This window comes from Carcharhinus amblyrhynchos, chromosome 21, assembly GCF_965287045.1.
Source record: "Carcharhinus amblyrhynchos chromosome 21, sCarAmb.v2.hapA, whole genome shotgun sequence".
Taxonomy (NCBI): domain Eukaryota; kingdom Metazoa; phylum Chordata; class Chondrichthyes; order Carcharhiniformes; family Carcharhinidae; genus Carcharhinus; species Carcharhinus amblyrhynchos.
This window is the reverse complement of record NC_137344.1, coordinates 43172390-43244478: the sequence shown is the minus strand read 5'-3', so window position 1 is coordinate 43244478 and position 72089 is coordinate 43172390.

Here is a 72089-nt window from a genome sequence, read left to right as displayed (position 1 = left end):
GTGAAGCTATCATTGATTTTCATTAAAAATCCATCTGTCCCACCAATCCCCTTTAGGGAAGGAAGCCTGCCATCTGATTCCAGTCCCACAGCAATGGCATTGACACTTAACTGCCCTCTGAACTGACCCGCAAGCAGCTCAGTTCCAGGGCAATTAGAGACTGGCAGCAATGCCAGCCTAGCAGGTGATGCCCACATCTCCTGAAAAAATAACAAAAAACACAGCAAACTCCCACGGATTGAAATGTCATGGATAAATAAACAAAATTGGGCAGCACGATGGAATAGTGGTCAGCACTGCTGCCTCACTGTGCCAGGGACCCGGGTTCAATTCCAGCCTCAGGTCACTGTCTGTGTGGAGTTTGCACAGTCTCCCCGTGCTTGCGTGGGTTTCCTCCAGGTGCTCCGATCTCCTCCAAAGATGTGTGGGTTAGGTTGATTGGCCATGCTGAATTGAATCCTAGTGTCAGGGAATTAGCAGGGTAAATATGTGGGGTTTTGGGAAGTGGGTGGGATTGTGGTTAGTACAGATTTGAGGGGCTGAATGGCCTCCTTCTGCACTGTAGGGATTCTATGATTCTATGAAAATATGGTGGATGCTGGTGTCCGAAGAGTCAAAAGGACCCGAAACATTAACTCTGCTTTCTCTTCCTGCAGCTGCTGCCACTGATGGCGAATAATCTATTTTTATGATGTTGACTGAGAGATAAATACTGGCCAGGACATCAGGAATAACTTCTGCTCTTTGAAATAATGCCATACGGGATCTTCTTCATCTTTCAGAGAGGACTGATGGGGCTGTGGTTTTATATCTCATTTGAAAGACAGCATCCCTCGCTGTCAACACTCCCACTACTGTGCTGGAATCCTGCTAATGTTCCCTTTGAACCCACAATCTATGACTCAGAGTCAAGAGTCAGAACCAGAACCAACTGAGTCGCGGCTGACAATCAATTAGGAAATGAATTGTTCCCTCCCTCGAAGCCCTGGTCAGACATTACACCCGAGCGTCACAGTTTATGCATTGTTTTGTGGCTTGCAAATTTCGGGGAATGTGTAGCTTGTGACTCAGGATTGTCGACTGAGTGGTTGCATGATGACATGGCTACTTTAAATGTCGAGTGATTGAAGCGTGGGAGACCTCCCTAACTCAGGCAGAGTGGAAGTATATAAAAGTTACTCAGACTGCTGAATAAACTATTGTTATCAATCCTTGGTTGCCAGTCATTGGAAACCAGCACCACCACATGGTGTTAAGAATAGGCAGAATGGCACAAGGAATTTGTCGCATTGACCCACTCATGCACAACAAAAGCACTCTGGACAACTGGGTCAAGTTTGAAAAGGAGGTTGATTTCAATATTTATTAGATCATTTCAATTTTATTAATGAGCCCAGGACCCAACTGCCTGGGCTCTCTTGCCTTCACAAAATCACCACTGAGGTTCTCACCACATGGGTGTGGAGGCTTCGGAGGTGTAACTGAAGGCCATTGAAGCCACCCAGGCATTTTGTAGTTCCAAGGGGCGGGGCTTGAATGGGTGGGGGCTGGAAGGGGTGGAGCCACAACAGGGAGGTGGGGAGGGGAATATTCTGCATTGGAGATTGGCCAGGGCAGTGATTCTCCGGGGAGGGGCGGAATTGGGGCCAGCAATTGGCCATTGTGTATGAGGAACAGGGTCAGTGATTGGTCATGGGGGTGGGAGCGGGGCCTGATTGGAGGAATGGGGCCAGCATTCAGCAAACAGCTGCAACAAGGCCAGTGATTGGCCAGGGAGGGGTGATGATTAGAGCCAACCCTTGGGGGTCGGGATAATCAGTGGGGGAGGGAGGTTGATTTCCAATGGGGAGTGAGAGATCTCCCATTACACGTGTACACAGTGCATTGGAGATCGGGGCACATTTGCAATAGCGTCGCTAGCAGTCTGCAGCCAGATTCTTGGCATGAATAGGCACCATTCCCTCCCCCTACTGGCGAGAATTGTATTTGGGATCTTTTTCTAAGTGCCGTAGGATTGCAATTTCAATAATTGGGTGCTTTTCTCTGCTGTTTTCATGCTCGTTCAGCACTTTGAATGTTTTTGGTAAGATTATCCCCAATGACTTTATGTCACACTTGGGTTGTGTAATTCAATTTGAGACCAGCTCTCTTACACAAATGTCTGTATAATTTCTCATGAAACCGTGGAGTTTCCATTTGTAATGTAATTGTGGGCGCTGATATATGTGATTTATCCAATGATTCTTTAAACGTTAGATGTAGTTGGACATTGGTTGGTCTCAATTCTAGGTTACATAAACACTGGTACACTTAGCTTAACAAAGCATTGGAGAAAGCCATTGAATGGGGAGCTTTAATTGTTTCACTTTAAACTCTCTCTGACTCTGACATCCACTTTGGACGGAGAAACAGAATGACAGAGTTTTATTTAACTGTTGATAGATTGGGAAATGTTGATGTACAAAGAGAACTTGGAGCACAGAAGCAAGGATATTTTATTGTTGCTGTAGAGGGCCTTGGTGAGAGCACAGTCGGAGTGCTGTGCACAGTTTTGATCTCCTTATCTGTGAAAGGATATAGTTAACATAGCAGGAATGTAGCGAAGGATCAGCAGACAGATTGCTTAGATGGCAGGATTGTCTACGAGGAGAAACTGGGTCAATTGGGCTGGTAGTCACTGGAGTTTAGAAGAATGAAAAATGTCATTCATAGATTCATAGAGCCCCAACAGTGCAGAAGGAGGCCATTTGGCCCATTGAGTCTGCACTCTCCAACAGAGCATCCCACACAGGCTCTATCCCTGTAACCCCATTTACCCCACTAATCTCTCTAATCTATACATCTTGGGACACTAAAGGGCAAATTAGCATGGCCAATCCACTTAACCTGCATATCTTGGGACACTAAGGGGCAAATTAGCATGGCTAATCCACTTAACCTGCATATCTTTGCACTGTGTGAGGAAACTGGAGAATCCAAAGGAAACCCACACAGACACAAGGAGAATGTGCAAACTCCACATAGACAGAGACTGGAATCAAACTTGGGTCCTTGATGCTGTGAGGCGGCAGTGCACACGCAATGCCCATATTAACCACAATATATATTTGTATTAAGTCTAACTGCACTTCACAAAGTACTTCATTGACTGTGAAGTGTGTTGCAATGTCTGGCGTTCAGTATAAGTTTAAATGCAATTATTTTTTCATGGTGTAGAGAATCCTTCTCTGGGCTTTAACCTCCAACAATCGCCATGCAATAACCAGCTCCAACAAGAGGGAATCTTATCATTGACTTTTAATGGCATCATCATCACTGAACCTGAACTGAACCACTCACATAAATACTGTGCCCAAGGCTGGGAATTCTGCAGCAAGAGACTCACCACCTGATTTCCGCAAAGCCTATCCACCATCTACAAGGCACAAATCAGTGATGTAATGCAATACTCTCCACTTGTCTGGATTGGTACGAGTGCAACAAATCTGAAGAAACTCAACACCAACCAAGACAAACCAGCCCACTTCTTTGGTACCCCTTTCACCATGTCCAACATTCACTTCCTCCACCACCAACCCACAGTGGAAGCAGTGTGTACAAGATGCACTGCAGCAACTCACGCATGGCTTCTTCGACAGGGCCTTCCAAACCCCATGACCTCTACCACTTAGATCGAAAAGGACAGAACATGCATGGGAACACCACCCTCTGTCGTCTCCCCTTCATGCCACACACCATACCACCGTTCCTTTACTGTCTCTGAGTTCAAACCCTGGAATTCACTTTCTAACAGCACTGTGAGTGCACCTGCACCACATGATTGCGGCAGTTCAAGAAGGCAGCTCACCTTGACAAGGGGCAGTTAGGGTTGGGCAGTACATGCTGGCCAAACAAGCAATGCCCTGAGACCGTGAAAGAGATTAAAAAGTATTAATTGTGCCTTTACAAGTCAGACTAGAAATCCTGGGGCCATCTAGCTTATGCTCTGAATCAAATCTTTAATCTGGCAATATATTCTGCTGGCATTAATGCTTTCATTATTGGTAATAGGTTCCACTACTGCAGCTAATAGCAGAAGTAATTGATGTCTGTGTCTTTCAAGGGTTGCACTTAATTCAGATCTAATTAATAATTCATCCTGGAAAAACAGTGTCACGCACTTCGTCACATTTAACAGAAATATCCAGGCACTGAATTCTTTTTCATTCTTAATTACAATTATGAGATTTATAAGAATTATATAATTTGAGAGTATGGCTTTTCATTTGAGGTAAATGAAAGGAGGGTTTAATGTGATCAGTTCTGATGTGAGCCTGACAGTGAGCCTGGGTGGATTGATTGTTGGAGATCAAAGGAAGGCTTAGATTATTTCAAAGTTTAAAGTTTATTTATGAGTGTCACAGGTAGGCTTACATTAACACAGCAATGAAGTTACTGTGAAATTCCCCTAGTTGCCACACTCCGGTGCCTGTCCGGGTATACAGAGGAAGAACTTAGCATGGCCAATGCACCTAACCAACACATCTTTCAGACTGTGGAAACCGGATCACCCAGAGGAAACCCATGCAGACATGGGGAGAATGTGCAGACTCCACACATACAGTGACCCAAGCCAGGAATCAAACCCAGGTCCCTGGTGCTGTGAGGCAGCAGTGCCAACTATTGTGCCACTGTGTTGCCCTGTCAAGAAGGTGCTTGGAGACAGTGGCAGCATGAGTGGGCATAGTCTCCCAAAGCATCAGAAATGTGTTCAAGGCTATAAACAGTTGTAATGTAAACTGCCCATTTACTTCTCAGATGAAAGGTACCGAGAATCAAAGATAGCTAATTTGCTTTACTACCTAAAATGAAACAGATTACATTGAAACCCTTATCAATCAAATTACACGGTCCTGGCGGGACAGCTTAATAAATAAGAGGCCAAATCATGGCAAAGCTACAATATAAAGACTGAAAAATCTTTGTACTTCTCTATGTCAGTCAAGGACAATCTTGACTGAACAGAACAGGTATGGCAACAATCACCCAGCACTTACCAGCTACTGCAAGGAAATTGCAGGAGATAAAACAAGCTCAGCAATGAGATGAAGAACGTCTCCAAGTCTGAGAGTAGCGAGTACAAGGATGGCCAGACTATATCCCCACTAATCCAATACTGTGGCAGTACTTTGAATAGTGCAAAACCTGACAGTCGTTGATGATTTACCAGACTTCAATGAGAAAATATTCGTACCCTGAGCACTTCCACTTGATATTCTTCAAAGGCTTCACCAAGTTCATTGAGGAGTAGCAAAATGTGGGGCAAGTGCCCATCATTTAGCCTGGTAGCCTGCCATTACCCACTGCATAGAAGAAATGATTTCTAACTGTCTTAACTGTGCTGTAAATAGCCAAGAGCAGAAGGAACCACACTTACCTTTTCAGTTCTGCTTGACACCAGCACTTGAATTGTCAGAATGACGATGTTCTCCTCACACTCGACATGCTCAGTGTTAAGAAGGTGATTCTCTGGGAAGGGACATCTGCTCATCACAACTCCTTAACGTGCTTGTCAATCACACTGAGGTTGTACTATGGGAGCTTGACCATCATTCACTGTAATATGGAGGGAGGGGCTTTCTAAGGATGGTGATGTTCAAGGATGTACAGTTAGGTGGATTGGCCATTGTAAATTGGCCTTTGGTGTCCAGAGATCTGCGGGTTAGATGGATTGGCCATGGTAAATGTCTGGGTTATGGTGATAGGACAAGGGGGTGGGTGAATAAGATGCTCTTTTGGAGAGTCGGTACAGATCTGATGGGCCACATTGTCTCTTTCGGCACTGCAGAGATCCTGTGCTGCAGTATAGAAAGATGGAACAGTCCGATCATAGATGATCGATACAGGTTCTGACTGTCTTGATTTGATTTGATTTAATTTATTATTATCCCATATATTAACATAAATTGAAAAGGATTGTTTCTTGCTCACTATACAGACAAAGCATACCATTCACAGAGAAGGAAATGGGAGAGTGCAGAATGTGGTGTTACATTAATGGCTAGGGTGTAGAGAAAGATCAACTTAATGCAAGTTAGGTCCATTCAACAGTCTGATGGCAGCAGGGAAGAAGCTGCTCTTGAGTCGGTTGGTACACGACGTCAGACGTTTATATCTTTTTCCTGATGGAAGAAGGTGGAAGAGAGAATATCCGGGGTATGTGGTGTCCTTAATTATACTGGCTGCTTTGCTGAGGCAGTGGGAAGTGCAGACAGAGTCGATAGTTTGTGTGATGGATTGGGCTACATTCACAATCTTTTGTAATTTCTTGCAGTCTTGGGCACAGCAGGAGCCATACCAAGCTGTGATACAACCAGAAAGAATGCTTTCTATGGTACACCTGTAAAACTTGGTGAGAGTCATTGTTGACATGCCAAATTCCCTTGGTCTTCTGAGGAAGTAGAGGTGTAGGTGAGCTTTCGTAACTATAGTGTTGGATTGTTGGCCCAGGACAGGACACCTGAAACCTGAAGCTTTCGACCATTTCTACTTCATCTCCATTGTTGTAGACAGGAGTATGTTCTTCACTATGCTTCCTGAACTCAATGACAATCTCCTTCATTTTGTTGACATTGAGGGAGAAGCTATTGTTGCCGTGAAAGAGTTCACTAGATTCACTATCTCATTCTAGCACTCTGTCTCATCATTGTTTGAGATCTGACCTACTACGGGGGAGTTGTCAGCAACCTTGAAAATCAAGTTGGAGTAGAGTTTGACCACACAGTCATCAGTGTATAAGGAGTATAGTAGGGGACTGAGAACACAGCCATGTGGGGCACCACTGTTGAGGATGATTGTGGAGGAGGTGTTGTTGCCTATCCTTACTGATTGCGGTCTGTGGGTTGGCAAATTCAGGATCTAGTTGCCGAGGGAGGAACTGAGGCCCAAGCCACGGAGTTTGGAGGTGATTTTCATAGGAATAATGGCGTTGAAGGCTGAGCTGTGGTCAATAAATAGGTGCCTGACATAGGTATCCTTGTTATCGAGGTGTTACAGGGTTCAGTGCAGGATTAGGGAGACGGTGTCTGCTGTGAACCTATTGCGGCAGTCGGTGAACTGTCCCATCTTTCTATACTGCAGCTACCATTGTGGGGACCCATTCTGTGGCCTCATCTGCCAGGGCTATGACACCCAGTCTTGTCATTCTGTCTGGTTTGTCTGTTACCTTCTGTTTCTTGGCAAGGGGCATTCTTCTTGGAGCACAGACAATGAGTGTCACTGAGCTATCCAGCCTCATGTGATAGATAGCAGTCAGTTTCCAGTAACATCACAGTCAAACAGGTCGCTGTATTCTAACATCTCTGGTGCCTGTTGCTGTAATGTGTGCCTGTCTGGCCCTGGGTGGATTAATCCTAGACCAATGTTGCCCTGGAGGTGCAGCAGTCATTTAACATCCTGGGTAAATAAATGGAATTGAAACTTGTCCTGTATGCAGTCTGAGGTGACTGTGCCTTCTGTGTGTATGTCTGTTCACCAGATATAGCCAGATTTTCTTTATTGGTGGACTCATCTGCAGCACAGGGCTCGATTTTACTGATTTTGACAAAACATTGCATTTGGCCCCTATATCAATTCTGGCATTGTTCTGAACGATATTGGCAGTCATGAATTTTTCATCCTTTTCAGTGATGAGGTCAACACTTTAGCAGTAGAACATTTTAAGAGCCCCAAGTGTTTGATTCATCTCCAGCTCATTCACGTTGTTTATTTGCTGAGCTTTGGGGAGGCAGCTGCCTGCAACCTGTCTTGCCATGGTTGATGTGGCTTTGACCTGCCACTCTTGGCAAAGTGATTCCATTTACCACAGTTGTTGCTTGTTAATTACAAAGCATATGCTTGTTTTGGGTAAGCCATTGCAGTTTGAGCAAGGTTTGCTTAGTACTGAAAATAACTCAGCTTCCCCTCTTACTACTGTAGTGTTCTCCCCAGTCTGTTCCTGCAAATATCAATGGCGGCTTCCAACGTTACTTTCTTTTCGCAGAGCAGCGCACACTGTTTATGTGTTTTCCACACTCTATACGGTCTCTCACAAGTTCATTAGTGTGAGCACCAAGTTTGCACTATTTTGGCCAAAATTTTCAGTTCTGAGGCATTTGGCGGCATCGATTAATCAGGGGTTTCTGATGAAAGCATGCCTACCCATGATGACATTTTTTTATACAGAGACACAGAGTTCTTCAAATGTCTTTAGCAGTGCCGTAGGGTCCTCGTGGTCTTCCTCATTCAGAGATGCAAAGCATTCTGAATTCTCCACAACTTCTGGGCCAGCCAGGTTCAGGCTTGGACTTTCTTTGACATGTTAGACAGACAGGCATAGCTGTACACATGCCATTCCTTCTTCAACCTCTTTCCAATTGTTGTTGACATTCTTGTCAAGAGTGAGCGGGTCAATGAGCTGCAGTCTTTGTACCATCTTAGCCAGCTCCAAACACCACGGGTCAAATTTTCTGACCGTGCTAACTCCAGAACTGGGAAATTCTGCTCAAGGACAATGGAAATTTGCATGGTCCGTGTCCTGCCTGCTACAGTTCCAGTGGTGGGCAAATTCTGTCCCATGTCTATACTTATAGGGCATTGGTGAGGCCGCAGCTGGAGTACTGTGTGCAGTTTTGGTCGCCGCACTTACGCAAGGATATTTTGGCCTCGGAGGGAGTGCAGAGGAGGTTTACTAGGCTGATGCCGGAGTTGAGGGGGTTGAGCTATGAGGAGAGGCTGAATAAACTAGGCTTGTACTTGTTGGAGTTTAGAAGAATGAGGGGAGATCTCATTGAGACGTATAAGATGATGAATGGGATGGATAGGATAGAGGTGGAGAGGCTCTTCCCGCTCAAAAAGGACAGTAGGACTAGGGGGCACAGTCTCAAGATAAAGGGGGGGCGGTTTAGAACGGAGTTGAGGAGGAACTTCTTCACTCAAAGGCTGGTGAATCTCTGGAATTCTCTGCCCGTTGAAGTGGTGGAGGATGCCTCGCTAAATATTTTTAAGACGCGGGTTGATGGGTTTTTGATAAGAGAGGGGATTAAGGGTTATGGGGAGAAAGCGGGAATGTGGAACTGAGCCACGACAGATCAGCCATGATCTTATTGAATGGCGGGGCAGGCTCGAAGGGCTAGATGGCCTACTCCTGCTCCTATTTCTTATGTTCTTATGTTCTCGCTGCCTTGACAAAGCAGCCAGCATAATTAAGGATCCCACGCAGCCCAGACATTTTTTCTTCAATTGGGAAAAAGATACAAAAGCCTGAGGTCACGTACCAACCGACTCAGGAATAGCTTCTTCCCTGCTGCCAGCAGACTTTTGAACGGACCTACCTCACACTAAGTTTCTCTACACCCCAGCTATGACTATAACACTACATTCTGAACTCTCCCATTTCCTTCTCTATGAACGGTATGCTTTGTCTGTATAGCGCACAAGAAATAATATGTATCACTGTATCCCAGTACACGTGACAATAATAAATCAAATCAAATATATTATTATGTGGTCGTGTGGGAACAATAGTTTCGCCAGTTTACTACAGGGGTCCTCTGTTGCTTTTATGTGCTGTCGTGCAACTTCCATTGCCTTCCCCAGTTCACCAATGGGTGCTGAGGTCATAGGGCAATCTGTGAATGGTTGCGCATTCTACAATGACGACAGCAGCTCTGCACTTTCCTGGAAAGATCACAGGAGACAGCTGCCCTGAGCGAAGACTGGAGGATCCAAACCAAACAGTGAGAATATTAAAGGCTTTTGCAGCCACTGCTTTGTCACTCCAATACTGCAAGGTCACATCACAAGAGGAGGACAGAGTTCTCAGGGACAAAGCATGAGCAGTTTGCTCAAAGTAACTCAACAGGTTAAACGTTTCGAGTCAAACATGATTCTTCTGCATTCCTTAACACCTGAAAGGAAGGCAAAAAAAGCCTACCATTACAGCTTGAGGTGAGGCAGTGGATGAAAATGAAACAGTGGGTCGTGACAGCTTTGAGAGAGGGCGAGTGTGTACCTGTGGAGACACATGACACTGAACTCAGAATGCAGTGAGAACAGCAGTCTGAGGAACACCATATGTCTTGGAAATAACTAGAATCCTGGGTGGAACTTCAGTTAGAATCCGTGTAGAATAAGTCAGCACTGGAGGTGTTGATTTGATTTATTATTGGCAGATGAATGAGCATACAGTGAAAAGTACTGGGGGCTCAAGAAGCGCAGTGAGCTGGGAGACATCAGCAGAGGTCATTTCGCCGATATGCCACAGCCTTCATGAGGCTCCACGGCTAAGATTTCCGGCATTATCAGCTCCACATTGGAAATTGGCATGGAGCTGATTACCATATGGAAATCTGGATTTAAATTTCGATAGCGAACTCCAGGGCTGAAAGCTCCAGACCCGATAGCCTCTCCTCCCCCCCCACCCCCCCCCCCACACCTGCCAGGAGTATGTCACTCCAGCAAGGTTTGCGACAGCTCCCTACTGGTGGGAAACAGGCGACTGACCCTGCAGGAGGGAAGAGAGACCATTGAGGCCCCCCCGGAATGCCAGGAGTAAGGTGGGGGTGCCACACTGACACTGCCCAAGTGCCAAACTGGCAATGCACAAGAGGTGCCTTGGCACTACCCAATGAGCATCAGGCAGTGCCAGGGGGCCAGGGCTAGATGGGGTGGGACTGATTAGGACAGGGTTTATTGGGTGCTGTCATTGGGGTTGCGGGATTCCTCTGCCACTCTGCAAATGGAGATCAGGGTTGGCCCAGTGTGGGGGACATTGGGGTTTGCCTGGGGAGGTCTGGGAGGCCAGCGATCGCGGGGCTTTACAACTGACCAGCGATCTGGAGGCCAGCAATGCAGGGCCACTGTGCATGCGCTGATCTGTCCGAGCGGAGATCGGCACGTGCACAGTGGCCCACTCAACATTATGCTGTCGCCCTCTCGATTTTCAGAGGGAATGTATTTTAGGAAAGTGTATCCCTTTAGCTGACATATTCAAGTCTTTTGTAAGCTGATGTGAATCACCTCTCTGACAGGTCTTGCAGAATCCAGCGCAGACTGAAAATTCCACCACCATTGGTTCAGCACGCTTTTAGCTCAGATTCTTCACTGAAGCCCTTTTTGAGGCTTTGACGTAGGTGCAGAAGAGTCAGGCTACATGTAAAATGTACAGTTATTATGTCCAAACCCTCCTCTCCTCCCTCCATCCCCTTCCCTTCCTCCCCATCTCCCCTCTCCGTCCCTCCATCCCCTTCCCTTCCTCCCCATCTCCCCTCTCCCTTTCTCCCTCCCTCTTCCCTTTTCCCTTCCCACTGCCCTCTTTTCCCCCTTTCCACCCCTTTTCTTCCTCTCATTCCCTCCCCTTACCCTCCTTACCTCTCCTCATATCCCTCTCTCACCCCCTTGCTTAGAGATAGCAGAGCTGCTGTGCTAATGTATAAAAATATTTAATTGATCATTGTGTTAGAAAAAAAAATCTATTTTGTAAGAAATTTGAGAGGCAATGAAACAAAATCTCACCATGCAGCTGCGAAAGTAAAATCATAGAATCCCGACAATGCAGAAAGAGGCCATTCAGCCCATCGAATCTGCACCGACAACAATCCCATCTAGACCCTATCACTGCTTAGTTACTCTGACAATCCCCCTAACCTATCTCATCCCAGATACTAAAGATTAACTTAGCATGTCCAATCAACCTAACCTGCACATCTCTGGACTATGGGAGGAAACTGGAGCACCCGGAGGAAACCCACGCAGACACAGGGAGAATGTGCAAACTCCACACAGACAGTGACACAAGCCGGGAGTCGAACCTGGGTCCCTGGCACTATAAGGCAACAGTGCTGACCACTGTGCCACTGTGCCACCCAATTAGTTAAATGTTAGTCAAAAATGATTAGTTAAATGTTCACAAGGTATTAAACTTTTGTATTTATCACTTTTTTTGTTGATAAATGTTTTCCATTAAACTTTGCAAGATTCTACTAATGCTTTATTGAAACATTAAAACAAAGCATTTAAATATGAAGTTGCACAAATGCTTTAGTGAAACATCAAAACAGAAGTTAAATATGAGATGATTACACGTGGAGTAATTACTGAGAGAGATTGAATAGGTTAGGCCTTTATTCCCTGGAGCATAGAAGAATGAGGGGAGATTTGATAGAGGTGTATAAGATTTTGATGGGTATAGATAGAGTGAATGCAAGCAGGCTTTTTCCACTGAGGCTAGGGGAGAAAAAAAACCAGAAGGCGCGGGTTAAGGGTGAAAGGAGAAAAGTTTAAAGGGAATATTAGTGGGGGGGGCCTTCTTCACTCAGAGAGTGGTGGGAGTGTGGAATGAGCTGCCGGATAAAGTGGTAAATGCGGGGTCACTTTTAACATTTAAGAAAAACTTGGACGGGTTGATGGATGAGAGGGGTGTGGAGGGATATGGTCCAGGTGCAGGTCAGTGGGACTAGGCAGAAAATGGTTCGGCACAGACAAGAAGGCCAAAAGACCTGTTTCTGAGCTGTAATTTTCTATGGTTCTAAGGAGTAAGCAAGATAGAAGAATACTGATGACAAACACATTTCGATTTTCCACGGCCCAGTATGTGAACTCTCCTTTGCACAGCTTCCTGCAGGTTTACAAATCATGGCCCAGAAGTCCTGACCTCCCTTCCCAATTACACTTTCAATTTCCATATTCTAAATTAAAACATACTTATAACCATGTCACACGTAAACTTATACAACAATATAATGCAGATTTAAATAGTAGTTTCACAGATTTAGAACAAATAACAAAACCTACGATACATTGAATAATATTAATCTTCAATCATAAAAAATACCAGGGTGATTCTCCTAGCCTTTGCGCTGCTCCATGTGAATGCCTCCGCACCTGTCCATCAAAGCCCATCCCTTTATGTCTAACAATGTTCCCTGGTGATCATGAGGGCAAGGGTGTCAAGGTGCTAACAGGCTGCTCACCTCAGCTGCAAGATGGATGTGAACACTAGGACCCCTGACGTAAATGGTGCCTATAGCAGCTGATGCTCCTGCATTTCTGAGCCCTGTGATAAGCCCATTCAGTGGCAGGATGCATGGAGATCCCTGTCAAGTAGGAATCAGACGTATTGGTAAGGATGAGAGGAGCATCACTCTGTCTTCAATACAACTCATTCTCGTTCGCCTTCAGAGTTCAGCCAATGCCTTGTCCACAATGCCTGACAACAACATGGGAGCATAACTGTTGAGATGTTAGATCCCCATGGTGGGAGAGATATCCACTCCCTAATCCTGCCCATCCCCAAAACAAGACGTTATGAGGCCACGCCTATCTAGTCAGCCCTGTCAAGCCCCGTCAATTGCCCAAGGTTCTTTTCCCACCCCCTCTGCGTGGTCACCCTCACCACCCTCCAGGACATCCTCCTCATCTGAGGAGTTGTGGAGCACCTAATGGCATGCTAATATGTTTAAAGCTCACTGCATTACACACCCCACCGCTGGTGAGGGGGCTGTGAAGATTGGAGCTTGGAAACTCGCTGAGGCAAATCGTGTTCTCTGATTCTCTCCAGGTTTAGTGCGTGCTCCTCCGATCCCCTGCATGGGGAGTGCTGGCTCATTGCCCCTGCTGCGTTTATTGTCTCTCACATGTGGGCAATTTCACCAGGAATTGATGAAGAATCTCACACTGTGTAAAACTCCTGTTGATAACTCAATTTTGTAATCGATTGACTCGTGCTTCAGTCCTGGATATTTACACAAGGTGAGGCTGCTGGCCGTACTCTAACCTCCCACAGACCCGCTCAATAGGAAGAAAAGAGCTCCAGTATTTAATGATCAGTGTTAATTTATTTTGGGCTCTCTGGAGATAACGGTCGAAGAATTCACTTTCTTTCCAAATCAGTTTAAACTCCACACGAAACATCAACAATATAAATATTTAAAACCCCACCGCGTAAGTGCTGTTTCCCTAAATGAGAATTGAACAGTTGGGCGTAGATTTAAAGTGGGTGATTCTCAAGGGCAACTAGGGATGGGCAATAAATGCTGGCCTTGCCAGCGATACCCACATCCCATCAATGGAGAAAATCGAGGATTTGAGAGGAGATGAGGATATTGTTTTCATCTCAAGGGTGGGGAGGGGTCTGGAACTCACTGCCTGAGAGGGTAGTGGAGGCAAAACCCCTCAACTCCTTAAAAAAAGCATCAGGATATTTCCGAGGTATTTCTATAGATATGAGGTGTATATTTTATTTATTCAAATGAATGAAACAGATATGCACCTCAAATGCCACAACTATAGTACAATAGGCCAAATGTTGGAAAAAGGGATTAGGATGGGTGGGATATCTCTCACAATGGGCCAAATGGCCTCTTTTTGTGAGGTAAAGCCTCTGTGATTCGATGGTGCTTTCAATTAATTTCCAGAAATGAATATTCTTTGGTTTCAGGTGGAGGATGTTTCTGTGGTGCTCAGAATCTCCAGGAAGTAGGGTGTAACATGCACTTTCCTGAATTTGTCTTTGAACAGTATTCACTGTAGTGTCTGTTTCTTTGGCTGAGGATGCAGTCATTATGGTGCGATCCGGTGTGTTGGTTCCAACGGCTGCCATTCCTCCTACTTGAATGACCTGGTTGGCAATTTCTGGCTCGAGTGAACTCTGTGTAGAATCCCAACCGTGCAGAAGGAGGTCGTTCGGCCCATCGTGTCTGCACCAAGCACAATCCCACCCAAGCCCTATTCCCCTAACCCTACACATTTAACCTGCTAATCCCCCTGACACTAGGGCCAATTTAGCATGGCCAATCAACCTAACCCGCACATCTTTGGAGGGTGGGAGGAAACTGGAGCACCCGGAGTAAACTCGCGCAGACATGGGGAGAACGTGCAAACTCCAGACAGACAGTAACCGAGGCAGGAATTGAACCCGGGTCCCTGGCACTGTGAGGTATGTACCTAATCACTTCAGATTGTAGCTGGAACAGCCGAACTGCTGCCATACTGAGATTAAATGCACACCCTTGATGTGAAAGAATATGGTGGTGTCTCTACGCTGATAGGAGTTTGGCTTTTTATGTGGTTAAAGCAAGGTAGCAGTTCCAAACTCCCTGATAGTATTTTCTTTGTGCCTGGATTAAGGGTTATACTGTAATGGGTTGCACACGCTTGCTGCTCTGATGTGTGGGGTTTTTTTCTGGAGTTGTACTTTTTGATTTGATTTGATTATTCATCGTCACATGTATTAGTGTACAGTGAAAAGTATTGTTTCTTGAGTACTTTACTGACAAATCATACCATTCTTGGAGAAAGAAAGGAGAGAATGCAGAATGTAGTGTTATAGTTATAGGTAGGGCGTAGAGAAAGATCAGCTTAATATAACGTAGGCCCATTCAAAAGTTTGATGGCAGCAGGGAAGAAGCTGTTCTTGAGTCAGTTGGTATGTGACCTTAGACTTTTGTATCCTTTTCACGACGGAAGAAGGTGGAAGAGAGAATGCCCGGGGTGTGTGAGGTCCTTGATTTTGCTGGCTGCTTTTCTGAGGCAGCGGGAAGTGTAGACGGAGTCAATGGATGGGAGGCTGGTTGGCGTGATGGACTGGGCTTTGTTCATAACCTTTTGTCGTTTCTTTTACGTGAACCCTGGTATCTCAACTGCATGACATGGAGATGCCTGCATTGGACTGGGATAAACACAGTAAGAAGTCTCACAATACCAGATTAGAGTCCAACAGGTTTATTTGGTAGCAAACGTCACTAACTTTCAGAGCGCTGCTCCTTCGTCAGCTCAGTGGGAGTTCTGTTCACAAATGGCATATAAAGACACAAACTCAATTTACAGAATAATGATTGGATTGTGAATATTTACAGATAATCAAGTCTTGAAGGTACAAATGACGTGAGTGGAGAGAGCGTTAAGCACAGGTTAAAGAGATGCGTATTGCCTCAAGACAGTTAGTGAGATTTTGCAAGTCCATGCAAGTCGTGGGGGTTACAAATAGTGTGACATGAACCCAAGACCCTGGTTGAGGCCGTCCTCATGTGTGCACCATGGGCAATGAGTGCCCATTGCACTCACTAACTGTCCTGTCTGGAGACAATACACATCTCTTTAAACTGTGCTTAACGCTCTCTCCACTGACTTTGTTTGTGCCTTTAAGACTTGATTACCTGTAAAGACTCACATTCCAATTATTATTCTGTAAATTGAGTTTGTTCTCTATATGCCGTGTTTGTGAACAGAACTCCCACTTACCTGACAAAGGAGCAGCGCTCCAAAAGCTAGTGGCTTTTGCTTCCAAATAAATCTGTTGGACTTTAACCTGGTGTTGTGAGATTTCTTACTATCTCAGTTGCAACCATAGAGGCCCAATCTCCTTACGCTCAATTCAATGGAGCTCCCTGTTTACGCTGACATCTCACATGAAAGCATCTCTGAAAATACCATTAAAGATATATCAAAAAGAAATGTATCTCACAGATCTGGAACTACATTTATGGCCATCAGTCGGCAGCTGTCCAGCTGAATTTAAATGTTAAGTGACCAAAATTACAAATACATGTTATGTTGCTTGCATAAAGAGAATGAATCCCCTTCACTGTTTGTTCAATGTGTAGCTGTGCAGTATGGTTTCCTATTGGGGATGGTATGGTGACATAATGGTTAACACCCTTCCTTACAATACCAGGGAACTGGGTTCGATTCCCAGCCTGGGGTCACTGTCTGTGCGGAGTTTGCACGTTCTCACCTTGCCTTCCTGGGTTTCCTCCGGGTGCTCCGGTTTCCTCCGAGTCCAAAGATGAGAAGGTTAGGTTGATTGGCCATGGAAAATTGTCCCATAGCGCCAGGGGGAATTAATAGGGTAAAGATGTGGGGTGACAGGGAGACGGCCTGGGTGGGATTGTTGTTGGTGCAGTCTTGATGGGCTCTGCTCTGTAGAGATTCTATGATAATCTGAGTCAGGAGGAGACCAGGATGATTCCACATTGGATTCCTGCAGCTGGGCTTTTCCCTTCAATGTGGGAATTATGAGTTGGGCATTTTCTCAACATCACAATCTCATCTGCTGCCCAGCATTTCCCGCCCACACTAGTTTCATGGTGGGGTGGCAGAGATGGACTGGCACCAGGGCTGATGCCACCTGAAGTCAAAATGGAACTGGTCCAGCAGCATTCACTGGGCTATCACCATGTGCTATACATGTGTGAGACACCTTAGCCCTCACACATCCTTCACCACCACCCCCCCCCACTCAACTCCTGTGCCCGCTCCATACCACCCTGCTGTTTCCATGCCCTCATATCCACCCATGTCCCTGGTGTGCTCCTCTCACACTCGCTTCCAGCTCTCAGCTGTTTGTGCTCCTAAGGACTGGATGCCTTAGAAAGCTATGCAAAAGTATCACAACGTTCAAAAATACTCAGCTTTACCAAAAGTGGACTCCAACTCACCAGCGATCTTTTCAAGGAAGGCCTCTCTGTTTTTTGAAGAAGAAGTACAAGTACAAGACACTGAGCAGCGGTTGGCTGATCCTACAAAGTGATCAATTTCTAGAAAATTCCTGTGTGGATTATACTGGCAGATTTTCCTGGGAGGACCTGGAATTTCACACCTGAAGAGGTGTCAAGGCACACTTCAAACAGACACTTCAAATAAAGAGATAGGAAATGCTAAAGGCTGGTCTTTAATCTCCTGTAATAAAGGGAAATTATTGTGGATGCTGGGATCTGAAACAAAAACAGGAAATGCTGGAGAAGCTCAGCAGTGAGTTTTTTTCCCAGGCAGGAGGGTGATGATGTCTCGCTATGCATCATTCTAATGACGCCCTGAGATCCACACGCAGGCTGGCACTTGGGCCCACGTCTGTCTAGTGAATAATGGATCCGAAACCCCCACACAGGGCCCTGGGGCAGATGGGGTGGGGGATGGAGCGCCTGGCTATGGGCGCCTCCCTTGCTGCCCTGGCATGCCTCAGCTGAGATGCCAGCCCTCCATCGCCTGGCTGGTGTTCCGAGGTGTTCTCACCCTCCTCTTCCTCCTCCTCCTGCTGGCCATTCTCTCCAGTGATGGCTGGCTGGTCATCCTCCATGTCCTCTTCCTCCTCCAAGAAGTCACCTCACTGCAGAGCCAGATTGTGCAAGGCACACCTCTACATGGGAGGAGATCAGGGGGCTGTCCTGGAGGGCCCCTCCAGATTGGTCCAGACACCAGAATCACATCTTGAGGGGCCCAATGCACCTCTCTACTGTCACGTGGATGGCTACGTGGGCCTCATTATAGTGCGTCTCCACCTCAGTCACAGGCCTCCTGTGTGATATGCTACTGTGCAGAGGGATCTGGGGGTCCTTGTGCACGAATCGCAATAACCCAGTTTGCGGATGCAGCAGGTGATCAAGGAGGCGAATGGAATGTTGGCCTTTATAGCGAGGGGGATAAAATATAAAAGCAGGGAGGTCTTGCTGCAACTGTACAAGGCACTGGTGAGGCCGCAACTGGAGTACTGTGTGCAGTTTTGATCCCCTTATTTGTGAAAGGATATATTGCCCTTGGAAGGAGTACAGAGAAGGTTCACCAGGCTGATACCGGAGATGAGGGGGTTAGCTTATGAGGAGAGATTAAATAGACTGGGCCTGTACTCATTGGAGTTTAGAAGGCTGAGGGGGGATCTCATAGAGACTTACAAAATAATGAAGAGGCTAGATAGGGTAGAGGTAGAAAGATTCTTTCCGCTTAGAAAGGAAAACAGAACTAGAGGGCACAGCCTCAAAATAAGGAGAGGGGGGCTCAGTTTAGATCAGAGTTGAGGAGGAACTTCTTCTCTCAAAGGGTGGTGAGTTTCTGGAATTCTCTGCCCATCGAAGTGGTGGAGGCTACCTTGTTGAATATACTTAAGTCATGGGTAGATGGATTTCCGATAGACAAGGGAATTAAGGGTTATGGGGAGAAAGCGGGAAAGTGGAACTGATCCACTGCAGATCAGCCATGATCTTATTGAATGGCGGGGCAGGCTCGAAGGGCTAGATGGCCTACTCCTGCTCCTATTTCTTATGTTCTTATGTTCAAGGTAATAAATAACAATATCTTGAAAGTGGGAAAATAACTCCGCCCACAGTCTTTTCCAAAGTTGTGTTCACCTATGAACCACCCTCCTTTGACTACAAGAAGCCATACAGTGTTCTGAGAGTCTCCTGTTTTGCAAGATTTTCACTTCAAGATTTTCAAAACATCAACTTATCAAAGAAACTGCAGGCCTGCCACAAAAGAAACTGAAACAATCATAAATTTTAGTTGTATTTGTCTTACCTTCATCTGTATCTAGTCTTTTTGTGTGAGAGCCTAGTGTGCCAGATATCACGTTTTAAACCTCCAGGGCAAGGCTATGACGATAAATAAACTTCTTCATTTAAAAATCTCACAAAAAGCTTACTGCTGGGATTATTTAACTTTGAACAATCACTCTGACTATAAGAAAATACGCCTGTCATGGTCAAGGAAAAGGAACACAAACTCTGTCCGTGAACATTAACAAACATTGTTAAATATAAATTCTTAAGAGGACATCTTCATAGAATCTCTACAGTGCAGAAAGAGGCCATTCAGCCCATTGAGCCAACACCAACAACAATCCCACCCCTATTCCTGTCACCCCAAGTATTTACCCTGCCAATCTCCCTGACACTGAGGGACAATTTACCATGACTAACCCACCTAATCTGCACATCTTTGGACTGTGGGTGGAAACCGGAACACCCAGAGGAAACCCACACTGACACGGGGAGAACATGCAAATGCCATACAGACAGTGGCCCGAGGCCTGAAATGAACCCGGGTCCCTGGTGCTGTGAGGCAGCAGTGCTGACCAGTGCTGCCCAGACTTAATGAAACATGTACATTTAAAGACGTGAGCAAATATCTTCAAATGTCCATTCTGCAATAGTCTATAATGTCGAGGTATAAATAAGCCTGAATTCCTACGCTTTGGCATGAAAGGAATCTTTAGCTTTTGGCCTTTGTGTTTAGTTTGGTTCCTGGGAAATTATTCAGAGACAGAGAGTTGTGTTTGTGCTACAACCTTCAGCTATTCACCACAAAGTCAACCCGGGATGTAATCCCTTTCAGCAAATAACGAGTTCTAGCTCTGTCTGCAATTAATGATCCACTACTTTAAAATGGCAGAATGCCTATTCTCCAGAATTAATGATCCACGGTTGTAAAATGGAAGAGCGCCTATTCGTTCCAGAATTAATGACCTGCTGCTGAAATTGTATTTTCAGAAATCACCCATTTCAAAACCATGCCTTACAGACGATTGTTATTTACACGGAGAAGATTTCTTGAACCAATGCCGTTGAATTTTGGCCTCTCTATGGTGCCTCAAATCACATTGAGAAAGTCAGCAAGTGGGACCTTGCTTATTGGCAGATTGATCTCCAGCTAACTGCGTACGCTGGGTGTGACTGGGCGCAGTGGGCTCCAGCAGCTCATGATTGATCTGGCTGGTGACCCAGAGATTATTGTAACAAATTGATCAGGAAATCAGAATAGTCAACTCCGATCTGCTCTTCAGTCTGAGTGCTCCCTGTGACTTTTGAAAGATTGATCAATAGCTGTTCAGCCATCGTGCTTTGATTGTGTTTCATTTAATGCTTTCGATCCCAATGCCAGCATCCTGCGTGGAGTGGGGCTGTCTTGTTTGCAGGACTGCTCAGCACTTATATGGGGCTCCGTTTCAGTTAAATAAGGGCAGTAAGAATCCAATCACTTACACCAGAATCCTTCTTATTCGAGGAGGTACAGAGGAACAAGGTTACAATTGAGTCAAATATCCTTCTAAAGAAATGAATGGTATTGATGACTAATAAAGACAGTAAGATTATTGTTGTGGAATAAGTACCCTGGGAAACATTTTATTATGTTGAAGGAGCTATGTCAATTCAACTTCTTGTTGTTATACCCAGTGAGCTGCAGTTTTTTGATCACGGATCACAGTGAAGGATCATGAATATGTCTGGATTCCACCAAGGTTGATAGAAAGTTTGATAGGGCAGCGTGCTGGCACAGTGGTTAGCACTGCTGCCTCACAGCGCCAGGGACCCAGGTTCCATCCTGGCCTTGGGGGTTTACGTGTTCTCCCCATGTCTAACCTGCATGTCTTTGAACTGTGAGAGGAAACTGGAGCACCCAGAGGAAACTCACGCAGACATGAGGAGAATGTGCAAGATGTGCGGGTTAGGTTGATAGGCCATGTTAAATTGTGCCTTACTGTCAGGGGGACTAGTAGGGTAAATATGTGGGGTTATGGGGATAGGGCTTGGGTGGGATAGTTGTCAGTGCAGGCTTGATGGGCCAAATGGCCTCCTTCTGTACTGCAAAGATTCTACCATTCTATTAGATGATTCTAAATCTTGTATTCTTTCCCCTCCAAGACTAGGGATACGGGGGACAAATAGAATTTTTGAGACTGCATCAGCTAAGTGATAGTAGGGATTTTGTCTAATATTTTCTTGGAAATTGGGCGTCACTAGCAAGGCCAGCATTTTCCATTCATCCCTACAAGCCCTTGAGAAGGTGGTGTTGAGCTGTTTCTTGATCCACTGCAGTCCACGTGGTGCCAATAGACCCACAGTGTTGTTGGGCAGAGAATTGCAGGCTTTCGACCCAGTCGTGGTGAAGGAACCGTGACAAGTATTGGATTCAGAAAATCACATGGCTCAGAGGGAAGCTTTTAGGTGGTGGTGTCTCCATACATTGGCTGTTCTTCTCCTTCTACATAGCAAAGGTCATGGGTTTCAAATGTGCTATCTAGGTAGTCTTGGTGAGAAGTCTCACAACAATAGATTAAAGTCCAACAGGTTTATTTGGCAGCACGAGCTTTCAGAGCACTGGCCCTTCATCAGGTGAGTGGAGAATTGGGTTCACAAACAGGGAATATATAGACACAAACTCAATTACAAGATAATGGTTGGAATGTGAGTCTTACCTGCCAAGAAGTTGTTTGTTGCATTCCAACCATTATCTTGTAATTGAGTTTTTGTCTATAAATGCCTTGTTTGTGAACTGAACTCTTCACTCACCTACGAAGGGGAAACACTCCGAAAGCTCGTGCTACCAAATAAACCTGTTGGACCTTAATCTGGTGTTGTGAGATTATTTACTGTGCTCACCTTGGTCTGATGTCACAACTCCACTTCAAGGAATCTTGGTGAGCTGCTGCTGTGCATCTTGTAGATGATGCACACTGCTGATACTGAACATCAGTGGTGGGAGGAGTAAGTGTCCAACGTTGTTGATGGGCTGCTAAGTAAGAGGGCTGCTCTGTCCTGGATGATGTTGGGCTTCTCGAGGGTTTTGGCGATGCACTCATCCAGGCAAGTGGGGATTACTCCATCACACTCTTGAATTGTGCCTTGTAAATAGTGTTCAGGCTCTGTGGATTCAGGAAGTGAGTGAACTGCTGCAGAATTCCCAGTCTCTGACCTGCTCTGGTAGCCACAATATTGAAATGGCTGTGTGCGACAATGTGCTTTGAAGGAATCAGCCTTGTGCTGGAATTGAGTGCGGGGCTGATTTCCATATTGAAATTGACATTTCCATATGATTTGTAAGCCCAGGATGGTATCAACGGACCCGCTAGTGTCTCCCCTTTCTCCCCCATCACCCCTCCACCCCCAACCTCCTGCCAAGAGAGCTTCTCCACCAGCTGTGATTAAAACTGTTCCCCATCAATGGGGGCCAGGTGTGATTATCCTGCTAGTGGGGACAGAGACCCCACTGAGGCCCTCCAGAAGGTTGGGAGCAGGGGAATACCACTTGGGCAGTGCCAGCCTGGCTGTGCCAGCCTGGGACCCTGGGAGTGCCAGTCTGGCACTCTGGCACTGCCCACCAGTCACCCTGGCATTGCCAGACTGGCACCCTGGCACTGCCCACCACGCACCTTGGCTTTGCTCACTGGGTATCTTGTCACTGCCCATCAAGCACCAGGCAGTGCCAAAGGGGTGGGGCCAGGATGGCAGGGCCTACTGGTGGAGGCCTACTGGGCTGGACGATCGGTGGTTGTTGGTGGGGGGACCCACTGCATACTTTGCAACTAGATTAGTGGGAGAGGGAGGGAGAGGCAATTGGGGCTGCACATGGGGGGGGGGGGTGGGGGGGGGAGAATGATGCTTGCCCTAGTGGGGGAGATAGGAGTTGGTCATGATGGGGGGATCAGGGCTGGCCGTGGGGGTGCTGGCGATTGGAACTGGTCCACCTGGGGGGTATGGGGCGGAGTGTGGGGTGGTGGGGTGGCAGGAAGGTTGGTAGGGTGGGCCACCAATCGGGGAGGGGGGGGTAATGTTGGGAAACAATCAGAGGCCGGCGATTTCCCCACTGACAGATCGGCGCATGCGCAATGGCCCACTCAGCACTATGTTACCCGTCTTTCCAGCGGGATGAGACTCCGCCCCCTGCTTTTCAGTGCGAATCCGCCTGAGGTGCTCTGTGGAACACAGAGTGCCGGACATTCGTTCCGCTAAACATGCCCCAAAAAACAGGTAGGAAAGTCTTCCTTTTTCCCATCTGTCGGTCACTTAGTTTTTTTTGTTTGGAAAATCCCAGCCTTAGTTTCTCTCCTGTTGGAGATAATCCTTGTGTGATACAAAAGCCTGAGTGTTGTCAGGGTTTAACCGCATGCAAGCACAGACTGCTTCCATTTCTAAGGAGTCATAAATTCTACTTAACACTTATAGAGCCATCAGCAAACATCCTCACTGGACCTTATGGAGGAGGGAAGGTCATTGGTGAAGCAGCTGAAGATGGTTGGGTCAAGGACACTATCCTGAGGAATTTCTCCAGCGATGTCCCGGGATACAGATGATTGACCTCAAATAATCACAACATTTGTGTTTGGTGTGACTCCATCCAATGGACCGCTCCCCCCCACAGCCCCTGCACCACCCCCCCTCGCCCCGATTCCATTTGACCTCCACTTTGATGGAGCTCTTTGATGCCACATTCTTACTGCCTTGATGGCAAAGGCTGTCACTCTCCCCTCACCTCTTGAATTCAATTCTTTTTGTCCATGCTTGTAACGAGGCTGTCATGAGTTCAGGAGCTGGACGGGGTTCGGGCGGGTCAGGGAGCTGAGCTGAAGTTCAGACATAATCTGATTAAAAGCTGAAGTGGGATCAAGGCTCAAGCAGGCTCAAACTTGCTGGTGTCCTCCCCCCACCACCACCCTGCTGGGAGAGGTTCTCACCAGCGAGGATTAAAGCTGATCCCCATCAATGGGGACCAAGCGTGCTCACCCAGCTGGTGGGGTCAGCAGAGACCATTGAGCCCCCCCATCCTCCACAGGAGGTCAGGGCAAAGGAATGCCAGATAAGCAGTGCCAATCCCGCGAGATTGTTATAGGTGTTTAAGTGAGTAGTGTCCTAAGCCCAACCATCCTCAACTGCTTCATCTACGATCTTCCCTCCCCCAAAAGGTCAGAAGTGGGGATGTTCGCTGATGACTGCACAGGTTGTTAAGTAAAATTTATGACTCCTTAGAACTGGCAGCAATCTGTGCTTGCACGCAATAAGCCCTGACGACATTCAGACTTTCATACTACACAAGGGCCAGATATTGATTACATCCAACAGGAGAAAAACTAAGCAAAATGATGGACTTCCCTTCCCATTCTAGTTGATTATTATTCTCTAGTCATTTTTTTTTACTTTTAATTTCCCTTACGTTTCTGTAACATAATGGGTTAAAAGATATCTGCATGAGAAAGGTAAAGTCTGGACAGTCAATTTAATTACGTTGTCCTGCTTTCAATGTATTCGTTCTACCTTTGCTTCCTCACATTGCTGTGTTTCGTAAGTTTACTGCGCAGATCACAAAGGTTTGTAGGGGTTTGATTTGGAAGGAGTTCTGTGGCTTGTGGTCGCAGAATGGGTTTTTGAGCTGCTGCTTGTTGTTTCATAGAGAGCTGCCTCGGTAATGCAGGATGGTAATGGGGTCAAATTCGACGATCGTCATCAGGAGAGGGAACTTTGCAAATGTCGCACATGTGACTGCAGCCTCAGCAACACCCACTCATCTACCAGCCTATTTACATGTCACAGTGATCTTCCCAAGGTAACCAGTTTTTTACCTGTCTATATTACAGCTGACACACACACTCATCACACTTCCGTGTCATGCATCTTTTACAGCAGGAGATTTTTTTTTCTCTCATTAACAAAAGCCGGCCATTTCACTTTCGTTGCCATGATGTTGCTGAGGACCCAGCTTCATTGAGCAGTTTCCAGTTTGCCGAGGGACAGTTCGCTCTCCAGTTAACTGAAGGGTGTGGCTACTTGCAGCATTTCCAACTGGCAGCCTCAGAAGAACACAGCCCTGTCCTGGGGACACATTGGATTGCCTAGATCACTCCTCCTGATTCACAGACATAAACTCAGGTTGACAGATTGGGAAGACAGCAGACACCCAGTATGCCACCTCACTTATTTATCCAGTTCAGTTTTGTAATGGCCAGTTTGCAGTTAGTTATATTAATGTTAAGGCCCTAGTGTGATTGATTAGACATGTACACAACTCCCTTCTGTACAGCACTCAATCATCCACCAACCTATTACAACATGCATCCAGTGTTGGGTGTGTTGTTTCCGAAATTCTGTTTAAACAGTCAGATGATAAAATTTGTGGAAATGTTTTGAGACAACTATTGGGTGGTACAGTCACACAATGATTAGAACTGCTGCCTCTTAGAGCCAGGGGACGCAGGTTCGATTCCTGGCTTGGGTCACTGTGTGTGTGGTGTCCGCACATTCTCCCCATGCCCGAGTGGGTTTCCTCCCGATTCTCCGCTTTCCTTCTACAGCCCAAAAGATGTGCTGGTTAGCTGCACTGACCATGCTAAATTCGCCCCCCAGTGTACCCGAACAGGAGTGGGACAGCTATGGGAGTTTCACAGTAACTTCATTGCAGCGTTAATGTAAGCCTAAGATAAAAGCAAATTACTGCAGATGCTGGAATCAGAAACCAAAAGAGAAAATGCTGGAAAATCTCAGCAGGTCTGGCAGCATCTGTAAGGAAAGAAAAGAGCTGGCATTTCGAGTCCAGGTGACCCTTTGTCAAAGCAAAATTAATTCCTCACTCAGATTGTGGGCTTCCCAATGGGAATTGCATTTATGTTTTTGAGGAAATTTGTGGGAAGTCAGGAATACAGCGCCTGCTTATCTAGACTTACAAACTCACTGTTACAGACAAATACATACCTGGTAATAAACACTGGAAAACAGATAGTGCAGCCAGTGCACTAGGGCCAAATGTGCTGGCATTATACCTCTGGTCAATCTTGAAACTGACCCTAAAGGGAAGGCCTGACTTTATCAGTGAAAAAGTCGAGAGAAAGATCTCACGTTCATATATAGTGTCTTTTGTAACCTCCGGACATCCCAAAGCAGATACTGGCCAATGAAATATTTTTGACGTACAGCCATCTTTTTAATTTATTCCTTCAGTGTGAAAACTAAAGATCGGTCGTAAAATTAAAAATAAATTGAAAATCTGATGAAGTAAGATAGGAATGCAGGGCAAGTGGTGAGTTGTGGCTGCAGCATGTGGGAGACGCTGGACTCCATTGTGGTTAATGGTGACCATGTCCACAGCAAATGTTAGTTGCTCAAGGAACTTCGGCTCAGAGTCAACGAGCTGGAAATTGGGCTTCGGACATTGCATGCATCAGGGAAGGGGAGACCTACCTGGACGCTGTGTTCCAGGAGGCAGTCACGACCCTTAGATTAACTACTTTAAATTCAGTCAAGGACAGTGATGATGTGTGAGGCAGGTAGAGGGATCCAAGAGGTAGTATTGCAGAAGGCTCAGCGCCTGTCCTTGTCCAATAGTTTGAGATTCTTGCTCCCTTTTTGGACGGGAACGGGGACTGTATGGAGGACGAGTAAACTAACCATAGCACCGTGTACAGGGGGCCATTCAAGTAGGGGGAGAAAAGACAAATGTAGTCATAGTTGGAGATAGATAGGGGAGTAGACACTGTTCTCTGTAGCCAAGATTGAGAGTCCCAAAGACTGTGTTTCCTGCTCGGTGCCAGTGTTCAGGACACCTGCTCCAGGCTGGAGAAGAACTTGCAGTGGGAGGGGGAGGATCCCATTGTCATGGTCCATGTAGATATTGTCAACATCTTTGGGGTTACCGTTGACCAGAAGCTCAACTGGACTCAACACGGTGGCTACAAGAGCAGATCAGAGGCTGGGAATACTGCAGTGAGTAACTCACCTCCTGACTCCCCAAAGCCTATCCACCATCTACAAGGCACAAGTCAGGAGCGTGATGGAAACTACCCAATTGCCTGGATGGGTGCAGCTCCAACAACACTCAAAAAGCTTGACACCATCCAGGACAAAGCAACTTGCTTAGTTGGCACCACATCTATGAACATCCACTCCCTCCACCACTGACACTCAGTAATAACAGTGTGTACTATCTACAAGATGCACTACAGCAATTCACCAAAGATCCTTAGGCAGCACCTTCCAGTCCACGACCACTTCCACCTAGATGGACAAGTGCAGAACACCACCACCTGCAAGCCACTCACCATTCTGACTTGGAAATATATCACCATTCCTTAGCAGTCGCTGGGTCAAAATCATAGAATTCCGTCCTTAATGGCATTGTGGGTCAACCCACAGCACGTGGACTGCAGCGACTCAAAAGGCCACCACCTTCTCAAGGGCAACTAGGGATGGGCAATAAATGCTGGCCAGGCAGCGACACCCATGTCCCACGAATGAATTAAAAAAAGTACCACTGACATAGATAGAACAAGGAAAAAGTTGACAGTTTGAGGAGCCAAGCACTAAATTAAACAACAGAATCTCCAAGGTTGCAACATCTGGATTATTACCTGATCCGTCTGTGAATTGGTATAGGGTACATAAAATTAGAGATTGATGCATGACTGCAGCCAGGGAGGAGAGGAGACTAGACATATTATTCCAGTTCTGTCAGACCCTTGTTTTATATTGTTAGCAATAAACCCGTTATAACTTGCAGCCACTACGCATCGCCTTTAAAGCTATTACACTATGGTTCACTTGGTAGCCCACTTTATAGAAGGTTATGTGTTACAGTCCCATAATTGCAGATAATGGAGGCTGACACACACACTGTACTACTGAGGGAGTCCTGCCTTGGCTGAATTACTATCTTTCAGCTGAGCTGTTAAACAGAGTCCCTGACTGCTTTTTCAAGCAGATGTAAAGGATCACATAAAACATTATTTGAGGAACAACAGGAAAAAATTTTCCCCGCGTCATAATGAAAACCTTTCATTGAGACTGATTAACCAGTCAGTTACTTCATTCCTGTCAGAGGGATTTTGGGTTATGTGCAAATCAGACATTGCATTTTCTCAAATACAACAGTAATTATATTTCCCAAGTTCAATGAAGTGCTGTGGTGACCATCCTTGATGGAGATGCGTGTGTCCAAGAATGCAACTGATTCTGGGCAGTAGTCTGAATGAGTCTGTTGGTGGGATGGAACTTGTTGACGTCATCATATAGTTGTTTCAATGTTTCTTTGCAGTCAGTCCAAAGGAAGAAAATATCATCAATATATCTAGTGTATAGCGTCAGTTGAAGGTCCTGTGTGGCGATTGAGTCTGTGTCTATATATGCCCTGTTTGTGAACTCAACTCTCCATTCACCTGATGAAGGAGCAGCGCTCCAAAAGCTCGTGATTCCAAATAAACCTGTTGGACTTTAACCTGGTGTTGTGAGACGTTTTACTGTGCTCACCCCAGCCCTATGCCAGCATCTCCGCATTATTGTTACGGGAAAAGGGCAGGAAAGTGGACGTGAAGAATGTCGGAGCAGCCATGATCTTACTGAATGGCAGAACAGGCTCGATGGGCGAATGGCCTACTCCTGTTTCTCTTTCTTTTTGTAATGGCCCACCTGACTTCCTCATTCTTCAAATAAGTTGCATTTCCCAATCTGTTCAACTCCCCTATGTCTCCCATTATTGCTTTGAGGAAAAAAACAGGGTTGTATCCTTGCTGTCGAATCTCATAAATGGAAAGTTTTCTGTTTTCAAATCAAATCTATCCATTTCTGCCAGTGTCTTTTTTTCATGATGTAGAATATATACTCTTAAGATCATTCTGGTTCAGCCTAAAGTTTGGTGGTAGCCATAACCCAGGTTCCGACTTCCTAAAGCCATTTCAGAAGCTTGATGCCAGATGATTTGTGTATTATGTGTGTTCTCTGTTTAAAGAAGAAGTGCGCATTTGTGCTCCATCTGGTCAGATGAATTCAAATTCCACCATCTGCCGTGGTGGGATTCGAACCCAGATCCCCAGAACATTAGCTGTGTCTTTGGATTAATTGTCTTGCAATATTACCACTGGGTAGCCAACCCCAGTAAACTTCTTCAGGGAGTACACAGTACCATGAAAAGCTCGGTACTGCAGCATTGAGGGGAAGACAAGTCACCCCCCACTTTTTATGGAACTAGATGCTTGGGTTAAATTTAAATGTCTGTGGTGAATGTCAATGAGGGGGTTCAGTGAGTGGCTTAATGGGTGAACAGCCGGGGAGGTAGAATGGGTGGGCTATAAATAGAGTACCATAAGGGAGGCAATGTCCCAGTGGTATTACTGTAAGATTATTCAGCTAGAAGCACAGCTAATGTTTTGGGGATCTGGGTTCGAATCCCACCATGGCAGTTGGTGGAATTTGAATTCAATAAAAAATATCTGAAATTAAGAATCTGTTGATGACCATGAAACCATTGTCTTCTGTCTGAAAAAAAAACTATCTGGTTCACTAACGCCCTTTAGGGAAGGAAATCTGCCTTTCTTACCAGGCCTGACCTACATGTGATTCCAGAGCCACTGGTTGATTCTCAACTGCCCTCCAAGGGCAATTAGAGATGGCAATAAATTCTGGCCAGCCAGTGATGCCCATGTCCCATGAGGGAACTTTAAAAAAGTCAATAAAAGGACTTACACAGCCTGAAAAATGCCATTCGGATTCTACCTGCCTTGTTGTTCATTTTTAACATTTTGGCTTTTCTTTTAGCATGAATGATTTCAGAACCGGAACTACAGGTAAGGGCCACACACTGAAGCACAGGTTCCTACTCATTGCAGGCAGAATAGCTGGCAGCCATTTTGTCATTATTTTTGCGATGCATACAAAATGGTGGCGCACAGATGTGAGGGCAGTAGATGTATGCTAGTAAAGAACACTTTTCCAAGAGAGATGGAGCCAGGAGTGTGCATGCCAGAACAATCCAGCTTAACCCCAGGTGAATCACTGTTCCTAAATTGGAAATGAGTGTTCTGTTAAATTAAATGGTTGATATTACCAAGTCAAAAGCAAAACATCTCAGATGCTGAAAATCTCATACGGAAACAGGAAATCCTGTTCTGATTAAAGTCCAGCTTGAAATGATCCTTCTGTTTCTCTCTCCACAGATGCTGTCAGACCTGCTGAGTATGCCCATCCCTCCTGTGTATATATCACCAAGTATCACTCTTGGCTCAGTGGTGGCACGTTGAGTAATAGGCTAAAACTTGACACAGTGAAAGAGTGTACTGCACCGCACTGTCCTTCAGGGAAGATGTAAAAAGATCCATTTGAAGAGCGGAGTTGAATTTAAAAGAATGGTTGCAACAAATTGTTAAACTTAAGGATGGCATGGTGGCACAGTGGTTAGCATTGCAGCCTCACAGTGCCAGGTACAATAATGGCCTTGGGCTACTGTTCAGAGGCTGCACAGATGTGGCCTCGGGTCACTTATGCGTTTCGGTGACTGTGGAGTTTGCACAATCTCCCCGCATCTGTGTGGGTTTCCTCCAGGTGCTTGGGTTCTCCACCCGCCCCTGCCCCAAAGAGGTGCAAGTTAGGTCGATTGGCCATGCTAAATTCTCCCTTCGTGTCAGGGGGATTAGCAGGGTAAATGGGTGGGGTTACGGGAATAGGGCCTAGGTGGGATTGTGGTCAGTGCAGATTCGATGGGCCGAATGGCCTCCTTCTGCACAGTAGGTATTCTAGGATTCTATGCACATTCTCCCCGTGTCTGTGTGGGCTTCTGTCAGGTGCTCCAGTTTCTTCCCGCAGGTGTGCGGGTTAGGTCGATTGGCCGTGGTAAGTGGCCTCTTAACATCAGAGGGATTAGCAGGGTAAATACATGGGGTTACAGGGATAGGGCCTGGGTGGGATTGTTGTCGGTGCAGGCTTGATGGGCTGAATGGCCTCCTTCTGCCCTGTAAGGATTCTCCTCCTATTCGGACAAATATTTATTCCTCAGCCAAAATGATTTGATCCTCCCTCTTATTACTGTTTGTGGCAGCTCACCCTGCTGCTGTGTTTATGTAGATTACAACAGGGACTTAAATTCAAAGCAGTGTTTCATTGACAGTAGAGCACTTTGCCATCAACTAAAGCTCTTTATATATGCAAGGTTGTTTGTTCGTAACAGCCTCGTTTAATCAAGTAACATTTCGATGTGTGTGCTGTTTAATTATGTAATTGTTTTATTCACAAATCGTATTCACATTATTCATTCTGTTGCATGTCCCACTTCAAGGCATGTGTAAATGTGCGTAAGTGGTTTCTAAGCCTCGAGGTTGGATCTTCGGTCTCATTGCCTCGTGCTCGTTTGCATATTTTATTAAATATGATCCCCTGATTTTACCACTGGCAAATAAACTCTCTCCTGATCTAACCGACAGTGGAGTCTGACAGAGAGCAGCAAATGCCTTAATGAAACTCGGGAGCTTGGATCATTTAATTGTTTCAGTGAATCATCTGCTTGTCTTGATAAACCTTGGAGAGCTCAGTTCAAACCCAGAACAGCAAAGAGTTGAAGATCAATTCTCCGTTCATGTCCGTGGAGCTCAGAGTTTAGAATTCATACACACCATCTTACCTATTTATGTGTTAAAAATACGACGCTAAAAGCATTGAATTATATTTTGATTCCCAGCTTGGGTCACTGTCTGTGTTTGCATGTTCTCCCCGTGTCTGCATGGGTTTTTCCTCCAGGTGCTCTGGTTTCCTCTCACAGTCTGAAAGACACGCTGGTTAGGGTGCATTGGCCAGGCTAAATTCTCCCTCAGTGTGCCCAAACAGGCGCCGGAGTGTAGGGCAACTCAGGGGTTTTCATGGTAACTTCATTGCATTGTTAACGTAAGCCTACTTGTGACACTAATAAATAATAAATAAATATTTTAAATGCTTTAAGGCATTTAATTAATCATAGATGCAGAAAAGCATAATGGGCCAGAACTTCCTAGCTCCCAGCATTGCATTTGGGAGGAACCCCAGTGATGGAAGTTCCCATGTCAGGGTTTAATTTGCAAATGTCCAGAAGAGCGAACTTCCCCTGGACAATTGCACTGGGCCGGGAACCATCCAACAAAGCGATAGAAAATCATTAACTTCAGATAGTTCTGCCAGTTTTACCCTGATTTTTTTTTTATTCATTGGATTGGGCATCACTGGCTGGACCAGTATTTATTTCCCATCCCTGAGGGCATTGAAGAGTCAACCACATTGCTGTGGTTCTGGGGTGATACGTAGGTCAGACCAGGTGAATACAAAAATCATATTTTTGTGCGGCACGGTAGCACAGTGGTTGGCACTGCTGCTTCACAGCTCCAGGGTCCTGGGTTCGATTCCCGGCTTGGGTCACTGTCTGTGTGGAGTTTGCACGTTCTCCTCGTGTCTGTGTATGTTTCCTCTGGGTGCTCCAATTTCCTCCCACAGTCCAAAGATGTATGGGTTAGGTTGATTGGCCATGCTAAGAAACTGCCCCTTAGTATCCAGGGATGCATAGGTTAGAGGGATTAGTGGGTATAATATGTAGGTTTATGGGGGTAGGGCCTGGGTGGGATTGTGTTCAGTGCAGACTCAATGGGCCAAAGGGCCTCTTTCTGCACTGTAGGGTTCTATGATTTCTATGATATACTACAGGTCCTGGAAATCTGAATTAACAACAAAAACTGCTGGAAAAACTCAGCAGGTTAGGTGGCATCTGTTATGGCCTCTTAGGCTTTGCTGACGCTATATACGTACAGGACCTCAATCCTCAAGGGATCTATCTCCACGCTAAGCTAGATATTGAGAATGACAAGTGTTCTGATTGAACACAATTACCTGAAGTTTATTACTGGCAACAACCATACACAGCTCTGCACAGGCCTTGATCTAGCCTGTGTCCTATCAGTTACATAGGGTGATACTTGACTATGCCTGACTCATAAGGTATACATGAAGTCTTACTGATACCGTAGAACCCTACAGTGCAGAAAGAGGCCTTTGGCCAATAAATCTACACCAAACACAATCCCACCCAGGCCTTACCCTCATATATCATACCCACTAATCTACACATCCCTGGACACTAAGGGGCAATTTCTTAGCATGGCCAATGAATCTAACCCGCACATCTTTAGACTGTGGGAGGAAACCGGAGCACCCAGAGGAAACCCACGCAGACACAAGGAGAATGTGCAAACTCCACACAAGCAGTGACCCGAGCCAGGAATCGAACCCAGGACCCTGGAGCTGTGAAGCAGCAGTGCTAACCACTGTGCTACCGTGCCGCCCACAGTCACAGACAGTGAACATCTGCAGTAGGGATCACAAGCAATAGTGAATATCTAACACTGAGATTGTATCTTGTACCCTCCAACCTTACACACGGTGATATCCCTCGCCAGCTTTGTAAAGACACATGTCATTGTCAGCATTATATATGCGTATAATATCACACCAGCATCTATGGAGAGGGACAGACCGGCCATTCTTGCTGGTGGGGTCTTCCGGTCCACCCGACAGTGAACCCTGGACGGGCGTTCAGTGGGAAACCCCGTTGACCGTGGAGGGCCACATCCACTGCTCCTGCCGCTGGGGGCATGGAAAATCCCACCCAACATTTCAAATCAAGGACCTTTCATCAGAGTAATGACTCCCTTTGCCTTCTGAGTCTAGTGATGACTTTTGCCCAAAGATGCTCCCTTACCCACTGAGCTTTTCCAGTGATTTTTGTACTTATTTTGAATGAACTGCCTGAGGCACAGATTAAAGTCAAGGGATTTGAATAAACGCCTGCAGATAAAATTAAATCGCAGGGCTGTGCTTGGGGATCAAGTGGGGCTGGCTGAATCATCCTTGCAGTGAGCTGGCAGTGAGGTATCGGGCCGAATGGTCCTCTTCTGTGTTGAGGCCATGTTGTGATTCAATGGTCAAGTTCATCAAGGGACACAAGAACACAACAAAAAAATTACTCACTTTGTGATACGCATAATGAATTGGCATTTACTCATAGAGGGGGGGGATCTCATAGAAATCTATAAAGTTCTAACAGGGCTAGAGAGGGTAGATGCAAGGAGGATATTTCCAATGGTGGGGAGAGACCAGAACCAGGAGTCACAATCTGAGAATTCAGGGTAGACCATTTAGGATGGAGGTGAGAGGTTGTTTCTTCACTCTTAAGGTGGTGAGTCTGTGGAATTCATTACCACAGGAAGTAGTTGATGCCAAAACATTGAATGTATTCAAGAGACAGCTATTCACAATATGTGTTAATGATTTGGATGAGGGAACAAAATGTAAAAATTCAAAATTTGCAGCTGATACCAAGTTGGTCAGAAGGGTGAACTGTGAAGCAGATGTAGAGATCCTTCAGAATGATGTGGACAGGTTGGGTGAGTGGGCAAATCAATGGCAGATGCAGTATAATTTGGATAAATGTGAGGTTATTCACTTTGGAAGCAAAAGCAAGAAGGCAGATTACTACCTGAATGACTGTAAATTGGGAGAGGGGAGTGTGCAATGGGGCCAGGGTGTCCTTGTGCACCAGTCACTGAAGGTAAGCATGCAGGTGCAGCAGGCGGTAAAGAAGGCAAATGGCATGTTGGCCTTCATTGCGAGAGATTTCTAGTACAGGAGCAGGGATGTGTTGTTGCAATTGTATAGGGCCTAGGTGAGGCCTATTGCATGCAGTTTTGGTCCCCTTTTCTGAGGAAGGATGTTCTTGCTCCTGAGGGAGTGCAGCGAAGGTTTACCAGGCTGAGCCTGGGATGGCGGGACTGATGTATGAGAAGAGGTTGACTAGGTTAGGATTGTTTTCGCTGGAGTTCAGACGAATGAGGGGGGACCTCACAGAGACTTAAAAAATTCTAACAGGACTAGACAGGGTAGATGCAGGGAGGATGTTCCCCATGGTGGGGGGAGTCCAGAATCAGGGGTCACGGTCTGAGGATTCAGGGTAGACCATTTAGGACAGAGGTGAGGAGACATTTCTTCACCCAAAGAGTGGTGAGCCTGTGGAATTCATTACCACAGGAAGTAGTTGATGCCAAAACATTGAATGTATTCAAGAGGCAGCTGGATATAGCACTTGGGGCGACTGGGATTAAAGGTTATGGAGGGAAAGCAGGATTAGCCTATTGATTGGATGATCAGCCATGATTGTGGTTAATGGCAGAGCAGGGTCGAAGGGCCAAATGGCCTCCTCCTGCTCCTATTTCTATGTTTCTATTTCACTAATGTGTTACCTTTGATTCAATTCTCTGCAACAGGACATGTAACTGTTTAGTCCAATAGCCAGATTCGAAAGATACGAGCTGGTTCTGGAAAACTCCTGAACATTTGAAAGCTTCCAGGTGGTCAGCTTAGTCTGTGTTATGAAGAACTTTATGGTTCTCAACCATGAGAATCTATCCCCCCCAGTGGTGGAACGATATTGGCTGAAATCAGCTGAAGCAGAAGTGGGGGACGTTTTGGTGTATGCGCAGATAGGTTGCTAACATTGATTAACTGTTCCTCCAGGTATTACACATTCTCTTTGCTACATCGTCACAAGACAGAGAAAGAAAGGTGAAGGATTTTTCTGCTTTCATGCTTTTGTTAGGATGGATGAGTCCCTTCAGATACACCTCAGCACCACACATCAATCTGAAAGTGGACATACAATATAGAGGATGAACCCTCAATCATTGAACTGCTTTTGCCTGTTGAACTCCAAAGGACTCCCCCACAAAAATATAATGCCTGCAGGGAGTGCTGAGTGATTCTTCAGCTATCTAAGTTATTGATTTATCAACCATCACATCTCCAGACACAGTCAAAGAATGAGCCATAAAATGCTGTCATGCTGAACTTTATTTGTCTGTAGACGCCCGCTGTAATAATCTTACCAGGGCAAGTCTTCTGTCATTATCACTCTTTACTTACAACATGCTCAAAGTGTCCCTCGATGGCTATAGTGTACGGGTCACCCCCGAATGCTTTGGCCGCCGGCCTGAGTGGAGCCAGCCAGTTCCAAACTGCTCCTTCCATATTGGGCGAGCCTTCACCTGCCTAATGGGGAGCTCACATTCTACAAGCTCAATAAGGATGATCTCCTGTAGCCATCATTACACCCACCTGCAACCTTGAATTCCCTCGATTCATGTACTGTGAGCACAGGACTTCATGTGTTCTGGTGCACGGTGGCACGATGGCACCGTGGTTAGCACGGGTCTGCACTGCGCCAGGGACCCGAGTTCGATTCCTAGCTTGGGTGACTGCCTATGTGAAGAACAAAGGACAAAGAAAATTACAGCACAGGAGCAGGCCCTTCAGCCCTCCAAGCCTGCACTGACTATGCTGAATTCAAACCCCCTACCCTTCCCAGGACCATATCCCTCTATTCCCATCCTATTCATGTAGTTGTCCAGGCGCCCCTTAAAAGTCACTACCGTACCTACTTCCATTACCTCCCCCAGCAGCAAATTCCAGGCACCCACCACCCTCTGTGAAAAACCTTGCCTCATACATCTCCCTTAAACCTTGCCCCTCGCACCTTTAAAGCTATGCCCCCTAGTAATTGAGTCTTCCACCATCAGAAAAACTTCTATCTATCCATTCTGTCCGTGCGCCTCATAATCTTGTAGACATTGCACATTCTCCCCGTGTCTGCGTGGGTTTCCTCCGGGTGCTCCAGTTTCCTCCGACAATCCAAAAATGTGCAGGTTGGGCTGCTTGGCCATGCTAAATTGCCCCTTAGTGTTATGTGGATGTCAGGGGGATGAGAAGGGTAAATATGTGGGGTTATGGGGATAGGGCCTGGGTGGGACTGTTGTCAGTGCAGACTCGATGGGCTGAATGGCCTCCTTCTGCACTGTAGATATTCTATTCTATTTTAAAGCCTTTTTAATCCTTACGCATGATCTGTAATTAGTTGCTGCTAAGATATATATAAACCAGAATTCTCTGGCCTTTAACAGCGGTGGGATGTTCCCCGCCAGCATGGGGTGACATCAATGGGAATTCCCATTGTTGGTGGCAGGACCAGAGAATCCCGCTGCGAGCAAATAACACGCCATCTCCCGCCAGCGGGAAATGTATGGACTGGGAGGTGGAGAACCTTGCTCTACATCAATGTGGATGATCTTGGTTAACTTAATAAAGTCAAAGAAATCTTTGTGGTGGCACAGTCACACAGTGGTTAGCACTGCTTCCTCACAGCACCAGGGACACGGGTTCAACTCCGACCTTCGGCCACTGTCTGCGTGGGTTTCCTCCGGGTGCTCCAGTTTCCTCCCACAGTCCAAAGATATGCAGATTAGGTGGATTGGCCATGCTAAATTGCCCCAATTGTTACCAACAACTGGGAAAAAAATGAGGTCTTCGTCTTTTTGTTACAGATTACGTCCTCACTCCAAATCCCAGAACCACTCTCAGTGTCCAATCCAATTTGTTATCATTTGCACATTAGCTACCATGCTTGACTTAGTGATCCGTTTCTCTTCATTAAAGTTAGCTTCAACTAAATGCAGTGATATAGACAAGACGAATTACAAAAGGTTGTGAACGTAGCCCAACCCATCACGCAAACCAGCCCCCAATCCATTGATTCTGCCGACACTTCCCACTGCCTCAGAAAAGCAGCCAGCATAGTCAAGGACTCCACACGCTCTGGACATTCTCTCTTCCACCTTCTCCCATCGGGAAAAAGATACCAAAGTCTGAGACACGCATCAACCGAATCAAGAACGGCTTCTTCTCTGCTGCCATCAGACTTTTGAATGGACTTACCTCGCATTAATCTTGATCTTTCTCTATATCCTAGCTATGACTGTAACACTACATTCTGCACTGTCTCCAAAATATGATATACTTTGTATAGCGCGCAAGAAACAATACTTTACACTGTATACTAATACATGTGACAATTACAAATCAAATCAAATCATATCAAAGAATCTATGTGATAAAGGTACCTTTTAATGTCCTGTTGCCATTAGATTTAACAGCTCATGCTTTAAAAGTCTGTGGGTGAAATCTTATCAAAAATGGCAGAGTGTTGCATTCGGCACCAAAAATCTCACTGAAGGCACCGGTGTGTTTTTGAGCTGCATCCTACGCCTCATTAGAAATAATTTTGATGCCAATGCCAACATATAACATACATACCTACATCATACGCACGTACAGAATTCTTACTGAAGTGTTAACAGGCAAATTGCTAACCTATGGCCACCCGTAAGAATTGACACCTGATAGTTCAGGGTTTCAATCTCTTCAGATGGCGGGTTGTATGGATTTGGCCCAAGCTGAATGCCATGGTCATCTGCCATGCAACGTGGATATTTTACAATGGGAATTACTGCTCAGAAAGCATCAGCAGGGACCACGGTTCATTTTGTAATGCCAGGAGCTCTGATTGAGTTTGACCTCTGTTCTGAACTCGGAGATCAACTAATTCAGCTAAATATCCAACGTGGAAGTTTCTAGATTTGTGAACCTTCAGTATTACACTAGGCAATTAATAAGTGGATTGCCCTGAAACTGACCGATAATCACCATAAATCTGAAACCCTCCATAGTCAGATGTGTCCTTGGTCACTACGTGACTATAGACACCATGGGACACAAAGGTGAAATCACTAAGGTTCTTGTTCAAACCCAGAATCTAGTTGGAAAATGTACACATGCACAGTATGCAGTTTATCGAATCCCCTCAGGTATTTGGTACTTGGGTGTCAGTGTTCAAATGGTAACACTGGCCATTCAAAATAAGAAAGAACTGTGTTTATTTATTTTTTAAGTATTTATTTTACTAGTGTCACAAGTAGGCTTACATTAACACTGCAATGAAGTCACTGTGAAAATCCCCTAGTTGCCACCCTCCAGGGACTATTCGGGTACACTGAGGGGGAAGTTAGCATGACCCAATGCATCTAACCAGCACGTCTTTTGGACTAGAGGAAACTGGAACACCCGGAGGAAACCCACGCAGACACGGGGAGAACATGCAAACTCCACACAGACGATGACCCAAGCCAGGAATTGAACCCGGGTCCCTGCTGCTGTGAAGCAGCAGTGTAACCACTGTGCTATTGTGCCACGTGTTGTGTCTTTCATGACCTCAGAATGTCCCAAAGGACTTTACTGCCAATTAATTTATTTTATGTATGCACATTGCTTCAATGTGAGAAACACAGTAACCAACCTGATCGCAGCAAGCAACCAAAATCGCAGCGTGTTAATGAGCAGATAGTCTGCTTTTGGTAATGTTGATTGATGATTTTATATATTACTTATGGGACGGGTTTCTGCATCTGGAATTGTACCCCAGCAAACATCACACCAAATCCATGATTTATCAGAGGATATGATGGACTTTTACACTGAAGGGCGTAAAGGGCTGAGAAAGTGCAGGTACCTCCAATAGTCCTGACACAAGCATTGAGATTTGGACCGGGGTTCTCCCATCTCACTTGCCCCCGCTGCCAGCGAGAATGGAGAATTTGGCGCTCAGCCAAATCTCCATTCGCTGCAGTGAGACCGGAGAAACCGCAGTTGCGGGCAAGGTCGGAAAATTCTGGCCTAGATTTCAGGATGACGCTTGTCGAAGAATGGATTCATTCGTAAGCTGAATAAGGGCAGACAGTCTGGGCACATCGGACAGGCCATGTTGACTGCTGCTCTTTCAGGAGCCAGAGGCAATCAACTCCTGGCACAGAGCAAGCTGACATAGTCTGCTGTCTGACCCATGTTTCCAACATAAAAATAATGAGGACTGGCTTTCACAGAGCAGAGTGGGCTGTGCTGTGACATTTTGCACAATGCCTCTGAGCTGTGGTAATTAGTTGTAATTTTCTTGATGTGTTCCTTAGCCTTGGCTCTGTGCTTGGTAGTTAGGATCCCAGTTCAGACCTTTAAATATTCATCTGCAATCTTGATTTCCAAGCTCGTCGAGCTGGGTTTGTGACCTTCCCTCACTGTGTGTGTCTGAATACAACGCAAACCATGAAACAATAGTTCTCAAAAAGAGTGCAGTTAAAACACATCACTGTCAATATTCAACAGAGCTTAAAAAGGAAATTATATTATCTAAAGCCACTTTATAGTGAATGCTTTTCTAGAATAAAGCACACAACAGCTTGCTCATATTTTAAAATGATATTCATTCTCAGGATGTGAACATTAGTATGTATTGTCCATGACTACCTTTTTTTTATTCGTGGGACATGGGCATTGCATATATTGCCCATCCCTAGTTGCCTGAAGGCAGTTGAAAGTCCATCACATTGCTATGGCTTTGGAGTCACTTGTATGCCAGACCAGGCTAAGGACGGCAGATTTCCTTCCCTAAAGAACATTAGTGAACCAGATGGGTTTTTTGAACAATTGACAATGGTTTCATAGTTATCAGTAGATTCTTAATTCCAGATACTTTATATTGAATTCAAATTCCACCATCTGCCGTGGCGGGATTTGAACCCAAGTCCCCAGAACATGATTTGAGTCTAGCCATAATGCCACTGGACCATCACTTCCTCTTGCCTGGAGTTCAGTATATTCACTGTTATAGAGTCATAGGGTGGGGTTTTCTGGCCGCACTCACCCCAAAACTGAAAAATCCAACCCGAGGTCAACGGACTGTTGAGTTGTCTGCCAGCTGCTCACTGCAATTTCTGTGGTGGACAGGATGGGAAAATTCCTCTTATAGAATCATGGAGATTTACAGCACAGAAAACAGGCCCTTCGGCCCAACTCATCCACCCACCATCAGGCTCCCTAAGCTGAACTGGTCCCACCTGCCTGCATTTGGCCGGTACCCCTCTAAACCTTTCCCACTCAATTGCTTGTCCACGGCACAGTGGTTAGAACTGCTGCCTCACAGGAACCCAGGTTCAATTTCGGCCTCGGGTCACCCACTGTGTGGAGTTTGCACGTTCTCACCATGTCTGTGTGGGTTTCCTCTGGGTGCTCCGGTTTTCCCCCACACTCCAAAACTAATATGCTGGTGAGGTGGATTGGCCATGGTAAATTTCCCTTTAGCCTCAAGGGAATTACATGGGGTTATGGGGATAGGGCTTGTGTGGGGTTGTTGACAGTGCAGGCTCGATGGGCCGATTGGCCTTCTTCTGCACTATCGGGATTCTATGATCTTTATTTTAAATGTTGATATGATACCTGCCTCAACAACCTCCTTTGACAGCTCATTCCATATACACATCACCCTCTGTGTGAAAAAGTTGCCCCTCAGGTCCCTTTTAAATTTTTCCCTTCTCACCTTAAATTTATGCACTCTAATTTTGGACTCCCCTACCCTGGGGAAAAGACCTTGGCTATTCACCTTATCTATGCCCCTCATGATTTTATAAATTTCTATAAGGTCACTCCTCATCTTGCTACAATCCAGAAAAGATGTCCCAGCCTATCCAACATCTTATAATTAAAACCTTTCAGTCAGGTAACACCTTATAAATCTTCTTTTACATCCTTTCTAGTTTTATAATATCTTTCCTATAACAGGGTGACCAGAATTGTACTCCAAATGTGGCGTCACCAATGTTTTGTGCGGTTGTAACATAATGTCTCAACTCTTGTACTCATGCTTTGACCAATGAAGGCAAGTGTGCCAAATGCCTCCTTCACCACTCTGTCTACCTGTGATGCCACTTCCAAGGAGCTATGTCCCTGCACAGTGGGTCACTCCATTCAACAACACTCCCAGGGCCCGACTGTTGACTATATAAGTCCTGCCCTCATCTGTCTTCCCAAAATGCCCAACACCTCACATTTATCTGAACTAAGCTCCATCTGCCATACCTCAGCCCACTATTGCAATTGTTAGGGTACAGATCAGAAATCCCAGGTTAAGTTAGACTCGTGGTTCTCCAGCGTCTCTTCTCAGCAGCCTCAGGCAGCCGGGACTTACCCCATGAGTCAACACTCCTGGCTGGAACATTCCCCCCATTCTCCTGAAGCCCCGACCAGCACCGCCCCCCCCCCAACAATCTCCACTTCCTGGCAGGCTGAAGGCTTTCTGAGATCATTTGTAAGTGCTGGCTGGGATATGGGATGTGGGTTACCTTCCAGGGTTCCTTCAGCTAAATAATGGCCCTGTGCATACAGAGAAAAATGCCTTAAAGGGACCAAACCCCCCCCCCCCCAGGACAAACAGTGTAAAAGGGCAGATCGGGTGACTTGATCGGGGCACCATGAGGAGTCCCACACAGAGAGGGGCAGCAGGAGAAAAAGTCCCAGAATTTCAAGTAAAGTTATTGAAGTTAAACAAGTCTCAAAGTGAAAGAAAGAGTGGCAGAGGGAGCAGACTTGAAAGGGAGTGGGTTTGAAAGAAGTGGTGGAGACCTGGGCAGGCAGCTGATGATTGGTGACCTTTCAAGCAGTGATATTCTGCCTGACCTGGCAAGTGTGCTTGGAGGATGAAGTGTGAACGTACATGCAGGGGCACAGTTAATTGCAGCAGGAGAGACTGAGCAACGTGTCAGAATCCTAACAGACCTGTTTCCAGTACCGCTGTGTGCCAGTCATTATTATGTATGCCCCTGTGGACTAAGGGGCATGAAGAATCACGAGGTCGGCTTGAGATCTTCAATGGTGAAGAAGTTAACTGAATGAACTGCATTCATTCTCAGTCAGGTCTGTGACCTCCCCCACTGAGCGGAGCTAATAGCCCTGGGGTCACATGACCCATATTCTTAAAGGGGCAGTCCGTACCCAAACCCCAACATACCATTACATACATCACAGTCCTCACCTCTTTAGCATCTATGTATTCATTTTTTTTTCCCTGACGCCCAGCTCTCGATGCCACGCGGGAAAGTGGGACTTCCCAAAGCGGGAAAGTGGAACTGATCCACTTCAGATCAGCCATGATCTTATTGAATGGCAGGGCAGGCTCGAGGGGCTAGATGGCCTACTCCTGCTCCTACTTCTTATGTTCTTATGCCTGAAAGTGGCAGGTTAACAGCTTATAAATTAAAACAGCTTACAATTCACGGGCCAACTCATTACTCACTGGCAGCTGTGAGGTGGAAGAAAGACTTCAGTCAGAATTGCTTCCAAGAAACGGGACAATTTCTCAAGTCCCCAAGCCCAAGGGCCTGCCATACGTGTCATTAAGGGGAAAAAGACTGAACATATCTTCAAAACCGCCTCATAGTAACACAATAACCACCAAACAAAAAGAAAGCATAACCTCCTTCTTTCACGGGGAGAAGGTGAAGAATGTAAAGAAGATTTAAAGTACTGCCACACTGAGTGACGATGGAAGGGAGAGGACCAGTGTCACAGCAGCCTCAGAGTGTCAAAACTGACCACATATCTGAGACGGAGCCCATGCAGCGGTAGGTCTGTATCCCTCTGTGGAAGGCTGGATAGAGAGAATGTGGAAGGGGAACAAAAAGGAGATACGTCAACAATACAGATGAAAATCTCGTGTGCAAATATTAGTAAACATAGAACATAGAAAAACTACAGCACAATACAGGCCCTTCAGCCCACAAAGTTGTGCCGAACATGTCCCTACTTTAGAGATTAAACTTAGCAGATTTATGAATAAATGGGTTTGCATCAAGTGCCATACATTGGATCCAGCTGGCGCGCCAGTTTAAATTCTTTCAGGAAAATAATTGTAGAATGCGAACTGTTGGAGAGGCAAGGTGGCACAGGGGTTAGTGCTGCTGCCTCACAGCGTCAGGGATTCAGGTGCAATTCAGGCCTCGGGTGACTGTTTGTGTGGAATTTGCACATTCTCCCTATACCTGCGTGGGTTTTCTCTGGTTTCCTTCCACAGATAAAAGCTGTGCGAGTCGGTTTGATTGGTCATGCTAAGTTGACCCTGCTGTCAGTGGGATTAGCAGGGTAAATATGTGGGATTATGGGGATAAGGCTTGGGTCAGATTGTGGTCAGTTAGACTCCATGGGCCGAATAAGACCATAAGACATAGGAGCAGAATTAGGCCACTCGGCCCATCGAGTCTGCTCACCCTTCAATCATGGCTGATTTTTTTCTCATCCCAATCCTCCTGCCTTTTCTCCATAACCCCGATCCCTTTATTAATCAAGAACCTATCCATCTCTGTCTTAAAGACACTCAATGACCGGCCTCCACAGCCTTCTGTGGCAAAGGGTTCCACAGACTCACCGCTCTCTGGCAGAAGAAATTATGCTCATCTCTATTTTAAAGGATTGTCCCTTTATCCTGAGATTGTGCCCTCTGGTTCTAGTTTTTCCTACTAGTGGAAACATCCTCACGTCGCTACTGGACAAGTCCCAGAAAAAGCAGAGGAAGTCTCTTGGAAAAAGTTGTGACAACCTTAACCTTGCTTATCTTGAGGTGACTCAAACTGCTTTCCACAGTGCATGGCCCTGGCTCAAAACACACACAGCTTACTCTGACCATCCTGGCTTGCATCAACTTTAAACTGTAAATGGCACTAGAATTGGGTTGCTTTCCCACTGTAGCAATTATTGACCACATAGCCACCCAGATGAGGAAGGAAAGGTAATTGAGGGTAAAATATTGATTCTTGTTAATGAATCTATCAGCATAAGTAACAAAATTGCTCAGGCCCTTTACTTGAAATGTGAAGGTATGATTATTCACATTCCATGTCACATCTGACTGAATAGGGCCTGGGTGAGATTGTGATTGGTGCAGACTCGATGGGCTGATTGGCCTCCTTCTGCTCTGTAGGGATTCAGTGTTTGAATTTCCAGCTCGAAAAGGCGGTACAAAAGAGTTAACTATATTCTTGAATGCCTCACAAATATAATAATTTTTATAACTCTTGCCTGAAGCCACATCTTGTAGCTTTTTAAGTTTTTAAAATGTATTTATTAGTGTCACGAATGTCAATGTTACATTAACGCTGCAATGAAGGGGTTGTGAAAATCTCCTATTCGTCACACTCCGACGTCTGCTCGGATACACTGAGGGAGAATTTAGCGTGTGCAATGCACCTAACTAGCACGTGTTTCAGACTGTGGGAGGAAAGTGCAGCACTCAGAGGAAACCCACGCAGACACGAAGAGAATGTGCAGAATCTGCACAGACAGTGACTCAAGCCGGGAATCAAACCCGGTCCCTGACACCGTGAGGCAGCAGTGCTAACTACTGTGACACTGTGCTGCCCACTATTGCTGGTGATGGAGTGCATTTTATGCCAGTCACCAAATCAAGTAGAGCTTACTGTATGGAGAAATAATGGCCACGATTGTCCCGAATGATTTCTAAGTGCTGCTGCCAGTGGGATAATTGGTGCATGTCCTGCCAGTGTTGCAGCGCCACTGAGGTGGGATTCAACCACTTTAAAACTCAAAAAAATGCCTCCACATAAACCACGCTGGGCTAAACCCACCAGGCACGTGAGGCTCCTAAATTAACATTCAGCTGACATTGAAGAACACTTCCTGCCTTTTCTTCTTTCCAAATAGTTGAAGGGAGAATGACCCAGATCCACGTTAATGCAGGAAGCATTTCATCTTTGATCTTTGATCTTTGATCAGAGGTTTCTGACAGACTGGGGAATTAAGGGTTATGGGGAGAAAGCGGGAAAGTGGAACTGATCCACTTCAGATCAGCCACGATCTTATTGAATGGCGGAGCAGACTCAAAGAGCTAGATGGCCTACTCCTGCTCCTATTTCTTATGTTCTTTTATGAGACCAATCTGTTTGTGTTATAACTGTGGATTTACCTCCGACAGTCTCTACTGCAACAAGAACACTGACAAAATCACTGAATCACTGAACTGCTCTCCCCAAAATTAGTTCATCACAAGAACTAATTAGATGTTCCATGCAATGTCCATTTAAGATATCTGACATGACTGATTCAAACCTGTAATTTTCACCATGACAACTGCATCTCAATGATTCTATCTTTCACACATAGCCATAATAACAGAATTTGGTTCTGAAATAGTACCTAGTGCAGGAACATTTTGATTTGATTTGATTTCCTTTATCACTGTTACATATATCAGTACACAGTGAAAAGTATTGTTTCTTACGCGCTGTACAGACAAAGCATACCATTCACAGAGAAGGAAACGAAAGAGTGCAGAATTACAATTACAGTTATAACTAGGGGTGTAGAGAAAGGTCAACTTAATGCAAGGTAGATCCATTCAAAAGTCTGACAGCAGCAGGGAAGAAGCTGTTCTTGAGTTGGTTGGTACGTGACTTCAGACTTTTGTATTTCTTTCCCAATGGAAGAGAGAATGTCCGGTGTGTGTGGGGTTCTTAATTATGCCGACTGATGATACTCCAAGGAAAATGTTAACATTGGCTGAGGGGAGTGCACTAGTGGTGTTAAGGATGCTGAGAGTATGCTGATTGTCCTTAGTTGTGCCAACAGGGTGGGCACACACAAAACTGGCAAACTGGCTGTAACTGGCAAGAGCAATTGCCACAGAATCTTCAAGGTGTGCAGACATTGCCTGTTCACTCTTATAAGGGAGCCTGGGTTATCAGGGAGGCTTGCCCTTTGGTTTCACAATTACTTTGTACCGGAGGTACATGCAAATTGTTGGGTCGCTGGACTGCCAAATCATGTTGCTCCAGGACAATTGTGTAGTATGTCCACCTGATAAATTCCAGATAAGGGACAACGTTTTTGCTGTTTCCTCTCCCCTGACTGCAAAGTATGGTCGTTAATTGAGCCGATGGAGCCAGATAATTTTCGGGTCATGGAACGTAAATTATAGAAACAGAAGTCGAGGATGACATAGGGATCACGGTCGAGAAAGTGCCCATAAATGAGGGGTGGCACAGTGGCAGGCACTGCTGACTCACAGTGCCAAGGACTCAGGTTCAGTTATGGCTTCGGGTGTCTATTTGTCTGGGGTTTGCAAGTTCTCCCCATGCCTGCGTGGGTTTCCTCCGGGTGCTCCGGTTTCCTCCCACAGTCCAAAGATGTGCAGGTTACGTTGATTGGCCGTGCTAAATTGTCCCTTAGTGTCAGGGAGATTAGCAGGATAAATGCTTTGAGTTATGCGGATAGGGCCTGGTGGGATTGATGTCCTGCAGGCTCAGTGGGCTGAATGGCCTCCTTCTGCACTGTAGGTATTCTATGATATTATTGAGATGTGTGATGGGTTGCGAGATCCATTCTTTGATTTAATTTATTATTGTCACATATATTAGTATTCAGTGAAAAGTATTGTTTCTTGTGCACTATACTTTTAGCGTCATGCAATGAAGATGCTATGAAAATCCCGTTGTCACCACACTCTGGCACCTGTTCAGGAGCACTGAGGAACAATTTAGCATGGCTGACGCACCTAACCAGTACGTCTTTTGGACTGTGGGAAGAATACGGAGCATCCGGAGGAAACCCATGCAGGGAGAACGTGTAGACCCCACACAGACAGTGACTCAAACTGGGAATCGAACCTGGGTCCCTGGTGCTGTGAGGCAGCAATAGTAACCACTGTACTGCCATGCTGCGGTGCGAATTTTGTTCCCTGACTGTTCCATGTGTCTGGATGAAGAACTGATTGTTGAATGTGAAGATATTGTTGTCCAGGATGAAGCAAATGAGTTTTAGAATTGCGTCTGGAGATTTTTGCGTTGAGTATTGAGGCAGTTGCATCAATGCCGTTGTTGTGGATGCTGGTGTAGAGTGCCGAGACATCCATTGTGACGAGTGTTCCTGCTATACAGACTAGGCATACCATACATAGAGAAGGGAAGGAAAGGTTGCAGAATGTAGTGTTACAGTCATAGCCAGGGTGTAGAGAAAGATCAATTTAATACAAGGTAGGTCCATTGAAAAGGCTGATGGCAGCAGGGAAGAAGCTGTTCTTGAGTTGGTTGGAATATGGCCTTAAACTTCTGTATTTTTTTCTGATGGAAGGAGGTGAAAGAGAGAATGTCCACGATGTGTGGGGTTCTTAATTATTCTAGCTGCTTTTCCGAGGCAGCAAGAAGTGTAGATGGAGTCAATGTATGGGAGGCTGATTTGCGTGATGGATTGGGCTACATTCATGACCTTTTGTAGTTTCTTGCAGTCTTGGGCAGAGCAGGAGTCATACCAAGCCGTAATACAACAAGAAAGGATGTGTTCTATGGTGTATCTGTAAAAGTTGCTGTGGGTTGTAGCGGATATGTCAAATTTCTTTAGCCTCCTGAGAAAGTGGAGGCATTGGTGGACTTTTTTAACTATAGCATTAGCATGAAGGGACCAGGACAGGTTGTTGGTGATCTGGACAACTAGAAATCTGAAGCTCCCAGCCATTTCCAATTCATCCCTGTTGATATAGACAGGGCATGTTCTCCACTCTGCTTCCTGAAATCAATTACTATCTCTTTCGTATTGCTGGCATTGAGGGAGAGGTTATTGTCATCACACCAGTTCACCAGATTCTCTATCTCTTTCGTTTACTCTGTCTCATCATTGTTTGAGATCCAACCCATTATGGTGGTGTCATCAGCAAAACTGAGAATCGAGTATGAGGGGAATTTGGCCACATGGTCATAAGTGTGTAAGGATATAGTAAGGGACGGAGGACACAGCCTTGTGGGGCACCAATGTTAGAAACATAGAAGACAGGAGCAGGAGGAGGCCATTTGGCCCTTTGAGCCTGCTCTGCCATTCATTACGATCATGGCTGATTGTCCAACTCGATAGCTTAATCCTGCTTTCTCCCCATAACCTTTGACTCCATTCGTCCCCAAGTGCTGTATCTAGCTGCCTCTTGAATAAATTCAATATAGATGTTGAGGATGGTCATGGAGGAGGTGTCGTTGATTGCAACACGGTGCACTTTCAAGTGAACAAGAAATAGTATTAATATATGAGACAAAAGACAAGCTTACGAAGCAAAATACAACATTGATGAGACTGGGGGAAGGTGGAAGAACTATTCAAGTATACCTCCCAGCAGCAAAGCACATCAACCCTCTGAACCCCTTCCTACAAGCAGCATTGAACATGGTGTCATTGATGGTAACTTACTACAGATAAGCTGAATTTATGTTCCGTGATTCCAGCCATTTTATTATCTTTAGACAGTTATATGGGTAAAATGTGTTTAAAGGGATATGGGTCCAATGCGGGTAATTGGGACTAGCTTAGTGGTTATAAAAAAAAGGGGGCAGCATGGACAAATTGGGCCAAAGGGCCTGTTTCCATGCTGTAAACCTCTATAACACTATAGCTAACCTAGACTTCAGGCTATTGTCATGAAAATGAGCCTAGTCCTACATGTCACATCCAAAAACCAAAATTAACTGTCATCTGAAAAATGATTGGCCCCAAGGATCTAGGATAACCGATATTTGACCTGTAAAACATCACCTGTAAAATTTGAGCTACCCCAAAGTCGAATGAGGGGGCGACACAGTGGGACAGATGTTAGCACTGCTGCCTCACAGCGCCAGGGCTCTGGATTAGATTGCCAGCTCGAGTCACTGTCTATATGGAGTTCGCACATTCTCCCCGTGTCGGCATGGGTTTCCTCCAGGTGCTCTGGTTTCCTCCCACACTTCAAAGATCTGCCATTAGATGGATTGCCCATGTTAAATTGACCCTAGTATCAGGGGATGAGCGGGGTAAATATGTGGAGTTACAGGAAGAGGGGCTAGGTTGGTGGAGACTCAATGGGCCAAATGGCCTTCTTTTGCACTGTAGGGATTCTATGATTCCAACTGCTGACAGTTCAAAATAAAAAGCCTACCGCCTATCAACATTAATATTTTTCACAGACAACGCATTTTCTTAAAGCTTTTGCACATCAATATTTGTCAGTATACCACTGTGAGAGACGATGGTGATTCAGCTGTGTGAGATACCTAGCCACTTCAGTTAAGAATCACATACAGGGCCAAACCAACTAACACTGAATGTTGCTAAAGAATATTAATAAAACAATTGTGTTTCTACTACAATTCTACAGCTGCACAGACACTTTTACTGATACTAGCTTTCTTAACTCACAGAGATTTTAAACACTTGGGTAGGCAGATTTTTGATTGGGAAAGGGGTCAAAGGTTCATAGGATCCTTACAGTGCAGAAGGAGGCCATTTAATCCATAGAACGTGCACCACCCACAATCCCATCTCGGCCCTATCCCCGTAACCCCACACATTTACCCTGCTAATCCCCCTGACACTAGGGTCAATTTAGCATAGCCAATCAACCTAGCTCGCACATCATTGGACTGTGGGAAGAAACTGGAGCACCCAGAGGAAACCCACGCAGACACGGGGAGAATGTGCAAACTCCACACAGACAGTGGCCTGAGGCTGAGGCTGAAACTGAACCTGGCTCCCTGGTGCTGTTAGGCAGCAGTGCTAATGACTGTGCCGTCATGCCACCTTAAGGTTATGGGGGGGGGGGTGCAGACAGGAAGGTGAAGTCGAGACCACAGCCAGATCAACCATGATTTTATTGAATGGTGGAGCAAGCTGGAGGGGCTGAATGGCCTACTCTTGCCCCTACGTTCCTGACTAAAATATTTAATAGCCGCACCACTGGATTGTTTTATATTATGCATGCTGAATTCAACACAAAATATCCCTGAATCCTAACCCTCTGTAATAAGCCTTTGGAAGCAGAAGTCCTTTCACCAAAATCCCTTTATTTACCATTCCGGCAGCAGTACACAGAGTGGGATCAGTCAGCGGGCTACCTTCCGCAGTGCCAGAGGAACTGACACTCCCAGTTAAATACAAGGAAAAGACTCCATGATTGGCCCATCAATTGACTCCTTAATTAGGGAGCTCATACTCCAATCGGCCAACCTCAATGGCCTGATTGAAGTCATTACACCCACTCCTCCCCTCCTGAATGCACTTAAATTAAAGCTTAAAAGTTACTGTTAAGGATATGAACATTTAATGTCTTAATCATCTGGTTTAGTACCTCAATTAAACTAGCTAGGTAATGTACATTGATGTTCTTTCGTACAGTTGAATTTAGGTTCAAGTGCGACCATTCTTATTAACACTTTAGAAAGTGAACTGTCCATTCACACATTCATTTATTCATAGCCATCTTTGCAACCGTTCCTCGATCTTTCTCAATTCTTTCCGTCCTCCTCAATGATTATGCCTGTCTTCCCATTATCCTCACATTCTTGCCTTGAGTTTATCATAGAATGATTACAGCACAGAAGGACGTCATTTGGCCCATTGTGTACTTACCTACTTTGTGGAAGGGTAATTCCATTAGACCCACCCCTTCCATTCCCCCATAGAGCCTGGCTTTTTGTTTTATTCTGGTGCTTATCCCCCACCCCATACCAGACGTTAGACAATTTCCCCTACCCTTATCCCCAGAATAGACTCATTTGATTCTTGACCCATCAGCCTACTCGCAACCTCCCAGTTCCTGACTTCCCAGCCTCCCAGGGCCCCTGTCAATTATGCTCCAGGATGTTTGGGAAATCTAAGGGTCTAAAGCATTGGAAACAGTGGAGAAGCAATACTCAAACAGTATAGATTTGGTATCTGTAGTATCCTCCTGAAGGTGTGCACTGTGCTATCAGCTGCTATCCTCTTGAAAGGGATGTCCCAAATATGCTGAAGGATGTGAAGTATCACTATCCTGATATCACAAAGCTCTACCTGCTCTTTTAATAATGCAATTCCTCATTTGGGCCATCCTGGCCCATTGAACAGATTCATAATTCACTTCTACAAAAGAGGGTTGATCTGTATCTGCATTATTTAAAGAGCTGGGCAACCAGTTTGCAGGTAGAGCAATTTTGAAGAATCCCTGCCATTGCAACGTACCTGAAGGATTCCTGAAGGTGTTGTGGTGAGATCCTGAATTTGGCAGGGAACATTGTTGCCTCACAAGGAGGACAGAGGAATAGGTGACCTGTTCGCAGAAGGATTGTAATAGATATGGCAGCTACGGTGTCCATGCCTCAGGGCAATGGAACAGAGGCGACAGGAAGGACAAGCTCTGCATGATGCCCACTGATGGCTCCTGCCCTGTGCTGACAGTGCCAAGAGGCTGTCCAACAGGTCTGTCTATGCACCTAGCATCTCAGGATGCCTGGCCACCAGCACTCATTCATATCCCATCCATTTCCCAACAAGGTGTTCTCCAAACTCATCAGCAAGCAGCACGGTAGCACAGTGGTTAGCACAAGGGTTACTGGATTTGCAGATAGCAATGAGGACCATCGGGGGTACAGCAGGATATAGATCAGTTGGAGACTTGGGTGGAGAGATAGCAGATGGAGTTTAATCTCGACAATTGTGAGGTAATGCATTTTGGAAGGTCGAATACAGATAGTAAATGGCAGAACCCTTTAGGGTATTGATAGACAAAGGGATCTGGGTGTACAGGTACACAGGTCACTGGAAGTGGCAATGCAGGTGGAGAAGGTAGTCAAGAAGGCATACGGCATGCTTGCCTTCATTGGTCGGGGCATTGAGTTTAAAAATTGGCAAGTCATGTTGCAGCTGTATAGAACCTTAGTTAGGCCGCACTTGGAATATAGTGCTCAATTCTGGTCGCCACAATACCAGAAGGATATGGAGGCTTTGAAGAGGGTACAGAAAAGATTTACCAGGATGTTGCCTGGTATGGAAGGCATTAGCTATGAGGAGAGATTGGAGAAACTTGGTTTGTTCTCACTGGAATGACGGAGGTTAAGGGGCGACCTGATAGCAAGATTATGAGAGGCATGGACAGAGTGGATAGTCAGAAGCTTTTTCCCAGGGTAGAACAGTCAATTAGTAGGGGACACAGGTTTAAGGTGTGAGGGACAAAGTTTGAAAGAGATGTACGAGACGGATTTCTTTTACTCAGAGAGTAGTGAGTGCCTGGACCTCATTGCTGCGGGAGATGTTGGAAGTGGATACAGTAATAACTTTTAAGGGGGTGTCTTGACAAATACATGAATAGGATGGGAATAGAGGGAAATGGTCCCTAGAAGGGTAGAGGGTTTTAGTTCAGTTGGACAGCATGGTCAGTGCAGGCTTGGAGGTCCTGTTCCTGTGCTGTAATTTTCTTTGTTCTTTGAAACCAGAGAGCCTGGATGAAACACACAGACAGTGACCCAAGCTGGGAATCGAACCCAGGTCCTTGGTGCTGTGAGGCAGCAGTGCTAACCACTGTGCCACCGTGCCGCCCCAGGTTGTCTCCTGTGAATAGTCAGGAATTCACCAGATGTAAAACCTTGGTTACATAAACCGACATGAAAATAAAAGTGTTTAGCGTTTTGGAGCATGAAGAGTTAACTCTGTCAGCATGAATGGCACATTGGCAGTCTGTGCAAATGAATTTAAATTATGATTTTTAATGAGGCATACTTGCGACTACAAGCCTTTGCCCATCTCTATGTGTGTCTGTAATTGACAGCAATAACGGACATAATATCTCATCTGAATTAATGAAATTCCCGGAAGGGCCAGCTCATCACCAAAATGACCTCTGTACTGAGTCTGAAACTACAGCGCTATAAAGCAATGATGGCTAAAAGTGAGGCTGTTGAATGTATTCATGTCTAGCTGGGCAGAGCTGGGATGGGGTAATGGGGGGAGGGAAGGGGGTGTTGTTGGGGATGGGGCTAGTTACAGGTCTAATCTCTCTCTGTCTGAGATACTTCCTGCTATGAAGATGGTGTAGTGATATCGTCACTGCACTTGTAATCCAGAGACCCAGGGTAATGTTCCAGGGACCCAAGTTCAAATCCCACCATGGCAGGCGGTGAAATTTGAACTCAAACAAAAAAAATTTGCAATTAAAAATCTATTGATAACCTGGAAACCATTATTAATTGTCTGAAAAACCTATCTGGTTCACTAGTGCCCTTTAAGGAAGGAAACCTGCAGTCCTTATCTGGTCTGGCCTAGATATGACTCCAGACCAACTTCAATGCGGTTACCTTTCAAATGCCCTCTGAAATGGAGGGCAGTTAGAGATGGGCAATAATATTTGGGCCCAGCCAGCAATGCTCACATCCCGTATAAATGAATAAATAAATACTGGTGGTTGACATGGTGGGTGCCACTCAGGGTGAGGCAGTGACACAGACTGAGCAGGGATGCAGGCTTCAACTGTGCCTTTTCTCACCTGGGCTTGATGTGGACACCTGGGACAGAATTCCTAGTGTTTGGTCAGGTCCTCAACATCAGATAGGCTCTCAGAGCTGGAGGACCTATAGGAGGCCTACAACCTCGAATGGAACAGGAGCCTGCAGGGGGAGAGCTCAAACCCTGCCTGGAGTACTGGTTACTTGGTCTGCCATTGGGAGGCCATTCCTAGGCAGCTTGTCTAGTCCCTGATATTACTAGGGTTCTGTAGGCCAGATGGAAAATTCCAGTTAACCTAAAATTGCCATTAGTGTCCTGAGATGCGGGGGTTATTGGGTAAATATGTAGGGATATAGGGGTAGGTTCTGGGTGGGATTGTGGTCAGTGCATATTCGTTACGCCGAATGATCTCTTTCTGTACTGTGGGATATCTATCTATCTATCTAATGGGCCTTAATAAGCCTTTAATTTCCCTTAATTGACTACCTGCCCCTCTTGTGGGTGGTTAGCCTCATATACTTACCTGGTGGAGATGTTGGAAGTCAATGATCAGGCACATTGATCTCCCAATGTAGCCGAGAGTCAATGATTAGCATAGCTGATCGAAATGTTGTTTGTTGCAATGTTTTCAAAGCCATCTTGGCCTTTTAGCTAAAATGAAGTATTAGATTCCAAGACGGGATGCAATGCCTCATCCTGTCAGCTTGGATCTTCTTCGTGTCTCTCGGTGGTTACGGTGGTGTGAATGGCATGGTGAGGTGGAGACCCAGCCATGGTTAACATTTCAGGCCAATAATCTTTCACCAGTATGCTGCGTATTTCCATCATTTCCCATTTATATAAAGTTGATCTTTGAGTTATAGAACATAGAACATTACAGTGCAGTACAGGCCCTTCGGCCCTCGATGTTACGCCGACCAGTGTTGTGTCACACCATTAGCTTTGTGATAACATCTTGCGACCTGGCTCACCACTGGAGTACTTTGAGTGTTGTGTTTGCACAATAGCTGTGAGCTAATCACATAACAAAGAGCAAACCATAGTTCACTCCAATCAAAGTGTCTATTAACAATATTCCAAGTGTTAATTACTGCCAAACAGCATCTATGCCTGTGAAAATGAAATGTTACAGAAATGGAATCTTAATTGTTTTAGGTTTTAATTGTTGTTGGAGATTTTGAAAATATAAAACTTTCAAAGCAACATGTAAAAACCTAGAAATGCAGGGACAAATCTAACTAATGCTGGAAGCTGTTAGATGCCCTGCTACAACAAAATGTGGTCCATTATCTTAAAAGAATTGTACGCTGAAGTGCAAAAGGACAAAACAGAAAACTTTTCATTCAGTACCGTCACCCTTAACGTCTTTGATTTACCAAGTACCCAGTTCTATTATATTGTTCAATGCCCGTTAGATTAGTCATTTACTTCCTTTGGCTATGAGGCTCCTTTCAACATTGGACTTCTTCTCTTTGCTGTCATCCTGAGATGTTATCACAGCTAAAATGTGTCATTTGGTGCAAAAAAGTTTAGAGTAAGCAGCCCACAGCTCACCGCTTTGATACAAACTCCAATGTAATAACTCATTTTACTCTGCTAATCAGCTCGAGTGTCCTAGAAGAATTAGACAGGATGAAGGTATCTCTTACTAATCTCAAGGACACAGCTGTGACCCACCAGCTTGTGTTAGCTCGTAATCAAGACAAACTGTCTCTTGCTGCCCTGTGATGGGAGCGATTACTGCCATCCCCCCCCCCCCCACCCCGAGACTGCTGCCTGTTGAATGCGTTCCATCCCCGAGCGAGGTTTTTCATCTTGTGTCTTGCAAGATCGAACGCGTGATGAATTACTACAACACACCAGCGGAAAACAACTTGGCCATTAGAACTGCTGCAACGGGCTTAGACCGGGAAAGGCAGAGGAGACTAGGCTCACGATGCCAACTGGGAATTATCGGTAATGCTCTCAACGCCAAGTCAGAGAGTGACGGGTTCAGTTCCCGATCCAGGCGCACAGGGCAAGAGATTTTACAGCCTCGCTCATACCAAAACTGTAAAATCCCGCTCGAGGTCGACGGGCCTTTCTATGGTCTGACCCTTACTCAGTCCGATTCCCGTAGCAGGCTGGTAAAATCCCAGCAGTAACCTAGGCTGGCATGCACATATAGCACTTAGAGTGTGCTGCGCTGTCAGAGATCCCACCTTTTGGATGAGATTTTTTTATCCTAAACCCTGTCTATTTTTTTAGATAAATGTAAAAGGTCCCATGGTTCAGTTCAAAGACAACAGCAAAGTTATCCCCAATGTCATAGAATCCCCCCATTGCAACAGAAGTCTCATCTAATCTGCACTAACTTTCTGACAGAGCATCCCGCCAAGGCCCTACCCCTGTAGCCTCACAAATTTGGCCCACTAATCCCCCTAACCTACACACCTTGGGACACAGATGGAAATTTAGCATGACCAATCCAACTAACCTGCACATCTTTGGACTGTGGGAGGAAACTGGAGCACCTGGAGCAAAGAACAGAAAACAAAAAAACATAGAAAATTACAGCACAGGAACAGGCCCTTCGGCCCTCCAAGCCTGCACCGACCATGCTGCCCAACTGAACTAAAGCCCCCTACGCTTCCAGGAACCATGTATTCCCATCTCATTCAAGATGCCCCTTAAAAGTCACTACCATATCCACTTCTACTACCTCCCCCGGCAACAAGTTCCAGACACCCACCACTCTCTGTGTAAAAAATCTGCCTCGTACATCTCTTTTAAACCGTGCCCCTCGCGCTTTAAACCTGTGCCCCCTAGTAATTGACTCTTCCACCCTGGGAAAAAGCTTCTGACTATTCACTCTGTCCTTGCCTCTCATAATCTTGTGGATTTCTATCAGGTCTCCCCTCAACCTCTTTCGCTCCAGTGAGAACAAACCAAGTTTCTCCCACCTCTCCTCATAGCTAATGTCCTCCATACCTAGCAACACCCTGATAAATCTTTTCTGTACCCTTTCCAAAGCCTCCACATACTTCTGGTAGTGTGGTGACCAGAACTGAACACTAAATTCCAAGCCTAACTAAGGTTCTATAAAGCTGCAACATGACTTGACAATTTTTAAACTCAATACCTCGGCCGATGAAGGCAAGCATGCCATATACCTTCTCGACTACCTTCTCCACCTGCATTGCCACTTTCAGTGACCTGTGTACCTGTACACCCAGATCCCTCTGCCTATCGATACGCTTGAGGGTTTCTGCCATGTGAAACCCATGTGGACATGGGGAGAATGTGCAAACACAGACAGTCATCCAAGGCTGTATTCAAACCTGGGTACCTGGAGTTGTGAGGCAGCTAACCAATGTGCTAACCTGACCAATCAATGTTTAAAGAGAAAATTATTTTCTAGTCATTTATTGCGTGTGTTGTTATATGACTCTGAATAAGCTGGCTCCTGCATTACCATACTGACTATGGTTCGAAAGCCCTTCGTTGATTGTGTAGCTGAGTCATACCAATGTCACAAACGGTGCTATATAAATGCAAATTATTCCTTCTTTAATCATTTTTATTATTCCCAGTATTACAAAAAGAGCTATAATTAAGATTGCTGTTCACTCAGGTCAATTGGGATGAGTTTGGGCCAGTTTCATTAGCACAAATCTGAGAATCTAATCACTTTTCATTACTTAATAAAATTTTATTTTCCACTCAGCAATGTGTCCACTGCTGAGAGAGAGAGTTGGAATCACTTGCATCATGTAACTGTGCCTGTGAAATTATACGGCTTCAATTTCTATCGGCATCTCATTTATTGAATCTAGATTGTTGATGAGTGGTGCTGAATTTCAGAACAATGCTGTTGTTTCACCGAAAACTTTAAACAAAATCATGCAGAAGACTTCAGTGAGATATTAGCTCCAGCCGTTTAACTCTTACCAGGTTAACTGACGGAGGGAACCAGTGTGCGGAAATGTTTAATTTTTAACCGTTGTCACAAGTAGGCTTACATTAATGAAGTTACCATGAAAGTCCCCTAGTCGTTGGCGCCTGTTCGGTTACACTGAGGAGAATTTTGCTTGGCCAACGCACCTAACCTACACGTCTTTCAGACTGTGGGAGGAAACCCATGCAGGCACGGGGAGAATGTGCAGAACCCCGCACAGACAGTGACCCAAGCCGGGAATCAAACCCGAGTCCCTGGGGCTGTGAGTCCACAGTGCTAACCTGGCTGTGCCACCCCATTTTGGGGGGTGGGGAGGTGGTGGTTGTGGGGGTTTTACTCCTGGTTCAAAGAGAACAATGAATAGTGCAGCGCAAGAGAAGGTCCTTTGGCCCACCAAGTCTGCACCAACATGTGACACCTTTCTAAACTAATGAATGTTTACTCCAGGTGGTCCGTATCCTTCTATTTCTTGGCTTGATAAATCATAACCATAGAACCCTACAGTGCAGAAAGAGGCCCTTCAGCCCATCGAGTCTGCACCGAACACAATCCCACCCAGGCCCTATCCCCACATCCCTACATATTTTACCCACTAATCCCTCTAACCTATGCATCCCTGGACACTAAGGGACAATTTCTTAGCATGGCCAATCAACCTAACCCGCACATCTTTGGACCGTGAGAGGAAACCGGAGTACCCCGAGGAAACCCATGCAGACACAAGGAGAATGTGCAAACTCCACACAGACAGTGACCCGAGCCGGGAATCGAACCCAGGACCCTGGAGCTATGAAGCAGCAATGCTTCCCTGCTGCCCTAAACAGAAATATGCCAATTACCCCAAATGTATTCCATAGGGGTGTATAAAGAAAGGCATTCATGCAGTCCCTGACACAATCTCGGAACATCACAAAGTACTCTGCAGCCTTTGGAAGTTAAGTAATGGTTGTAACCATCAGATTGGCGGACAGTTACAGCATAGGAAGAGGCCATTTGGCCCGCCATGTCTGCGTGGGCTTTCCAAAGGAGCAATTCACCCGTGCCACTGCCTGAGACGGGAAGTTCTGCCTCAATAGTAAACTCAAGCCCAGTGTGTGTACTGATCAGCTGTAACAAAGCCTATAGGATGTAATGAAGGATAGAAAAGCAGCCAAGTCATTGTGAGGAGATGTATAATGTGAAAGGGCCTTTCAGCCCTTTGAGCAAATGCATCGTAACCAATCATACACAATTGGTGCTAACCCCCATGTAATTTGTTTTCTGAGAAAGGTAGGCAGTTCCAGCTAATGCAATATCCAAAGGCAGTCTAGCAGGAGAGTGAGGGCAGCATTGTAACATTATGCAACCCAATAATGTCCAAGGGCAGAACACAGTGTTCAAACTCAAATGGATGGACAGGGAGGAACGGCAAGGATTTGATTCAGGCCTTGGAAGACAAGCATTACTCTGCAGTCAAGCAGCACAAACTGGGGAAGGGATGATATTGCACAAGATCCTAAAAGGTGACAGCAACAGAAAAAACAATGGGATCTATTCTTCATTCATACTGGTTTGGGAAGCTAAAGGTAGCAGTCACTAAAACCCAGTTAGACGTACCTTTTGAAGTCTGCTACAGTGAATTACCCGTGGAACAGGCCTTGGGAAAATCCATACTGTCTGAAATGCATTGTTAAACCTTCATCAACCACAGCATAATCAAGCGTCAGATCAAGCCCAAGGTGGGGTGCAATGTCTGGTCTTGTCAGCTTGGATCTTGTTTGTCTCTCTTGTGGGGACCATGAATTAGATTCAATTGCAATTTGAATCTGGAGCAAGCATGGAATGGATTGGGGTTTGCCCGGTCTACACTGGGCATTGGCTTCGTAACTTTAAGGATGGAGTTAAAAAAAACCATCAGTGATCTAATTTTGGAATTTATCTGATCTGATCTGACCTAACTTCAGTTGGAGGGGATTGGATTTGATGGGAGGGAAAGAGGGGAAAGAGAGGGAGTACCGCAGACAAAATGCAAATGCCTGTATTTTTTTAGGATGGTGGGGGCTTGCCCAGCCCTGCCGCCATTGCACACTTTGATGAGCATTGATTGTCACAGAGCGAGAATTTTGCCTCTCACTTGGAGGTTGAGCACCCAATCAAATTGGCTGGTGGGTCTCCAGTCTCTCCAGTGACAGTGCCGCTGTGGCTGGAAGAGGAACTGCACAGAGCTGCCTGAGACCAAGTCCGACAACCAGAGGGAAAAGTCAGGGCTCCCAGGGTGGGGATGGCAGGCAAGGGCTGGGAGTCGTCAAGGAGGGCGATCCCGATTCTGAGTGTGAGGGAGGTAGGTGGGAGGGGAGAGTGGAGATGGGAGGGGGGAGAAAGGTGTGCCACCAGTCAGCAGGGGGTAAAATGCAGGCCAGAGATACCAATGTGAAAATGATAGATAATCATTGGAATACAAAGAAGAACAAAGAAATTTACAGCATTGGAACAGGCCCTTCAGCCCTCCAAGCCTGCAACGACCATGCTGCCCGTCTGAACTAAACCCCGCCCCCCCACCCTTCCAAGGATCATACCCTTCTATTCCCATCCTGTTAATGTATTTGTCAATATGCCCCTTAAAAGTCACCATTGTATCTGCTTCCACTACCTCCCCTAGCAGCGAGTTCCAGGCACCCACCACCCACTATGTAAAAAATTTGCCTTGTACATCCCCTCTAAACCTTGTCCCCCACACCTTAAACCTATGTCCCCCAGTAATTGACTCTTCCACCCTGGGAAAAAGCTTCTGACTATCCATTTTGTCCATGCCCCTCATAATCTTGTAGACTTCTATTAGGTCGCCCCTCAACCTTCGTCATTCCAGTGAGAACAAACCAAGTTTCTCCAACCTCTCCTCGGAGCTAATGCCCTCCGTACCAGGCAACACTCTTGTAAATCTTTTCTGTACCCTCTCCAAAACCTAGGGCATTGACACAGATCTCACTCAAATGTTTGTCTTATTTTTGCATGGCTTTGCTATCTCAAGGATTCGGGTCACTTGAGATGTGTCTTGTTCAGTGAAAGAACAAACAGCCTTCAGGAAGATAGTTTATGCTTCCTTTAATGGGGAACCACCATGTTTCTGACCCCTGGTTACTGAAACTAAACATGGGCAGTTCCAATGAGCAGGTAGAAAGGAAATTGCAGGGCCTTGCAGTTTGGAGAGATGAGCTGAGGACAAGTCCTACTACAGCTCTGCTGCTTGGGGTATCCAGTAAAGCGACATGAGGTCTCTTGAGCAGTTCTTTTCTTTTGTTTTTGTAAATAGCCACCAGGGGTCCTCTCTGTGGGTGGCTGAGTGCCCAGTGAGGAGGGCACCACACTCCAGGGATGCTGGGTAGACAGCAGGATTCACCAAACGATCTCCCGATGCTGTGCGGGGCCTACATACTGCTAATTGAGTGCAGGCAGCAGGCGGAGACTATTAATTGGCCACCCAAATGAGACAATTGGCTCCTGGGCAGGAGGGCCATCTTCCACTTTCTTAACTGTTGGCAAAATGTCATGGTGATGGAATTGCGATCAACACTCCAACCAACCTTTGCATTATATCCTCCACCGAGTCTCAGCCCAGGAAGGCGCTGAGCTGAATCCCCTCGCTCAAACGGTTGAGGATCTTAAAAATCCTCTACCTCAGAGGGATAGAAACATAGAAGATAGGAGAAGGAAGAGGCCACTCAGCCCTTCGAGCCTGCTCCCCCATTCATTAAGCTCATGCTGATTGTCCAACTCAGTAGCCTAATCCTGCTTTTTCCCCATAACCTTTGATCCCACTCACCCCAAGTGAACTGGTCACGTGGCCCATTCCTCCTATATTTTGTGTTCAGCCCATCCCTAAAAGGCTGGTAAAATCCGGCCGGAAAAGTTCTTCGTGTTCGGATGCAATGCCAGCATGGCCACCAGGATCACAATCAATCCCAAGATGATCAGGATTCAGAGTGTGTTGATATAAAGAAGAACAAAGAACAGCACAGCATAGGAACAAGCCCCTCGGCCCATTGTACCGACACATGACGCCTTTGTAAATTGAAGGTTCTTTGTCTCCATGCAGTCCATATCCCTCTATTCCCTGTCTGTTCATAAATCTGCCAAGATGCCTCTTAAACGTTGCTATTGTATCTGCTTCTATCGCCTCCTCTGGCAGCACAATCCAGCCACTTACCACCCTCTGTGTAAAATACTTGCCTCTCACACCTCCTTTAAACTTTCCCCCTTTTACCTTAAATCTCTGTCCCCTAGTAACTGACATTCCTACCCCGGGAAAAAGACTCCAACTATCCATACCTCCCATAATTTTGTAAACTTCCATCAGATCATCTCCTCAGCCTCCAATATTTAAGTGAAAACAAACCAAGTTTGTCCAATTTTCCCTCATAGCTAATCCCTCCAAACAGCATTTATTATCCAGCCCTAACTGGGAGTCAACCACATTGCTGTGGCCCTGGAGTCACATGTAGGCCAGACCAGGTAATGATTGCAAATTTCCTTCCCTAAAGGACGCGAGTGAACCGGATGGGTTTTTTTTCCCGACAATCGTTTCACGGTCATCAGTGGATTCTGAATTCCAGAAATTTTTTTATTGAATTCAAATTCCACCATCTGCTGTGGCGGGATTCGAATTCAGGTCCCCAGAACATTAATAGAGTTTCTGGATTAATAGTTTAGTGATAAGATTACGAGGCCATTGCTTCCCCCTCATAAGAATCATCAGAGCTAGATAGATCATAGCTGGAAACCCTACAGTGCAGAAAAAGGCCATTTGGCCCATCCAGTCTACACCGACCACAATCCCATCCAGGCCCTTCCCCTATATCCCTACGTATTTACCCACTAATCCCTCTAACCTACACATCTCAGGATACTGAGGGGCAATTTTTTTTAGCATGGCCAATCAACCTAACCTGCACATCTTTGGACTGTGAGAGGAAACCGGAGCACCCGGAGGAAACCCACACAGACACGAGGAGAATGTGCAAACTCCACACAGACAGTGACCTAAGCCAGGAATTGAACCCAGGTCCCTGGAGCTGTGAAGCAGCAGTGCTAACCACTGTGCTACCGTGCCACCCACAAACTAGGAGCAGGGGTAAACAGCTCAGACACTCAAGTCGTCTCTGCCATGTAATAGGATCATGCCTGACCTCATTTTGGTCTGATCTCCACTTTCCTGCCCATTCACCATAGCCCTTCAAACCCTTACTAATTAAAAATCTGCCCACCTCTTCCTTTAATTTCTTCAAGATCCTGTCATCCACCACAATCTTGGGGGAGGGGGTGAATTCCGCAGCCTCCTGAGCCTTTGTAATTTCTTTACAGTTGCTCCCAACTCTCCTCGGCATGGCTGGGGTTTGCAAATGGGAACTGCTGCCATCCCGCATGTGTCTAAAATCTAGCGCAACGATATCGGGTCATGAACCTGACACCGACACACCATTTCCCCATAATATGGTAAGTGGACAGGTTCTGAAATCGGCAACCCACCCATGATTTAAACAAAAATCATCAACAAGTAACTGTGTTTGTTAACAAGCCAGTTGACAACGACACTACACTGTCTTTCCCATAATGCAGTTGGCATGGGCAGGCTTGCGAGAATGGGGACTCCATTACAGCACCACCTGAGATGAAAAAGCGAGAAGGAAGGTGGGTTACATCCGCCTGGGGGGGGGATGATCTGTACACATCAGGGGCGCCCTCACCCCCTGTGCAACTCCCTGCTGGGCCTCCTAAACATGTCCCCCAACCCACCCCACTCCTAAGGGCGCCTGCACCCTCTCAGCCCATAATCCCCAGACTTATCTGTGTCCGGGATCATTTCCCCCTTCATCGTGGGATTTCATGGAATCCCTACAGTGCAGAAGGAGGCCATTTGGCCCATCGAGTCTGCACCGACAACAATCCCACCCAGGCCCTTTTCTCGCAATCTTTCATATTTACCCTGTTAATCCCCTGATACTAAGGGTCAATTTAGCATGGCCAATCAACTTAGCCCACACATCTTTGGACTGTGAGGGGAAATTGGAGCACCCAGAGGAAATGGTAGCGGCAAGGTAGCACAGTGGTTAGCACTGCTGTTTCACAGCTTCAGGGACCTGGGTTCGATTCCTGGCTTGGGTCACTGTCTGAGTGGAGTTTGCACATGCTCCTCATGTCTGCGTGGGTTTCCTCCGGGTGCTCCGGTTTCCTCCCGCAGTCCAAAGATGTGTGGGTTAAGTTGATTGGCCATGCTAAAAATTGCCCCTTAGTGTCCTGAGATGCGTAGGTTAGAGGGATTAGTTGGTGGATATGGGGGTAGGTCGTGGGTGGGATTGTGGTCGGTGGAGACTCGATGGGACGAATGGCCTCTTTCTGTGCTGTAGGGATTCTATGAAAACTACGCGGACACGGGAAGAACATGCAAACTCCACACAGACAGTGAGCCAAGGCCGGAACTGAACCCAGGTCCCTGACACTGTGAGGCAGCAGTGCTAACCACTGTGCCATCGTGCCACCCCACAGTCCATGTAGCACCAGAAATACGTAGTGGGTGCTGATGGGACTACTGGAGCAATCGGCCAATCAGAGGTTGGGATTTCCTTCCATTGAGGGGCAGATGTGCCACTATCTGTGTGTCTGGACCACCTGCAGCGTAACATTACTGAGGGGCGACCACTGTTAAAGTCACTCAGTTGCAACTGACTTTGCAACAGGTTTATGACAGCAAGCAAAACGCCTCCCCTCCCACACCATGTCTCTGTATTTCAACTTCCCAGGCTATTGTATAAATTCCTTTCGGTATATATTGGTTTGACTTAGACTCTGACACAAGGTTGTTAGAAGCAGCTGAATAATTTCCATTTAATCAATATTCCTTTCTGCAGTGCAATGGGTTCTTGTGACCAGCTTCTGATTAAAGGCCATGTTGACAATGCACAACCCATCAATCATCAGCTGAAGGAAACTTTGGGAGAAAAGATTCACCTGAAGTTATGACATTTGCCTACAGCTAAACTCCTGATGGCCGTCTCTGAACAGTCTGTCATTCGGTCATTAGTTGGTATTTGCTTTTGGATTAACGCTCAAGGCTGTTGTTTGGTACGAAATGTAGTCATGTGGACTTAGAAAGAAGAAAAGAAAGGTTATTTATTAGTCACAAGTAGGATGACATTAACACCGCATTGAAGTTACTGTGAAAATCCCCTAATTGTCACTCTCCAGTGCCTGTTTGGCTACACTGAGGGAGAATTGAGCATGGCCAACGCGCTTAACCAGCACATCTTTTGGACTATGGGGGAAAACCAGAGGAAACCCACGCAGACGCGGGGAGGACGTGCAGACTCCACATAGCCGGTGACCGAAGCCAGGAATCAAACCGGGTCCCTGGCGCTGTGAGGCAGCAGTGCTAACAACAACGCCGGCATGCCATCCATTTGATTCCTGGCTGTGCTGAGTTTGCAGACTAAGTTCTTCGTTTATAAAATTGTTAATTATAAGACTTGCTGGAAATTCTAATAGAGCAGCGGATTTTACTTTTTTAGAATGAACATTTCTGGAAAATTGCAGCTAAGATTGCTTTTCAAAACATGTAACAGCAAAATATTACAGATGTTGAAAATCTGAAATAAAAACGGGGAAATGTCCAGCAGGACACGAAGCAACTTTGAAGAGAAAATCTGAATTATTGGCTGGAATTTTACTATCCCGCCCACTCCTGGAATTGGAGCAGGCGAGGGGTGGACCACGGAAAAGTCTGTTGACCTCAGGTGGGATTTTATGGTTTCAGAACAAGTGAAGCCGTAAAATCCCACCCACCACTGGAAACGTAAGAGACGTAAGCAGATACAGAGGTCAGGGAAGGAGGAGCAGGGAGATGACTGGGTGGCTGGGAAAAACAAACTGGAATCTCTGTCACACGGTGGAAGAGCAGGGGAGATTAAATGACAAAAAGGCAAAAAATGTGCCCAGAATATGTGCAAATAGAAAGCAAAATCATTGCCAAAAATCTGGAATGAAGAATCTCCCGATGACCATGAAACCACGGTCAATTGTCAGTAAAACCCATCTGGTTCACTAACGTCCTTTAGGGAAAGAAATCTGCCATCCTTACCCAGTCTGGCCTCTTTGTGTTTCCAGAGCCACAGCAATGTGGTTGACTCTCAACTGCCCTTGGGCAACTAAGGATGGGCAATAAATGCTGGCCAGCTAGTGATACTCATGTCACACGAATGAGTAAAGAAAACTTGTCCCATTACTACCCTCTTTTTGCTATCCCTTGGTGATTTATTCTTTCAGCTTCCACCCTGGGTAGATTTTACTTGTTTCCTTTCCTCCCTTTTGCTGCTCTGTATCTACTAACATTTCGAATTTCCAATTTCGGTGGAAGATCATTGACCTGGAATATTGGGTGCAGTTTCCTGGCCGTACCTGGTGTTGTAATGTGATGGCATATACCTTTAAGGGGGCATGTCTTCGGCTACTGACATTCTGACATGATGTGAAGACATTGATCCCATGACCAAGTTAGTCTGTAAGTAGCAGTGGGCAAGGTCAGACACATTCTTCATAGTCTTCCAGAGAACCTTATCCGTACATATTCTTATGCTTAAATAAGCAACCCACATTATTATCTCACCAATCCTTGTGGATGACTAGTATATTTACATTGAAGAGAAGAAGAAGGAAACAGGATAGTAGGAAAGGAGACTGGGGCAGAGCGGCCCCACTGAAATGCTGAGAAACGACATCAGAACAACTCCATAATGCAGAAGGTCACCGCTTATAGGGTCCATTCATTCCTCAGAATAGACGGAGACAGCACTGGTCCGTTGAATAACTTTTATTGAGCAAATGTAAAATTAACATTACATAAATGAAAAGAAGCATTATTTGAGAGAGAAAGAGAGAGAGAGAAAGACTCTTACAAAAGCCAGTATTGTGCTGGAAAAGGCACCCGGCCCATCAAGTCTGCACCGACCACAATCCCACCCAGGTCCCACCCCCATTTCCACCCGCTAATCCCTCTAAACTACTCATTTCAGGACACTGGGCAATCTTTAGCATAGCCAACCAAGCAAAACTGCACATTTTTGGACTGTGGGAGGAAACTGAAGCACCCAGAGAAAACCCACGCAGACATGAGGAGAATGTGCAAATTCTGCACAGACAGTGACCCAAGCCGGGAATCAAACCCAGGTCCCTGGAGCTGTGAAGCAACAGTGCTAACCACTGTGCTACCTTGCTGCCCAAAGTGGAGAGGATCTCCAAGAAGATTGCACATATGACATAGACATCAAGTGACTCACCTGACAAAGGGGCAAACCCCAAAAGCTAGTGGTGTTTGCTGTCAAATAAACCTGCTGGACTTTAACCTGGTGTTGTGAGACTTCTTACTGTGTTTACTCGTCTAGGGACATTACCATCTTGTAGAACATGTTTTTTTTAAGTATCTGGCAATCCAAAGCTCGTAGTCTGAAATGCTGCCGTGTTTACTATTTGTACAGTGACAAGAATGATAAGAAGTGTCCTTCAAGCAGAGGGCTGCCCTCCAGTCTGGCTGCCCGCTCTTTTGGCCCCTTGCCACTGAGGCTGTCAATCAAGGTGAGCTGTGCCCAAGGCGGTGTAGGAATGTATTTCACACTTGGCCAAAACTGAATAACGAGAGGTACATGAATGGCATTGTCACATTGCCTGCAATTAGTCAGCCACTTAAGCTCCATCGAAATACTGTGCCTCAAGTAGAAAGGGACATTATCTTGCGAGCAGACACTAATTGTACTTTTTTAGCTGCTAATAAATTAAGTTTCCTTGCGGAGCTGTTGCGTCTGTGTGTCAATGGGTCTAATTATGCTGACAAGACACAAGAACGGAGATGTTCAAATCAGACCAAAGTGACTGGCTTGCTAACTGTTGGAACGGGGTTGAGATCTGCCTAAACTTACATTAATATTAAAGGTTCATCTCTCTATTATATTGTCAGCGGAGGGCAGCAGACTAAGTATCTAATCATTTAAATAACACTTTTCACAACCTCGGGGCGTTCCAATGCACTTTGCAGCCAAGAAGTACGTTCTAATGTTTGGTCATTTTGGAATGTGGGAACCATGCCATTACCATTGTAATTAGTGATGTTCAATTTGGAGGATCGGGAAGTCATTATTCAGACCCTTCTCTCAGGAGGCTGTACCTATAATGCTAGATTTGGTATCATCCAATGAAGGAGCAGCTACATCATTCCAGATTGTCTTCTCTCATTCCAGTTTAATGCAGTGACTGATCTGTTGTCTCCGATGAAGAATTCGTTTTGCATTCAAGCCCCACTCCAAAGACCTGAGCGCACAACCGAGGCTAAACAGCAGCGCAGTGCAGTGCCAGGGGAGTGCTACAGTGCTGGAGGTGTTGTCTTTTGGATGAACGTCAATCCAAAATCCTGTCTAACTGTTCACATCAATCAAAAAGATTTTAGGACGCTGGCCAAAGAAAAGCCAGGACTTTCTCCCGTGGTTGTGGGCATTTATCTGTTAACCAAGTCCATCAAAACAAAAACCTCGCTGTTTGTGGGATTTTATTGGCACAAGCAGGCTGATATGGGCAGTATGGGGGCATCGTATTTAGCACTTCTGCTTCACAGCGCCAGGAACCCAGGTTTGATTCCTGGCCTGGCTCATGGTCTGTGCGGAGTCTGCACATTCTCCCCGTGTCTGCATGGGTTTCCTCCGGGTGCTTCGGTTTCCTCCCATGGTCCGAAAGATGTGTTGGTTAGATGCATTGGCTGTGCTAAATTCGCCCTCAAAGTACCTGAACTGGCACCGGAATGTGGCGACTAGGGGATTTTCACACTAACTTCATTGCAGTGTTAATGTAAGCCTACTAGCGACACTAATAAATAAACTTTAAACTACTGCAGAGCAATGACTATGAGGCAAAAGTAATTCATTGTGAACAAGCTCCCGAGGGTGGGGAAGGTAGTGGATAAATGAAGCTTCCCATGTTTCATAATTTCTGTGACTCTGAAGTTACAATTAGCACCATTCAGCCTCCATTGTTGTACTTTTTATATATCTCAGAACTAGGCAGAGATAACACCAGATTCTAGTATGCAACATGTTTATTTATAAGAGCTTAAAAGTACCACTGTAATCATAAAATGCCTGAACTGTAATATGCTATAAAATGCTTTTATAGCTCTGTTCTCTAGCTTCTATGGTCTCTGTTTACTGTGCTCTAAGTCCAAACCCAGGCTTAACTAATCAAGCAGAGTGAGCATAGAGAAATTACCCAACTTGCATAATCAAACACAGATCAGTCAGACCATTGACCACTACATCCATCAGGTGCTGAAAGATTGAATACAGAAGAAATACAACAAGGACCAGGGAACTATTGTTGTTCAAATCAAAGAAGGAATTTGCATTTATACACTCTCACAACTGCAAAATATTGCAAAAGTCATCATGGTCAGTGGAAATATCTTGGATTTTCGTAGTATTGTGATATAAGGGAATGTGTCAGCTGATTCTGTGACCTTGATGTTACAATTAGCACCACTCAGCCTCCATTGTTGTACTTTTTATATATCTCAGAACTAGGCAGCGATAACACCAGATTCTAGTGTGCAACATGTTTATTTATAAGAGTTTTAAAGTACCAGTGTAACCACAAAACGCCTGCACTGTAATACTTGTTAAATGCTTTTGTAGCTCTGTTCTCTAGCTTCTGTGGTCTCTGTTTACTGACTTTGGAACCTTTCAGGCTGTTGGTTTGCTCCTTTTTTCGCCGAACTCAATTGTACAATGTACAAGCCCCTGTGGCAGCAATGAGCACAATCGGCAATGATTAAATAACCAGCTGATATGTTGTATCTATGTTGGACAAAGGATTAATGTTGATGTGCAGATCAGGTGGCCAAATTGCCTGTCAGTGTTCAACGATGTGTAGGTTAGGGGGATTGGCAGGGTAGATGCATGTGGTTATGGGGATAGACCGGAGTTGGGGCTGGACATGATGCTGTACCAGAGAGTCAGTGAAGGCTCCATGGGCCAAATGGCCTCCTTCTGCACTGTAGGGATTCTACAGTTCTTCTTTTACGATTGTTCAGGCCACCTCCCGATCTTTGAAAAGTACCATGGCATCTCTTACACCCGTCTGGGATGTTGCCACAAAAGTTGGCACCTTTAGCAATGCAGACCTTCCTTTACCAATGTACTGAAGTGTATGGGCTATGGGCTGGACAATGAACTCACATCCTTCTGTTCCAGGGACAAAAGTGCCACTACTGAGCCAAGGCAGAGATCAGGTGTGAGGAAACTTTCCTTGTTGCAACGTCCTCATGGCTAGAAGACTTTGGAGATCTTTAAACGTAGAAGCTCACACCTCCTAGATTCTCTCCTTTGTAAAACAAGTGTTTGCAATCATTAATGATAATCAAATGATCCTATGATTGTTCCTATTAGTCCTGGCTCTCTCCAATCCCTGCAGCACAACAATGAACATGGCAACAGATCAAAGCAACCCCTTGCGATAGCGCAGCTGGAATTTCAAAGTTGAAATGTGAAGTATACTATGCTTTCAGACAGCCTGTAGCTCAAAAGACTTGTCAAACCTGAAAGATTAAAGTTTCCTTTTACTTGGTTTATTTCTGATGCTCAAAATGAGCTTTACAAATCAAATTCTACATTTAAACAGCAGCTACATTTCAGAAACGCCCCTCACTGACACAGGACCACCTGAAAATGCAGAGAAGGAAGTTTACCTTATCTACAAATGTCTCTTTCACTCAGGCTCATGAAAAAAAACTGTCTGGCCAATTCATTTATTCATTTATGAGCAAATCAAAATCAAGTGAACATAAATCAACCCGTAATATACATAAAATTCCATTTGAGTGAAAATGACTTTGGAATCCTTCAGGCTGTTAGTTTGTTTTTTTTGCCGAACTGTATTGTATGATATATAAGCCCCTGTGGCAGCTGCAAGGATTGAAACGGTGACCCAGAAATTCTTATATTAGTCCTTAAATGTGCTGAGGGGCAAAAAAAAATTGCAAATGGTCCAGTCAGTGTATATTTTTTGGTGCATTCTGTGTGTTAAAGTTAATTTATAAGTCACAAGTAACTATACATTAACACTGCAATGAAGCCACTGTGAAAATCCACCAGTCGTCACACTCCAGCACCTGCTTGGGTACGCTAAGGGAGAATTTAGCACGACCAACGTAATTAACCAGTACGTTTTTCAGACTGTGGGAGGAAACTGGATGAAACCCACACAGACACAGGGAGAACATGCAGACTTCGCACAGACAGTGACCCAATCCAGGAATTGAACCTGGATCCCTGGCACTGTGAAGCAGCAGTGCTAACCACTGTGCCACCGTGCCACATACGTGCGTGGGAACAGGAAGGGAGGAGGCATTTCTGAACAATCCTTAATGGATATTTGGCGGAGAGTTTGTGTGTTCAATACCTGACAATTTGATGTGGCGCATGGCTGGCCACCAAGTTTTTAATAAAAACAGCTTTACCTTCAACTACTGAGGTTCTGGACAGGTTCAGGACAGTCTTCATCCTTGCTACAGCACTTGAGTTTAAATTCAACTATCCATTGTTTAGTTGTGTAAGTATTCATTGGAGACCCTTGTTTCAGACTAGCCATAGACCACTCTGAGTGGTGGGTCTAGGAAAGATTTTCAGAGAGTCAGTGCAGACTCAATGGGCCAAATGGCCTCCTTCTGCACTGTAGCTACTCTATGATTCTATGATCTCTTCCACTTTGGGCATTTAACAAGATTTAGCAGTTTTGTCTTTGAAACACTCATAGTCTCAATTCTCGGTGCTATTTTCTCT